General features: G+C 43.8%; 1 protein-coding gene and 1 pseudogene across 1 annotated transcript; both read left to right on the forward strand.

Annotated features, from left to right (window-relative positions):
• Positions 1-1,053: 1,053 nt before the first annotated feature.
• HTRA1 (HtrA serine peptidase 1) lies at positions 1,054-36,703 on the forward strand. Its single transcript, XM_030487776.1, has 9 exons — positions 1,054-1,562; positions 18,361-18,460; positions 18,792-18,996; positions 29,267-29,461; positions 30,158-30,190; positions 31,437-31,551; positions 31,676-31,733; positions 32,573-32,668; positions 35,982-36,703. Exons 1-9 carry the CDS (start codon positions 1,082-1,084, stop codon positions 36,148-36,150), a joined length of 1,452 nt encoding a protein of 483 aa, XP_030343636.1. The 5' UTR covers positions 1,054-1,081; the 3' UTR covers positions 36,151-36,703.
• Positions 36,704-59,858: 23,155 nt separating this feature from the next.
• On the forward strand, positions 59,859-65,642 carry LOC115608785 (annotated as a pseudogene).
• Positions 65,643-72,089: the final 6,447 nt, after the last annotated feature.

The following is a 72,089-nucleotide window of genomic DNA, read 5'->3' on the forward strand; positions in this document are numbered from 1 at the left end:
ATCTCACCTAATGGTTTCTAAGTTCATCAGGCCCTTGTTTATCGGGTGCTTGGTAAAGATTCGCTTAAATAATCACAGATTGCTGATTGGTTCATAAATTTAATCGGCTCGTAATTAAAACATTGGCTGTGCTCGATATCCACCTATTAGTTCTTGTTGCACTTTTCTCTGCTACTTTTGAAATGATGGGGTTTTTCCCCTCAGAAAGTGTTTCTGTGTGATTCAACTGCTTTCCAAACCGCTCTGTATGTGCTGGATGAGCACAAGGCTCAGAGGCCTCTGTCCGGCTCTGGCCGTTGCGCAGATAAATCGGCTCAGTCCGCCTGGGGCATGACTGAAGGCTGTTTTCTCCTTTCGGTTGATTAACCTTCTGCTAATTGCTGGTACCCACCTCACCCTGCGGCTCCGAGCATCTCGGGTGCAGTGAGGGGGGCCGGGAGCCACCTCCCTCCGCCTCCCGGTGTCTTCGGGTCCTTGGGGCGGATTCCCAACGGGAATTTCTTGGCAGCACTTTGTATTCCCGGCAGGGCATTTGCAGGCGTGTATCGCTTTACCCTTTCTACTAGCGGACGGGCTAACAGCATCATCTTCTCGTCCATCTGCTGCTTATCGCCAATGGAAATGTTATCAGAGCTTACTTTAGATTGCCTTTCCCGTAATTCCTGAAGTATGGGAGAGCGTTCAACACCCCCCTCTTTCCCCCCACGTTGGCAGGAGCATGTTACCAGCCTTTCCACCTTACTTAAATCGGGGGTTTGGTGCTAAACAACCAAGTTGAAGAGTTGTTTTGGTGCTAAACAGCCACTTTAACAGCTCCGCGCAGCAATGGGCCAGATCCCTTTGCCTCTAAGAGACAAGGCGGCGGGAGGAGACGGCGGGTTATAGCCCGGACTGGAGCCGGTAACGGGGGCTAAGGGGGGTGTTAAGGCCTGGAGGGGGGTTGTTTCGGCCCGGGGGGGGGCCGTACCCACCGCCGCCGCTCCGCCCCACCGGCCGCACCGCCCCTCTCGCCGCAGCTTAAAGCCGCCGTCCAGCCGCGCCGCGCTCACCGCCCCTCGCCGCCCGCCGCCGTCCCGCCGCGATGCCGCTGCGGGGCTGGAGCCTGCTGCTGCCGGTGCTGCTGCTGCCGCTGCTGTTGCTGCTGGGGCCGCTGCCCCCCGCCGCCGCCTCGCCGCAAGCCGCCTGCCCGGAGCGCTGCGATCGGTCGCGCTGCCCTCCGCTGCCCGCCTCCTGCCCCGGCGGTGAGGTGCTGGACGGCTGCGGCTGCTGCCGCGTCTGCGGGGCGGAGGAGGGCGAGCCCTGCGGCGGCGGCGGCGGCGGCGGCCCGCCCTGCGGTGAGGGGCTCCAGTGCGTGGTGCCGCCCGGCGCCGGTGTCCCCGCCTCGGCCACCGTGCGCAAGCGGGCGGCGGCCGGGCGCTGTCGGTGCTCCAGCACCGAGCCCGTCTGCGGTAGCGATGCTGTTACCTACGCCAGCCAGTGCCAGCTTCGGGCTGCCAGCCGCCGCGCAGAGAGCCTCCGCCAGCCGCCCATCATCGCCATCCAGCGCGGAGCATGCGGGCAGGGTAAGGGAAGAGCGGGGACTGCAGGGACGGGACCCCGTGATGGGGCTTCGGCCCCATCGTCCTCTGTTCCCTCTGCCCGGACCGGGGCTCCTGGCTGGACCAGGGAGGAAAGGGGCCAAGGGAAAGGCTGGCTCCAGCCTGGTGCTCCGGTTCAGTGAGAAAGTAGAGCGGGAATGCAGCGCTGGGCTTCGTCTGCCAAGTGTCAGGGAAAAAGGAAAACAGCCCTATATCCAACTTTAAAACTAAACATCTCCGCCCTCCCCCGTCCCTCCGCCTACAGAAGGGATGCTGCCGGGCTGGAACATAGGGAAGCTGATTGCAAACCCGCAGAAGCCAGTACGGGTGCGGGACTTCAAGAAATGTGGGAGAAATCCCTGATTGCCGTCCCGTCCGGGCGCCATGTGCCGGTGAAATGCCCTGGGAAGTAAAGCCGGGAGTGTCAGAGCGCTGAAAATCGGATCAGTGATCAGATGTCGGCAGAGCAGGAGCTCCTTGCTCGTTTTAGCAGATGCTCTTAGTTATTATTACTAATAAACTGGCTAAAGAGGGGGATACTTGTAGCTAAACAGCGTGCTAAGCCGACCCTAGGGTGGGCTTTTAGTTTTGTCTTTGGAGGATGGGAGTGGCCGTCGAGAAGTAACAATACACCTGGTAGGAGTTGTCCTTCAGCATTCCTATTATTTAGTTGTTATTTTAGTTGAATCGGATGTAACTTGAGTACTTGGAGCAGCGGGATGTATGCGGGTTGTTTGTAAACTGCATCAGGACTCATCGCTGGGTTATGAAACTGGCTGTGCAGATGGAGTTGATGGATTCTCCCACTGAAGTGTTCAGGCTTGTAGGGATGAGGAGCACAGGATGTGACACGTGAAAGCAAAACCTTCCCGGGCGATAAACAGGGGATGATCTTTACAAGATGCAATCCATAATACGGACTGGCTTAAACCGTGTAAGCTGAGGCTGCACACTCCCTCTAAACCACTCAGTTCAGGGGGTGATGTGTAAAAATTAACATGAATTCCACCTTTATTCTAGTAAATCAGTGCTGTTCCGCTGAGGATTGATTCTTTTGGTGTAGGTTGTACCATTTCTGCATGTTTGTCTTTAAAAATAAGTCCTTTTCTAGATTTAGCCATCATCTGTTCAGCAGAAGAATATTCTGATGCATAGTGACTATACATTCATCTTGGGCAAAGTGCTGATCCTCCATTACAGATCCAACTTAGAGCTCTGGTACTGATACAATCCATTTCTTGTACCACTGGTTTCCCCCTCGGTTTCAAAGCTGTGTTGTGCTCCATGGAACATTGCTGGCATTTACTGACACTGGAGACAATTCAAGCTTTCACGCTACAGTTTCCTGATCTCCAGTATAATATAATGCCTTGTGAGTTTTATTGTCAATTCATGAAACCAATACTGTTTTCTTGGTCTGTTCTGCTGAATGCTTACGGAATTCGGGCTGTGTTGGAGCTGGAGGTAACACGGGCCTCTGGTATATTGTATGGACAATGCCCAGGCTGCATATAGACCTTGTATAGGAAAATAGCCTGGAGAAGAGAAGGCTCCTGAAGGGGAGACCTTAGAGCAGCTCCAGTGCCTAAAGGGGCTCCAGGAAACCTGGAGAGGGGCTTTGGACAAGGGCCGGTAGGGACAGGACAAGGGGAATGGCTTTAACCTGCCAGAGGGGAGATTGAGATGAGCTCTGAGGCAGAAGCTCTTCCCTGTGAGGGTGCTGAGGCGCTGGCACAGGGTGCCCAGAGAAGCTGTGGCTGCCCCATCCCTGGCAGTGTTCAAGGCCAGGTTGGACACAGGGGCTTGGAGCAACCTGCTCTAGTGGAAGGTGTCCCTGCCCGTGGCAGGGGGTTGGAACTGGATGAGCTTTAAGGTCCCTTCCAACACAAACCTTTCTAGGGTTCTATGAAAACTCCACCGCAGTAGATACACCATGTGTACATCCAGACAATGGTTCTGCCCTATTGCACCTCTGGCTGGAGTGATGCTCATTTCGTATATCACTAGGCACAAAAGGAAGGTGCTAGAGAAGCTGACCAGCAGCATGTGTTTATTCCTAGACACAGCAAACATCCCTGCAAGCAAAGCTTTTTTCATATATAAAGAACTTGAAGTAAAAAGAAATGGAAAGGGGGCTGTGAAACACCATTCCCTGGGGGTGGATTGAAAAGCCATTGCCTCATATGTGGCTCCTTAGAGTTGTTAATTTTTAATTTCATTTAGATTTAATTTTCAGGAGTGCTTTTGCTACCTAGAGATGGAGTTATCTTTGGTAAAGTATTTCTATGCTTCCATAGGAACATATCTATATAAATAACTTGGTGAATACACTGCAGTGGCCCAGGGAGATGAGGAAATGTAGAGAAAGCATTTGGACTTTTGTTGATGGAGTGATGGATCAACACTTTTGTTTTTGTTAATTTTCACATCACTGTATGTAGTTGGTCAAGTTCGATATTGTGATATTTATTGCATAAAGTAAATCTTTTTGTCTTTCTCAATTTTCATCTTCTCAAGTCCACTGCTGGTGCTGATTTGGTCCTTCAGGGATTCTCAGTGCATCTTTTCAAATACTGGTCAAGTTTATGAGCAGACACGGGAGAGGTAGAGGAAGGCTGCTCTGGGTCTGTGTGCGTGAGGGGGATGTATTCCTATGCAAAAATCATAGAATCCCAGGCTGGTTTGTGTTGGAAGGGAGCTTAAAGCTCATCCAGTTCCAAGCCCCTGCCACGGGCAGGGACACCTTCCACTAGAGCAGGTTGCTCCAAGCCCCTGTGTCCAACCTGGCCTTGAACACTGCCAGGGATGGGGCAGCCACAGCTTCTCTGGGCACCCTGTGCCAGCGCCTCAGCACCCTCATACTAAAGAATGGCAATCGTGAGCCTTAAAATAACTCAAGACAAATTTCACAAGCCTCAGCCCCAAACACTGCTGAGAGGACTGGTGCAGCCGGGTGGCACCGAGGTGCTGAGCAGGTCTTCAGCACCCTGGTGATGCGCTCAGGGGTGCGGGATCAGCCCGCAGCTTGCTCTGAGCCAGACAGAGCACAGAAAGGGCAAACCAGGCTCCATATGGAGAAGCCCCTGTAGCAGCAAGGAGAGAGGGGAAAGCATCAGGTAAATCAGGACATGCATGAGTTAAATTAGTATGGGATGGGAGCAGGGCTGAAGCATGGGCACCTTTGCTGAAGTCAGATGAGGCAAGTGATGAGCCTGGTGGCTGATAGACCCCTTTCATTAGTGCTGCAGCTTTCACAAGAGGTATCTTCTTCACTTTCCATGAAGGACAGGAGAGATGCCGATAGGAGGCACTCAGATCTGCAGCATGGTGTGCGTTTGTACTGTGGAAAGAAGGTGAATGTCCTCTGAGCAGAAACCACAACTGTGTAAAGCCCATCCCACACACAGGAGTGAGGTCAGTGCAACGAGACCTCAATATTCACTGTGCTGAGGCTCAGTGTGCTTGGACGATGTTTTCTTTTTCTTCTGCAAATATAGTTTTGGTGCTCTTAAATCCCTCCTGCTGACCAAGGGATGAAGGCTCGGGATGTTCAACACACAACTTAAACCAGTCTTCCTTCCCCTCCTCACTTCTCCCAGTAAATGCTGGCAGGCGTTTTAGGACAGTGTGCCCTTCTCTCCATGCTGTGCTCTTCACACTGTAAAACACAAACTGACCTGGATCTGTCCTTTGACCAGACTAAGAAGGAGGAAGTTCCTCGTGGTTACTCTCAGTTCCTAACTTTCTTCTGCTCCTTTTTTGAACCAGATTTTTGTGTTTTCGTGTTTTTATTGGGCTTCCTATGTCTGATATGGTATCCCAGTAACCTCGGCAGTCCTCAGCACACTAGCATCTGTCATAGGCACTTCACACTGTCCTGCAACTGGCGTGCTCACACCTTGATGTCCTATCTGGAGTTTGATGTGAGCTCTTCTGCTTTACATTAAGCAAGTCATTACTGCTTGCTTTGGGTGAAGGCGGAGGTGGGAGTAACCCCCAGTTCTAGAAAGATATTTAACACAGACACAAACTTTACTGTTTCTCTTCACCACATTATCGTTTCACAGTTCCAGAGATAGCGGACAGGAAAAAAATGCCATCATTCAAACTCAGTTTCTTGCAAAGCGGCTGACTTTGTATTTTGAAATGCACCCAAACTACATCCAAGTGAGTCTGTGTCATTATCTGGCAGAAGAAAAGGACCTCCACGGTCAATAAACCATTTGTCATTAATGGAGCCCTTTAACACCAGCATAAGAATGCAATCCATGCAGCAGAGAATGGGAAAGAGCAGTAGATGGACCTGCCTGAATTCCTTGGCTGGCACACAGACAAGGCTAATGGGCTGGCAGTGCTAAGCCTTGCAGGAATGAATAATCAAGGCAGGAAGAGAAACTTAGCTGAGAAACCTGGGAAGGCAGGAACAAAGCCAGATATTTATCAGGAGGAAAGTTGACATTGTTGTTAAGAACTCGGCTCTCAGCTGTTTCTCAAATGATAACAACAGGCCTATGATGGTTAGTGTGGTGGAAATATGTTAGGGGACCACTGCAGGTGGCTTGGCACGTGTGGAGTCTAATAGGAACGACCTGAGAGGACCAGGTGGTAAGGAACTGATGCACAAATGAGTGCTTCAGTGCTGTTAGTTTTCTTTAGCTGCCTTCACCTCCCTCAGTTGTTGTGTTTGGGTGGTCTGAAAGTCATTCCCCTTGGATTTTCCTCAGCCTCTTTTGCAGCAGCAGGAGGAGGGGAGAGAGGGAAGAGATAGCTGAAGGCAATGGAAATAAATAGCAACGTATTTCCAGAAGAGAACCAATTCCCAAGTGTGGGATTAAAAAGCTTTTCCAAAGCCAAGTATTCAGCCCTGAGAGGAGGGAGCTGTAAGAAGTGGTTTGTCTGAAGCAGCTCACCTTTTCCCCTCTCCACATCTAGATTTCCTTCCCGGGGAGCCAGCAGTCATTCTGTAGTCTTTAGACTTCAAACAGGTCAGTAAATACAGATTTGGAACAAGGAAAGATTCAATCCTTTCATCTTCTGGGCTTTGAAATTTAAAGGGTACCTGTGGACTGGACAGGGATACTTAAAGCTGTGAGTAAGCAGCAGGAGCCTTATTAAGCAGAGTTTGGATGTGATGGAGCAGTTAAAGGAAAGGTTCTGCCATCCAAGAAATAGGAGAAGCTGGAAAATATTTTTCAAATGTGAATGTACGTGTGCTTGGAGTGGAAGAAAGCAGTGTTGGAAATAGAAACTGGGGTGCTGGGGAGCTTAACTTTGGTTGCAAATAAGGTCATTCCACATTCCCATAAACTGCTGGGGGCTTTAGGATCCCCGGCTGGACTTGGCAGTAAGTCCCACAGCGTTTGTAACTGGGCCCAAGTGAATATCTAGTATTATTTTGAAGACTGTGTTCAGGACATAGGAAGAAAGACAGACTTTATTTTGCATTCTGGATACAGGTCGTTGTGAGTCCCGGATGTGTTCAGAGAGAAGAATATAACTAAAAAATAAGTCACAACTCCCCTATATTGCAAGGCAATAAAAGAATTCATTGGTCTTGTACTAACTGATGATGTTGACCTCATATCTATAGGTACAGGAGACTTAAAATATCTTGAACTTGTAAGACAGGACACAGGCAACTGGTTATTTTAGAGTTTAGTGAATTGAGAAGATCTTGGCTGCCACGTTTTAGTGGCTGAAGGTGAATTAGACAACTAGACAGGGTAGCTCTTGAGTTTCTGGGTTAATATCAGATATGCTGGTGCCCTGATAAGACAAAGCACAAGGCTGGAAGCCAGCTGGGTTGTGCAATGCGTTGTGAGTGCTCTGCCAAGAGCTTGTTGCTGGAGACAAACATGTGTGCATGCGCATGAACACGCACTGCAACAAAATACGTATGTGTGTGTAATGCATGAGCAGATCCGTTAGCTTTATTGCATGTTAACTGCAGCCTGGCACCGGGACGGTAGCTGGTCCTGTTGGTGCAAGCAGTGATGAGTTATTAGCATCAGTGCTGGGGCAGTGGCATTGCTATGCTACAGGCTGCCCCTTAAATTTTTCTGTTGCTAGTTAACCAAACCTTGTTCTTATGTCTCTCATTTTCCCCCGTCAAATTCTATCAGGTTTCTCAGTTGTTCCATTTCCCTGCCTGGTTTTGATGAGGTGGGAGGGAGGGACAAGCAGTGCATAGTTCCTATATTCAGTTTTGTGGACGAAGCTGTGGCTGCCCCATCCCTGGCAGTGTTCAAGGCCAGGTTGGACACAGGGGCTTGGAGCAACCTGCTCTAGTGGAAGGTGTCCCTGCCTGTGGCAGGGGGTTGGAACTGGATGAGCTTTAACATCCCTTCCAACCCAAATCAGTCTGGGATTCTGTGAAGTATCAGTGAGGAAGAGCTACAGTGGTTAGAATTCAAAAACACTTTGTGTTTCTGGTAGCAATTGGATTTACACGTATTTTGATTGACAAACAAGCGATGGATAAAATAATGCATATTACATCTAGTAACCATGCATGGAAGTTATCCAGTGCTCTAAAATCTGAAATAGTTTCTCTAGCAGAGCATTAGCAGAAGCTCACAATATTTTATCCAGAGGCCGATGTCATTACCCCACGTTACAGATAGTGAATCTAGGGCAGAGGAAGATAAAGAGCTTTGCTCAAGGTCAGCCGTAAGCCAGTAGCAGAGCTGAGAGCAAACTGAGCTTTGGAGTCCCTGCTCGTTTCTCTGTCCCTTGCCAGCATCGCTGCTCCATTTTCCATGACTTTTCTTTTCCATTACTCTATTTCTTAAACTTGCAGACTGCAGTTTTGGCTCCGTTTTTGCAAACAGCATCGATGATCTGTCAATCTGCATCTGCGGAAAGTCATTTTGGAGAAGGAAAGAAGTGGGTGGACCCGAGCACCAATGAGGAAAAGAAACCCAAACAACTCTCTCCCCTCCCACCATCCCACCCCCAAAATAAACACAACCCCCCTAGTAATCTCATACTTCAACGTTTGTGGTGGTAAAGGGATGATTCATTCCTTTTTCCAGGACAACGTATGTGCTGTTTGGCATTGTCTGCCCATTCTGCATCAGACATCTGCATGTAGACCTTTATCTATAGAGGTAAAGCTTGGCTAAGCCTTGTTTTCGTTTGTATTTAGACAGTAAAAGTGAGCAAGCAGAAACCACTTGTAAAATAAAGACAACAAATATTCAGATCCATAAAATAAAGCAGAATAGATGTGTGGATAAAAAAAGCCACTATGTGGAGAGTTAATGTTGATAGGGGAGCCATGAATACAGCAACTAGAAAACAATATCCTAGAAATATGCATATTTGAGACGGTGAAATAGAAAACTGCTGCTGTTTTAACCTTTCAGGAGAAACTATACATGTAGTGGAGCAGGGCGCTGCGTGATGGTGGCCGTGTCACCAGTGGCAGTGCCACCTCCTTTCTGTAGCTCTCAATATAGAATGGCAGAAGTGCTGTCTGCATTACTGCAGGTTTGTTTCCTAAACACTCATTGATTTCTAATGTCGACATTAAATCTGGACTGTCTTAAGGGCTGTTCTTTAAGACAGGTGTAGAAAATACCCCCAGAGGCAGAAGGATTTGTTCATTATGTAGATATTGAGGTGTTTGTGATGTAGTTACACTGGGCTTATGTATTGTACAATAGTAAGCCCCAGAGTAGGAAGGGTGTGTATGTTTTACTACTGTTTTGAAGTTTTTAGATAGATTTGATCCTTCTGTGTATCATCTCTGGTCACTGCCCCAGCAAAGTGGTGAAATCAATGCCTTCTCCAGCTGCAGAGAAGCAGCATCTTCAGAGGCTTTTTTTAGCCTTGGATCTTAAGAGGCTTTTTTTAGGTTTCTTTTTAGAGAAGAAAGAATGTTTAAAAAGCATGAAACCAAGAACTTGTTTTTATTCCCTGGTGTCTTCATAGCAGGGTTCCTGGAAGTTGAAACTAAATTTCTCTTTAGCAGGGATTTCTTCTAAAGATGCAGCGGGAAAGTTTCTCACATGCTTAAAATGAAACCTTAATGGTTTTATAATGTTAAGAGGAACTTTCAAGATCAGGCAGCTGTTGGATACAAGTAAGATATAGGAATTACCATGTTGTTGTTACTTAATAGGCGTTTCGAGGTTGTTTTGCTGGTTCTCTGCCTGTGGTGAGTGGAGCTGTGAGGTAGAGCAGGGTGATGACCCGGCTTGGAAGGGACGTAAACTGAGCAGGGCTGGAAAAAGGAGAGGAGAAGTTATTCCTGACTCATCTGTTGTATTTTCAGCCTTCAGCAGAGCAGAGAATACCACGTCTGCTCTAACTGCTTCAACCTGTTGACTGAAATACTCTTTTCATCTGTCTGCAGGAAGTCAGGCAGACTCTTTTCCACAACTATCTGACTTATATTTCTTAGTGTTTCCAGTTTAGACAGGACTACTGGTAATGATGTTTTGGAGCTCAGCACCCTTTACCCTTGTCCTGAATTGCTCTTCACCCTTTTCTTTTGGTACCTCAGCATCCTCCTGTACCCTGCCTTCCCTCCTCATCCTCCAGACAGACCAGTCTGCTGGCACGGCCACCCATAGCCATGCATCTTTGTCACAGGGCTGCTGGCTTGCAATTAATTTGTCATCTCCTCCAACGAGGCCGGGCTCAGCATTGTATTAATATGGCAATGCTGCTGCAGGAACAGTGTGTTCCACATCGCAGGGCTGCGTTCCTCCGTCGCGGGGCTCCAGCACTGGCTGTTTATCCACAAGTTGGTTTCCTCCCACCTCACCGCTGGTGTTTACAGAAGGAATCGCAGTTTCCTGTTGTGTTAGATGGAGCTGTCGCTCCTCTCTGGATTCCTGCCCTCCCTGATTATGCTTGAATTGCTTTTGAGCCTCATCAGCTTGCAAATCTATTGCTTTTGCTCGCTACTGCTATAATTGTGAGACTTTATTTGCAGGGGCAGCCGGTGCACTTGGTTTGTAGAAGAATTTCTGGTATTTCTGAGAGGCTTTATATACATATTTTCTCCCTGTGAGGTTCTGCAGGAGTTGCTAAAGCCCAAGACTATTCCCGTGAGATAGAATAGGGGTTATGCCCATTTTAAAGATAAATCTAAGACACTGAGTATTCAAATTTCTTTTTGCAAGTTGCCTAGAGACTGAGTAACACAGCTTAGACCAAGATGCGCGTGTCCTGAGTGTTCCTTCTCCTGCAGAATGTTCTGACTATTTGACTTCTATCTAGCAATTCAGTGGTTGAGTTGCAATAGAAAATACTCTGTATCTGGTTCATTTACTACTTATTCTGACTTATAGACAAGAAGTAGGAAAAGTTCCTGTCTGGCTTAAAATTAAAGTTTAAATCTGAATTTATATAGGAACTTACTGCAAGAAAGCTGAAGGCACTTTGCCCTCTGACCGATTTCGGTGGCAAGAAAGCCTTGAATTACATTGGGTCTGGAGGCCAAAGAGGTCTGTTTCATACTGAGAATGAAACTGGACCAAAGAGGCTGCACCAAAGTTCTCTGAAGACTCTCTGCTTTACAATTTAATTATCTTCAAATCCTTCTTTTTGGTTATTTTATTGTTTTATAAATGCAGAAGAGCTGTGTGTGTGTTGTGCTTTTCATGGAGCCTCGTCATTCCTGTTACAATTGTCTGCTTTTACCTATTCATACATTTGCATCTTCCATAACTTACCCTTTTAAACTCTGATCAGGGTAAGCATTTATTTGTGGCCAGCAGTTGGGAACAGGGTGCATGCTGAGACCAAGAGATCCAGTGCATCACAGCCGCCTCTGCGCCACCAGCAAGAACAGCCTGCTGCTGGTGGGCTTTGCCTACGCTTTCACACCCTTTTCCCTGAAAATCAGTAAAATCAGCTTTTGTTCTTAAGAATATCAATTAAAAAGTGCAATTTATTCTCCTTCATTTTTGTACTCAAACATGCTATATGAATGACCACACACTGGTCTGAAAACTGTTTTGTGTTGCCATCAATTCAAGAGCTGTTCTGTTCTACCAGCTCCATACAGATTCCCTGTTCTGTTTAGCTTGACAGCTTTGTTTTTTGTTTGTTTAAAATCAGTGATTAAAATTAATGGTTTCAGGCTTTTGGATTAGCAGAGAAAATACAGATTGCAAAGCCTGTTGCTTGCAAGATCTTTGTTGCATGTGACCTTGTTAAAAGTTGTCAAAAAAGAACTGATCATCTAAATATTATGATGATGAAAATGGACTTTACTTTCCCTTTCCAAGTTTCTATTCATGCCAGAAAGCGATTTTACTCTGAATCCTCGCTTTAATCTTGCAGCGGTTCTTGCTGCAGGAAGTATTTTAAGTGAATACCAGGCTTGTGCACTTAACTATTGGGAAGAATAAAATGCTTGGAATCTCTCCTTTATTTAGTGCTAAGAAAATATTTGTGCTTTTGGGGATGTCACAGTAATACAGATTTTCTCCTCAGAAATCTGTGAAGTATCTTGAGTTTCTCATTGGAATATAACAGGGAAAAAATAACTGATTTAATACTGCAATTCTTAGCAATGTGCTGTGGTTTAGACCTCTCGAAACTCTCTCCATTGCTCTAAAAGTTGCTCTACGATACGTAGAATGTTGTTTCTCATTTTCTTGGTGTTTTCGTTACGTAATATCATTTTTTTGGTGTATTACACAATTTATCCTTGAATAGGAAGGGGAATATTTAGGCTTGCAGCTTAATTCTTTAAAAACAGAATGGCATTAGGTTCTGGAAGTGTTCCGTGATTCCCATACATCACTTTTTCCTTGCATCTCTCCAGGGGAGCTTGCTGATACCACCATTTTCAGGGTGAGCTAAGCACATTTGCTGGAGTTTTTGTTTCCATAGTGGCGTCAGAGGTTTTAACATTTTCCTATAGGACATGAATGGGAGTTTGTACAAACCCGAGCGGCTGGAGTTTTATTTGGGAAGGTGGAAGTTCTCCAAGTTAAACTTTGCAGTCTTGCGGTTTGTGTTCGTAGTCACCGGTTCTATCAGTCCAGAGGTTTCGTGAGTGCTTAAGCCCCTCTGGCTTCACTCTACAGAGAATCCCAAGCCCAAGATGTTCTTTCAGACCCTGGTGTGAGTTTGCACCTGGGACTGTGTATATGAATATAACATTAGGCAAAGAGCAAGTACGGGAGGAAGTAATCTATTTTTGACAAGGGCTTGTAGGGACGGGCCAAGGGGGAATGGCTTTAAACTGACAGAGGGGAGACTGAGATGAGCTCTTAGGCAGAAGCTCTTCCCTGTGAGGGTGCTGAGGCGCTGGCACAGGGTGCCCAGAGAAGCTGTGGCTGCCCCATCCCTGGCAGTGTTCAAGGCCAGGTTGGACACAGGGGCTTGGAGCAACCTGCTCTAGTGGAAGGTGTCCCTGCCCGTGGCAGGGGGTTGGAACTGGATGAGCTTTAAAGTCCCTTCTAACACAAACCATTCTGTGATTTTATGATTTTCAGCAACCTGAGTAGCTTAATATATTTAGTTAGCTCATAAACTTCAGCAGGTTATGGTGCCTCTGGCTTGCACTCTGTGTTACTGGGCAAGGATTTCATAGACACACTTCTGATCATTATGGAGTTAATGGAAAAAGATAGATTAACCATAGATCTCTGGTCTCAAGCCCTATTTTCCTTCGCTGATGTTAGCAGACCATGGGAGTCCTTCTCCTGGAAGGACAGGGCCATTGCACTTTTCACAATGATGAACCGGGTGAAGCTGTGGCACCCTCACTGTAATTTGCATGATAGAATCCTCTTTAGCAGCTATAAAATTACAAATACTGATAGTTCCAGCTGCCTTATGATTAATGTTTTATGGGAAGTTGGATTTTTTTTATTTAATCTTAATGGGAATGAAAGTTTCTTGCTGTCTGTAAAGAAATAGAAGGCTTGATTCCAGACTGAATTCGAGCTTTTTGATTTAGGACATGATGATAACTGGCGTGGTCATATCAAGCAAGGGAGAGACTTGCTGGTGATTGGTGAGGTGTGCCTATTTCCCCCCCCTCTGTAACTAAGATTAAAAGTCCCATTGAATAATATAATTGTGTTCATTTTAGCTTCAGACAGTGAAAAGGGGACATGGGGTTGTTGGGAATGCCTTAGCACAGGCTAGCTACACTGGGTGCGATAGGAAAGCAGAGGAGAATGGGCAGCGACTCAAGCTGGTCCTGGTGGATGGGAGCAGGAGTACTTTGAAAGGAGGAAAACACATGAAAACTAGATGGGAAAAAGATCCATTTCTGAATAAGAAGCTCATAAGACGTGGACCTACACTGAGAGAAGACCTTCCAGAGCAGCAAATACAGTTCTCACAACAGAAGCGTCAAGGTTACTTTTATGAGATTCCTATCTCCAAAGCATCTTTTCAGTCTACCTCAAAATATTACCAAAAGCATCATGTCTGAGTGCTAAACATTAAAGCATCACTTTGAGTAATGACCTAATCAGAACCTAGATCTTAATTTGCTTTTTGGCTCATCTTTATGAAACCAAATTATTTGAGCTGTTTACAGCTGGCTGTGCTTTTTTCCACGGCTTGGTATTCCTGTCTTGCCTCCTAGCAGTTTGTTTACTGATATTAGCCCTATTCATGCCAGTTGGCAGAGATTTTCCTTTTCGTTCAAGGGCTGACAGCCAGCACACCTTTGAAGTCCTTGAGGAATTAGTTGCCTTGGGAATTTTTCATGCTGTAACCTATTTATGGGTTGGGGTTTTTTAAGTCTGTTTTTGTTCATTAACTGAATTCACAACAATCATCTTAATGCCATTAATAAAGGTTTCTTAACCATGCTCATGGGCATTTAGGTCATTGTGCGGTAGTTCAGTAAAAAGCAGTACAAAACACAATAATCACAGCGTATAAATAGAAAGAGGAACAGTCTGCAAATATTTGAACATCAGAGCTGGAGGGTATTTAGGAACTAGAGCTTTATTCAAGCCCACCTCTCAATGGTTTAAAAACAAACAAGCAAAAAACTGCCATAAAAAACTCCAGCCCCAAACACAAACCCCAAAAAATAATGAAAAGACTTTACTAGGAACTAAACTCCAGAAGGGTGGAAAGGAAAAGGAAAAATGCCAGAAAACTGGGGAGACTTTATTCTCCTTAATTCAGCACTGGTTATATGAAAGAAGCAGTTTGGAACTGAGAAAACAACATTTTGGGGATCAATTTCAGTATGGAATTAAAGAGCTGGCCACATGCTTGTGGGGTACCTGTTAGTCAGGATGGATGTTGTGGTTAGATGTATGTCTGAGAATATACAGGTAGTGAGGATTAAAGGGTCAAACCCATATCGGCAATCAAATCTTAAAGCTATGGCTTTTCTGTTGCTTAATAGTCAAGCACAGTCCACTAAACCACTGCAGAGTCCCCAGCTCTTTAAACCCAAAAACTTGGAGGATATTGCATAGTATCCATTTCACTCTTCAAACCGTATTGTCCTAAAGATCCTGAACTATAAGTATAGCTGGAAAATCCATGTTTTAGGAAAGCCGAAGTTCTGAATTTCACTGCTGCCTTCTACAGTGGCTGGTGATGGCTGGAAACTATCGTATGGTAGTTGAGGAGTGAGCATCTGCTTAGTTTGTATTATTGGCGGTTTTATGCATTTTAGGTTTCCATGTAGTAGCCTGTGCCTACTGGTGATTCAAATCTAAGATAGCGGTTGCTTATAGGAAAGATAAGTGCACCTCTCAGCTCCCAAATGCATTGCTCAGTAATCCCAAAGAGCAAGTAGCTATGGCAAGCATTAAGTATGTATGTAATGGGAAAATGGCATGCCTGCACTCATGACCATTTTGGTCTTGAGTTTTTTTTGTTCCATGATACTTAGTGATAGAAGAAGTTCTCAGCATATAAATACCTTTACTATAGCCTTCAGATTTAATGTTGTCACATGAGGGTAAAGACCAGTTGCTAGGAATTCTTCTGTGTTAGCATTCATCAATGAATTCATCTGAATGGTACTTCGACTTTTGTTTATTTGCTGAAAAAAAAAAAAGGTATGTTTTCCATTTAAATGGGCAGTTGTTCAAGAGCTGTTGCAAAACGGTGTTACACAATGCAAGAATTCCTAATACATAAGCAACAGGCAGGCGTGGCTAGCTGTTGTAAGCTTTTTAGGTCAGTATGCCATGAATCAGTATTTATTATCTAACTTTCATAGTATGAAATTTTGACCTTTTCACTGTGTGGCTTAGTTTGGGACTGCACAAGCAAAAGAGGTTTATACATAAAGCACTGTTGCCTCTGAAATCTTGGTGTTTGGAGCTTCCAACTCCAAGTGAAGGCAGCTCTCAGAGCTGAAGTGTTAGTAGTCTCACCACGTACATCTTAGGCGTCCTTTCTCTTCTTGAATAGCTACATGTAAAAAAAGATTGAAGGCATTAAAAAAAAGCTGTGTGTTTTCTGCGCAGTTCCCTCATCCGTGGGAGTTCTGTTTTCCAAGGTCAGGATGTGACCTTTGAACGCCTATAGCTGAGGAGAAAACTGAGGTGAAATCATTTTATAAGCGGAGATCAAAGAGCATATTGATGGATACAGTAGTGCCTGGCGGCGTTTTATCCCAGCATTGTGTTAATCTAATCTGATAATCTGTCAAAGCTCCTATTCAATGCAAGTGGTTAATTCCAAACTGCAGTTTTCATCCTTCTACTAGTTTTCCAAAACACTCCTGTTATAGTTGTCAGCTTTATAGTGATGATGTGATACATTTGATACTGAATGTTGCGAATAAAGGGAACATAAATCCTTTGGTAAATTGATGTTTGTCAATCAGCAAGTCCTTATGCCTTTCTGGGAAAAAAGGCCAACAGCTTGTGAGTAAATCAGAGAAAGCACAGAATGCTTTTGAAGAAGACAGTAGGTGAGGACACCAGTTCCCTGATTGATGTTCCTGCTTTATAAAGCAGATTAACATCTCTGAACTCTGATCTGAAACTGAATGGCAGATTATGTGGTTACTGCCATGGCTGCGGTTCATGACTGATTGCATTTGAAAGCCCTTGACATGCCGCATAGGGTATAAACGGGAAAAAACATGTTCTGGACTGGTCAGACAGTGTTTGGGTTGAGCATCCACCCCTCTCATGAGGGCATTGGTAAGTCACCTGAAACCTGTTGTTCACCAGAATCAAACCAGTATCTGGTTAGTATTAAAAGCAGCAGTGTTTTGTTCCCAAATCATTCCTCTAAATCTCCTGCTGTGGGTTTATGCCTCTAGTATGTACTCGAAAATTTAGAGTTTCCCCCTTTGCTTTTCAGATAATGAAGGTCACTCAGGTATTCGGTTGACTTTATAGGATAGTCCTGTGTATCCTACAATACTGCAGATAAATCGTCCTGTTACACCATCACTTAGAGCCATCCACAAGCTGCTTACTGCTTTAATCTCTGGGTGGATTTAGAAGCCAAATGGCAAGGGTGGATGGGAGCAGCACAGCACATTCATACTCATCTGAAAGTCAATTACAGATTTGGCTTGTGCTTTTATAACGCGAGATGGATGCATCAGATAAAATGGTGAAAACAAAGGGTGTTTCTTGCCTCTAGGGAAATACAAAATAACTCTTTGGGGTATTCCAATTGCTTAGTTGCTCCCAATTTACAAAAAAATATGGTTTGTCCCCAAACTGCTTGAGAAGGTGAAGCTGTGTCAGAGTTGCAAGTTTTTCCCAGAGATTGAATGGATTTTTAGGCATCTGATGATGCAGACGGGTTTTCTGTTGGCAACAATGGGAGTTTGGTATCCCCTTGCTTTTGAAAAATCCCCCTGACCTCTCTCGAATACTCAGTGACCATGAGCTTTTGTGTTACAGCACTGCCCAGGAATGCAGAGCTTTGTGGTCCCATTGTTTTTGTGTGCCTATCTATCTATTTCATAGCCTTGAGGGGGGTTCAGTAACTCCAGAGTAGGTGGGATCTTCTCCTCTATGGAGTTGATGGACCAAAGGTGGTGTCAGTGAAAAGGATGCCTTGAGTATGGTTGTGTAGAGCATGTGTAATGTGCATGTACATTTAGATGCCAGGCAGAAGCTGTTGGTACAAGCCACGGGGGGACACCAGTGGGAGAGGCAAACCTCATACCCAGGTTACACTTGAGCCACAGGGGCTGCTATAGGTTTACATGGGGTTAGGACTTTGTTGTCCTTGACATTGAGAAGCCAGTAAGAATGAGTATTTTGGCAGAGGAACAGAGCCCATTTGTTTAGCTTGTACGGTCTTCCTAGATTAAACAGACCATCCAGAAAAGAGGTGAGAGCAGAAATGGAGGCATCAGAGTACAAAATCCCCTTCACCAAGGATGAGCAGCGCAGACTTGGACTAAACCCTGCACTTCTCCAGTGCCCCATCCAGGGCCAGGCTGGACTTGGAGCAGCCTGCTCTAGTGGAAGGTGTTCCTGCCTGTGACAGGGGGTTGGAACTGGGTGAGCTTTAAGGTCCCTTCCAACCTAAACTGTTCTGTGATTCTATGATCCACGGGAGCCACCAGCAGTGCAGTGTGCTGAACGAGGGTCTGTGGCTACAGCCTCATGGCCCAGTTATGTGCATATGAAACAAGGTTTTATGGATCCCTTTGTCCTAATGATAAAGCACAGTGCCTCCTCTTGTGCAAAGAGGCAGAAGGGAAATCTGGGGGCAAGGGTTGCACCGCAGATGACTTTTAAGGACGGCAAAGATATCCACTTGGAGCTTTTTTTAATTCAGGTGTTTTGCAATGACCCTTCTCTTTTCACTTGAAGAGCTCATGACATGTGTTCTGTTTCTATTTCAGGCCAAGAACACCCTAATAGCCTGCGGCACAAATACAACTTTATTGCAGATGTGGTGGAGAAGATAGCTCCTGCTGTGGTTCACATTGAATTGTTTCGCAAGTAAACAAGATGAGCCGTTCTGATTTTTGTGTTCTTGAAAACAGCTGACAGTGTGCCATAAATGTTGATTGATGCTATGTAATAGCAAAGAGGGGTTTTGAGATGATAAATATTTGTCATGCTGAAGAATTAAAGATAATTTAAGAGTCCTGGCAGTAAAAAAATTTCAGTTCAACTAATGCATGCACATTATCTTCTTAATGATAGTAAGTAAGCAGCTACCCTAAGGCACTAAAAACAACCAAACTCTTTCAGGCTGTGTGTTGTTTAGAGTGATTTGTGATCTTTCAGCTTTTTGCAGCGATAAATGTTTGTTTCCCATGTCTTTTAGACTTCCTTATTCGAAGAGGGAGATTCCTGTTGCCAGTGGTTCAGGGTTCATCGTCTCAGAAGACGGACTGATAGTGACAAATGCCCATGTCGTCACCAACAAAAACCGGGTGAAGGTGGAGCTGAAGAATGGTGAAACATATGAAGCTAAAATTAAAGATGTTGATGAAAAAGCTGACATTGCACTAATTAAAATAGATGCTCAGGTGAGTTGTTAAAGCGAGACGTATTTTATTCCTCTCCACTTAGTATCCTCCATTCCAAAAGCTGTTGCTGTTTTTAATTTTCGAAGGAAAGGCTGGTAGTTCAGTGGTCTGAGTTACAGAGAATATTTGAGCTAGGTGGATACATGTTTTCAAACACCAAGTTTGTGGTTGGCAGTGGTTAATTTTATCACCTCTCGGTGTAGTGCAAGAAAGTACGCAGTGCTTTTGTATGCATCCTCAAAATAAAACCCAACAACATAGTTTGCTTGCTGCTCTACATACACATATTTGCTAATATAACTCTCCCTCTGAGAAGAAATGGGGCTGTTCCTTGTTTTTGGTACAGGGACATGTTAGTCTGTCTTGTGCTCCCACGCTGAAGTCACAAATTGCTTTTAGAGGAGGCGTTTGTCCCTCAGAAGAGCTGTATCACACTGGTGTAGATACTAAAATGGAAAATATCTTAGGAAGTGTCTTGAATGTGCAAACCGAAGCCATTGGAAAGATGTTCTTAGACTGTAGGTGGTTTTCTGAACAAATGGGATTGCAACTTCCCATCTGTAGTCTTCCTCCATCTCAGACAGACAGTTGTCAGCATTATTCTGCCTGCTGCAACAGCAGAAGAGCTGTCATGCAGTTCTGCGCAGTCGACAGCTTAGTGCAAGTGGAATATTGTGTCGAAATACTGCGTGATGCAGATGCAATTAGATGCATGTGATTGCTTGGGGTGCTGCTCATATTGATTTCCCTTGTTTGGACTGTTAGTTAATGTAACGGGCAAGAATGTTTCATTTGAAACACATGACTCAAAAATGTGTAGATCTTGCAGTGTTGTTTTAGTTCAGACCTATTCCCCAGCGAGTTCAAAAGTGTTTGTGCCAGAGTTCATGACTAAATCAGACGTCTAAAGCAGAACTCTTGGATGACCCAAGATATGAAGTGCTCCTGCTGCTCCCTTGCCACCTTTGTCATTTAGAAGCTCTTTCTTTTGTCTTGTTTAAAAGCTTCTTAACAGCAACATGGCAGAAAACCTTCAAAATACCAAGAATGTTTTTTGCCATGTTGTGTTGTCCTGATTTCCTGAGGTGTAACCTATTTACACATCTATCAACCACTTATTTTCTCATTTTTATATTAAAATAAGCAGAAGCAGATCTGCAGTAACAAACGAATGAGAATTTGCACCATTGGATTGAGTGGGCTATGGCAGGGATTGAAGGGCAGCTGGAAATCTTGAAGCACAGCATAGTGGGGAAAGTAGACGAGAAAATGATGGTGAGAAGGAAAAGACTTCAAGCTCAGTAGGAGAGTGAGTTTCAGAGAAGAGAGAAGCTGTTGAGTCAGAGAGGAGACGTTGAACTGATGTGACAGATTATTCTGAGGCCTTACGAAGAGAGCAGACAGAAAGTTTTATGTCATTCGATACCCTAAAGAAATGGCTCCAAAATTTCCCTGGAAGCTGCTTACGGGAAGGGAGAACCTGGAAAACTGTAAGCAGCTTGGAAAAAAGAGAATGCAGCCAGATGAGTTGCCTGTAGTGGAAACCACTGTTAAACAGGGCTGGAATTGGTGATTCTTGTTATGACTTGCAAGATGGCAGATACTCTGCTTTTTAAAAAGTGACTGCTGTGTAAGTGAATGGTAGTCATCTTCTCCCATCAGTTGAATTTTGAATGTAGTTGTGACCCTGTTTTGCAAACAGCACATGAGCATTGCAACCTAATTCATTTATATATACTTACAAGTTCTTTAAGGCAGGAAACTTTTTCTGTCTTAGAGGTATCTAGAGCCAAATCTGCTGCAATTTTCTTTTTGGGGAGGGATTGACCTGTTAATATTCAGTTGTCTATGAGAAAAAGGGCTGGTTTTAATGAAACTTTAGGAAGTGTCTCAGTGCCTGGAGGCTGAGCTCCCGCTGTCTTCCTCTGGCAATGTCAGCTTAGTGCATCCATCTGGGTACAGGAGATGAAATGTCATGTCTCTGCTCTAAATTAGGTAGAATATGGATATAAACTTGGGTCTGACGTACCCTTCCTAAGTGTCCTGTCAGTTGCAGGACCCAGTGCCTTGTGTGTCCTTCCCCCATGGCCCTTGCCTCTTGCATTTCAGGATAATTCTGAGAAGACTTGGGGAAAATTTCTTGTATCGCTTGTTTTTTTTCTGGGATGGGAGACCAGTTTTCCAGCTGGCTCTAGTGACATGGCATTGGGAAATTCCAATCCAAGGTGAGGCCTGAAGCACCTCTATTTACAGGATGGATTATGCTTTGCATTTAGAGAATTAGAAACACAACATTTTAAGTGTTCACCAAACAGTTAAAGTGGAAACACAGCTGAGAAGCTGATTTTCAGTCTGAACTTTCATGGGACCTTTGTATATATCCATTCAAGTTCAGTGATTGATCTTTCCTTTTTGTACTGAATTGTCTTGCAATCATTCAGATTGATAAAGACTTTTTAAAAGCACAGAGGTAGTAATTTATTGAAATTGAAATTTATTTAATGACTGAAGAAGTCAGTGTGATGGTACAAATAACCCTTTAAATATCTGGATATGGCATGGGAACCATCCCTAAGATTTTTTCTGAAGTTAGAGGTGAAGTTCTTCCTTTTGCATGAATTAGAATCATAGAATCATAGAATAGTTAGGGTTGGAAAGGACTTTAAGATCATCTAGTTCCAACTTCCTGCCATGGGCAGGGACACCTCGCACTAAACCATGTTGCCCAAGGCTCTGTTCAACCTGGCCTTGAACGCTGCCAGGGATGGAGCATTCACAAGTTACTTGGGCAACCCATTCCAGTGCCTCACCACCCTCACAATAAAGAACTTCTTCCTGATATCTAACCTAAACTTCCCCTATTTAAGTTTGAAGCCATTACCCCTTGTCCTACCACTACAGTCCCTAAGGAAGAGTCCCTCCCCAGCATCCTTGTAGGCCCCCTTCAGATACTGGAATTATTAAAAGTGACATCAAAGATGCAGAATGTTGGGGAGAGGGGTTATGGTTTTTTGTGGCATGTTAAGGCAGGATCTGAAGGATAAAGAATGCCTTTGTGGTTAGGAACAGAACTGGGCTTGAAGCATGAGTTTAGGCTGTGAGCTGGTATTCTCAAAACTGCTAAGATTTTGCAGCAGCCTGCATGCTGTTTTTCTTTAAGGTGTGAACATGTGGCCAAAGACATTCCTAGAACTAATTTGGCTTTGCTGGGTGTAATAGGATATGAAAGATGATGATAAAATCTGGGCACCAATGAAGATGAACTGTTTCCCTGTTTAAATTCTTTATCATGAAAAAACATTTTGCAGTCAATGAGGAACAGAAATTTTGGGGTTGTTCTTCTAATCCTAAAACATGCTAATTTTTACAGTCTATAAAAAAGGGCAACTGTGTTGCTTGTGTCTGTCATGACACACAGCAGTTTGTGAAAGTGGGAAGAAAGATTGGAGTCAAGTGCAGCAAACATGAATGCAATATAACCATCCTTCCAACTGCAAGCAGCAGTACTAGAAAGAAACAGTGCAGCTGCAGACAGCTTGGTTATGAACATGTGAAATTTATAAGTCTTGCCTAGGAAAACTGGGGCTTTGGCAGCATAGGCAGAGGCTGGTGAAATAACCCACCCTGTGTGACACACGTGATGCTGCAGTGAGCGTGAAACCCGTCAGGAACATTGCACAACACTCCAAATAAGCAGATGCTCTCGAACTGGCAGAGCTGGATTGTGAAATTCGTCTCAGCACAAATAACTACCTTGTTAAATGAGGATGTGTAATACAGCTGCTGAGAACTGTAGACACCAGGAGGAGGAAAGGAAATTCTAGGGTGGTTTAAAGGACAATGTCAGGGTTAACGGAGGGCAGAATTAAGAGAGAGCCCTGTGCCCTCACCCAAATCAAAACTGGAAGCCAAAATTAGTGGGAGGTGAAGGTGGTTTTTGCCTGGAGACCCTGTTCACCCCTGGAAATTGGACTCTGCCTGCAGAACTGATCTCTGTGGCAGGTGCCTGTGGTTTGTCAGTGAGTGCAGAAGTGGGGAGCACCATGAATAGCTTTATTTTGAGGTGTATCTTTGTCCTAAGTGCTTAAAAAACAGCCATGAAACACTCGCCACTGACTGAAATAGCATGTATATCAGGGGAGACATGCCTAGGTCTGATGATTTTTGTTCCTGGATGTGACCAGTCACTGCCTTCTGTATCCCAGGCAGGATTTGACCTCTACATGGTACAGCAGTAGTGGGTTCGTGACTGATCTCTAACTTGTGGTGGTATCTCAGCCCTTTTGCTTAAGGTTTTTCCTCCATCTTTCTAATAACCACTTAGTTTGACACTTAAATCAACAAGACCTTCTGCTCTCATTCCTTCAGTGGTTTCATGAGGCAATGCAGCATCTGTATCTTTGTGGTCTGAGGGGATTGCTTTCTGTGCGTGTACAAACTGGAGGAAGCAGCAAAGCAATCTTTCCTATTTGTGTATCAATATTTTAATAGCCCACACTTTGAAAAAACAAACTACTTGAACATCAGATGCAAGTGGCTTTTCTAAAATGCTATTTTACTTTGAAATCTATCGCTGGATATTACATTGCTTCCTCTCAAGAGCCTGAGGAAGCCCACATATTGCTTCCAGAAGTCTTCAGGACCTATAGAAATGAAATAGCTCATAAAAAGCTTGGATATTAACTCATCAGTTTAAGCAGCAGTTTCCTGCTCTCTTCAGCTCCTAGTAGCCCTTGCTGCAGGGACGATGCACTGGTCCAGCTCCCCATGCAGCAAAATGCTCACACACCTCTGGGGTGGGTCTGCCAGCATTAGGGTGCTTTATTTCATTTTATGTGGGGGAGAACAGCAATATCTTGGCAGGTAGCTGAAATCTTGGTGACATAGCAAAACACACTTCATCCTTCTTCCTATTTTTTTTTCTGCAAGCTTCCCATGCTCCATATTTAGATAAGGAGACTCAGTTTTGTTTTTCTGACTATAGATGAAATACTTTTGGAGGCTCGTCATGCATTCAGCTTGGGGTTTTCATTTTCTTTGGCCTTTTGTCAAGCAGTTTCTAGATTGTGGGTGATATTCCCCATCTTTATATATGCTCAGGGGCCTGTGTTTTGATTTTGCCATAACGTATTCCGAATGTTGAATAGCTTCATTAATGAGAACAGAAATGCAGTTCCCAGAGAAGTTCCATGTTTTGCCAGAGTTACATACAGCTGAAGTAGTGTACTGTACAAGCATCTGTTTCTCTTCCACCTAAAAATAAAAAGCATGAGGGAACTCTGTCGCTGTGTAACACAAATTGAACTCGAGACATTTGTCTCCTCTTCATCGGTTTCTTGAACTGCAAACTGCTTCCTGCAGATTCGTGATCTTCCTTCCACAAACGAAGGAGATTACAGAGCAGAGAAGGGATTTACTCACTTTCTGTGCCAACTTAGAGACAAAGTCACTTATTTCATGGATATAAAAGTTCCAAGTGAAACAGCCCCTGGTTATGGCCATCTGTTTCTTAGTTTTTATTTCTCTGTGGCATTGGCCATGCCTGGTGCTAGTCGTGTGCTGCCTTTTCTTTTAGTTTCAGAGCTCATTTGTCCAGGCTCTGCTAGTTTTACCTGACTCGACCTATATTGCTAATATACATCAGGTGAACACCTGGCTGCTAGCTGATGATGCTGTTGTTCTATCCTTGTCCTAATCTCCCATGCCATGATAGCTGTGCCTTATTGTTGGATGGAGCCGTTTCTTGTGGTGCTGTGCAGCTCTCCATTTTCGTGGGAGTGATGTTTATCCAGGGTTTGAGTCAAATCCATATATAAAAATGTCTGAAGCCCTTCAGGATGAGAAAGGCTTAAAATATTAACACTAATTAATGGCTCCTTCTCTGGCTGGGTGTAAACAGTGAGTCATGTGCCACTTATGGTTTTGCATGTTTAGTCCTATTTCTGTGTCCTTGCAGAATGCCTGCTTGCAGATTTGTTTTATTGAGTAAACACAGATCCCAGCAGAGCCCCGAGGCTGCATCAAATGAAAAATGGAGGGACAGGAAAGATGTGTTGCCCAAGGTCATGCAGTGAGTCACTGGGAAAGCTGGGTTGAGGTGCTGGGTGTTTCTGGCTGCCTGTTCACTGCGCTGCAAGGCATGCTTGTGTGCCTGGGATTTTAATTAACTGCTGTGGCAAATCTATAGTTAACCAAAGAGAATCACGAGTTGTAACGGTAGCTGTGTCATCCTGATGACCTGTGAAAACTGAAGAGTGCCCATTTATTAAGCATGGTTATTAAGAGCCCTAAACCCCAAGCACTTAAATTTGGTTTACAAGGATTGCCTTAACATCCTCCGCGAGAGCTTGCCAGTGGAAGGGTGTGAGGGCACAGACAGAGTGTGCATCTGATATGATTCTGGTTACAACACTGCACTAAATGCTTGCCTCACATTCTCAGCACTCCTACTATGGCCTGCAGAAGGACATACATCCCACTTGATTGCTTGGTGCCCAGGGATTTTGATTGGGTTTATACTGCTTTCATTACAAAACCACCTCTACAATGTAAATAAACGGAGGTTTTGATAGTGGAAAGTTTAGTTCTGAATGTGGCAATGTTATTTTTAAGCTTTTTTAGAGAGAAACCCCCAAAATTTAAAGCCGCTACAATGCATATTTTCATCATAACCAATTCTTCATGGCATTTACTTGCAGAGGCACTAATGAGAGTATTTACATGCAGCACTGTTAGCGTGCTCTGCACCACACAGCGAAATCAGAAGGAACAGAGAGCACATTTTCCATAGCTATGTTTCACAATATGTACAGAACAAGGCGATTTTTGCAGTTGATGTTTTGTTCCGAGCAAAGGAAAGGTTAGCCAGCCTTTTTCCAGAAGGCATGTTGAATCACACGGATGACCCACAGCCAATCCATGCAGCGCTACACTTTGAAACCTCACTAGTATAGGCACGGGCTTGAAAACGCAGCACAATCAAAAGTAATTGTATTAGTCAGAGATGTTCATGTATTTTCTTTCTGCTGCCAGATGCAATTTTGGCTTCATGACCGTTTTTATAGCTCAAGAACGTCATAAAAATCTTTAACTTTGTACATAACCGGTCTTTTTTTTTTCTATTAATGAGAAAAAAAGAAGATTTGTGGTTACTTTTGCTTGTCCATGTTTCTGTCTTCTGCCTCTGTAAAGTATCCCTGTTCAGTGCACTGAGATACAAGCAAAAGCCACTTTTTGTAGTGTTGTGTGTTGGGGTTTTTTTGTAATAAAGAAAATCAGTGCCAAAAAGAGAGGCTGCTCTCAACCAACAACGTCTTGAAAACACATGCTACGTCAGCCTAAGAGCATCTGGCAAGAGAAGGAAGGGCCAGGGTGCTCCCTCAATCCAAACAATACCCATATGGGGCTGTTTGTGTTGCATATACTGCATGCTTCCCAGCACAGCTAATCGGAGCTCTCTCTTTCCTGCTGTACTGGAGAGGTCCCTTGGAGTCAGGGCTGTGGTCTGAGATGCTGAACTGCTCAGCAGTGATGCCTTGGGATGTTGCTGCTGCAAATACAATGGGGAAACTGGGTAATGCTGCTGAATCCTTCCCAGAGTTAAACCACAGCCTTTTGGATTTATCTAAGGCTATAGCATTGATAGGGGCCACGGATAATTATTATTTAATAGCAGGGCATTGCTGGTTGTGAAAACTTGCCTCTGAAAGAGCATTAGAAAGGGAAATGTTTTTCTCTTTACTCTGCTGCCTGTTCTGTTGCTCCTCCAACTGATTCTGTTTAACAAGCAGTTGGCTTAATTATTTTCTTGCTGTCTGGAGGCTGAATGATAAGTTTCCATAGAGCATCTTGTCCTGTCTGGCATTTGGCAATGAGTTTTATTGAAACAATCTGTTCATCTGAGTAAAATTTTACTGGTGGAATTGTAGCAAAATTGGATAAAGGGTACAGAGGACCAGGCTTCTTAAATATTAAAACCATAACTTCTGTATCTATGGCAGCATATGGAGATGACCGATGTCATTAGGTTTTACTTTCTACTTTACAGATATTGTGTATCTCCTAGGATATTTGAAATAAACTTGTAGGTGAAAAGTACAAAATGGTGGGCATTTGGATTAGTTTATATTAGTGGATTTTTTTCCCCTAAGGGTCATTTATCAATACAGGCTTCAAACTGCTGGTGGCAAAAGACAACTAAAGAGCTACCTCATGATTTCCTATTTAAACACATAATATTCTCTCTTTTTGCCCAAATTTAGTAATGATTCAGCTTCTATTAACTTCTGAAGTTAAATTATAACTTGGCAATCTGTACAAATAATCAGGGCATACTACATGCTGCCTTGTTTCTTTGTTATGTGAGCACACAATATATAGCTTTATGATCCCATCAAGTATAGGTTCATAAATCTGTGTGCTTTGGAACACGTATGGGATGAAAAAGGCACCTTTACAAGTTTTCCAGGAGGAATGAATCAGAAGAAGGGGCATTAAGCCTATTTGTACCTCCATTTTAGGTACACAGCTCAAGAATACCTCGAAGATACACTAGTTTTAAATATAGTAACTGGTATTCACTCCTCGGAAATTGGTTTAAGTTAATATCTAGCTAGGGATTCCAGTGCATCTAGAATCACTGTCCTGTTGTGAAAGTTTATACTAAAGCCTTTTTCCTTTTGGGGCCGAGTTTGTTGAGCAAAGGAAAGAATTTTTGAAGTGAGGTGAGTGTGAAGGAAAACACAACTAAGATTAGGTTTGCTAAGCAAAAGATGCATCCCTTCAGACTTCTGTTCTTATTTTGGGTTCAGTAACCATTTAATCCTCCAAATCCTTAAACTGAAACCTGAATTTATACATGCCAAGGTCCATTGATGCTAATAGAAATAGTCTAGTGGCACGATTAAGTATAGAATCCTGGAACAGTTTGTGTTGGAAGGGACCTTAAAGCTCATCCAGTTCCAGCCCCCTGCCACAGGCAGGGACGTCTTCCACTACAGCAGGTTGCTCCAAGCCCCTGTGTCCAACCTGGCCTTGAACACTGCCAGGGATGGGGCAGCCACAGCTTCTCTGGGCACCCTGTGCCAGGGCCCCACCACCCTCATAGTAAATATGTAGTTAAATACTTGGGGAGGGTCGGGATCATTGACAGATTAAAAAACGTGTCACATCACTAAAAGGATAAAGACTTCAAAAACGCAAAGGAAAGGAGGAATGCTGCTCAGTATGTGTTTTACAGGCAGGTGATAAATAAAGGCAAAGTATTTATTTCAAATATGATCTGTTTCAGAACACCCTTCTGTATTTACTTGGTGAGTAGGAGGCCTTAAGAACTTCCCAGCTGTTTTCTGATTGCTGAAGGGGGAGTTACTGGTCCAGCTGGAATCATCTGTTATTCAGCCAGTTCAGTTCCTGTGCAGATATAACATATCTTGTTGCAACCACACTCAGTTCCCTTGATCCATTGCATTGGGCGAGGGTGTGTGATCCAACCTTCCCTTCCTTTTTGATGCTGTATTTTAAGAATGCTTTGTGCCATAGTGGGAATGTCTTCAATAACGTGATATTTAGTATATTTAGAGATAAGATCTTGAAAGGAAAGTATAATGGTATTCCTTACTGTCAGAATAGAAAAATCCCATAAAGTCTTTAAATCCTAACATCTTCAGAAGAAAATACCAGTGCATGTAGGAGGCAATATAATTATTTAGAAGAGATACTCCATTGAAAACAAAGCAAGATGAAACATTAGCTGGTGTCTTATGAGAATATAAAATGCTTTTAACTACGCATGTGCGTGTTTGATACGCTTTGCCTGCTGTTTTCATGACTCTGTAGTGTTCACTCTCAATATATTATTTTTATTTCAGCAACTGTTGGCTAATTATTTCAAGAAGCTGCTGGAAACAAGCATTCCTAGTATCCTTAAATGCTTCCTTTGTACAGCAGGGAGTAGCTGTTCCTTTGGTGTGTTAATTGGTTTTGATTTAATGGGTACCTGTTGTGGAAAAAGTACTCCTACAGTCCAAAAAGCCCACTCGTTGGAGGAGAAGCTCGTTGAGATGCTTCTGTACCAAGCCACGTGAAATATTCAAAGAAAACAGAACAAGCAAAATCCCTCAGAGATAAAAGCCTCTCTTCTTCCTCTGTTCCATTAACGTGTTCATGCTTCTGTAGAGTTTGTCCTCACTGTGTAGTAGTGTCTTAACATTCGAATTTTTCTTGTTTCTTCTTTTTTTTAATTCTATTTTAATGTTATGTTTGTTTGTAGGGTAAATTGCCAGTTCTTCTGCTCGGTCAGTCTGCAGACTTGAGGCCAGGAGAATTTGTGGTGGCGATTGGAAGTCCGTTTTCCCTTCAAAACACAGTGACTACAGGGATCGTCAGTACTACTCAACGTGGAGGAAAGGAGCTGGGGCTCCGCAACTCCGATATGGACTATATTCAGACAGATGCCATCATCAACGTACGTCCTGGGGGGATGAGCCTCATCCCCCCCGCTCTTATATTTCTTGAGTAGTTTGAAAATCTCAGCAGTGATACAGTTGTTAAGAACAGTGAGGGTAGCTGGCCTTTCTTTCATCCTTGTAAATATGGACATCTGCGCTTCAGCAGCACTTGATTGTTATTTGAAAATCCCCCAAGGAACCACACCAAGTACAATATCTGCCTTCACTTCAAAATTCTTACAAGGGAGGAGGCAATTTTCTCTGGCAAATAACTGTCTTTTCAAAATCCATCGTGTTTGCTAAAAAAGAAGCCAAGCTTAGTTTAAGGATTCAAGCTTGTTTCTGCATTGAGGCAAAACAATGGTTTTTGTACTTCTGCTGTTGGCCTTGTAAGAAATCTTCCCTAACAGCTCCCAGAGCTGTCCTAAAATCTTCTTAAGTTGCTAGTGTGGTACTACTAAAACAAAAGAAAAACCTTGGCTTTCTTAGCTTTGGCAAGAGAAGAAGGACTAAGCATTTGCAAAGCTCAGCTAAAAGGGGTGATGTTAAGTGTAGTTAGTGGGTTTGGATGCTAAGACTGTTCTATTGCACAGATTTAATAGACAATGAAAAAAAATGCTACAGAAATATTTCAGAAATCTCTTTTAAGTTTTGCTTGCCATGAATGAAGAGGTAGATACTAAAACATGTTCTTGCCATATGTTTATTTTCAGTATGGAAACTCCGGAGGACCCCTAGTGAATCTGGTAAGAGTTTCTTTAAGTTTGCTTAGCGTCAAGCTTATTACTTCTTAATTTTCAGTTTAAAAACAAACCAGAGAACCCCACTCAAACCAACAAACAAACAAACCCTACGCCAGAAATGTGATTCAGAGCTTTATATCTGGCTGACTACACAAAATTCACATGGTTCTTACTAATCACTCCTCCATGTTTATGTTGGCGAGTCCCGAAATGCACTTCGATTTCAATCTTTAGGGTCTTTACAGTTTGCATAGTTTCAAGCAAGTGTAATACCCAATCTTTTTTTGCCTGTGTCTTGCAAAAAGTTAAAAGCACACTTGAAAGTTGAGGCGTTTGACCTCAGTGTGTACCATGCAACTGACAATACTGAGGTTTTTTCATACTGCAACTCAGCATAATGGTTCAAAAACCCCTTTGTTTTAAATCACACTGAGGGGGTTGTATTTATCAGTATATTAGGGTTTATTTACTGCTATTGTACAACATAGTCAGCATTGACCTCCAGCAACTGTGGATAAGACAAAGAGAGAACAACCGAAGCAGGTTGCAAAACCCAGCTGCTGTGTGAAGTCTCTCAGATGGAGCACAGGGGGTTGAAGGGAGGAGAGGCAGTGGTCCTTGATGAGGGACAGCACAAACTGAGAGAAAGAGCTAGCCGCAGTTTCTGCCTTGGAGATCTGGCACCTTTTTTTCACCCAACTCAAAGTACAGTTTCAGTACTCGTAACCTTTTAAAGAATTGCAGCTGGATAGCTTCTGTGTGGGGTAGATCAGGGAGGGAAGCTGCTGAGATTTCAGAAGAGTTTGAATCATCAGCTGACAGCAGAATGTTTTATCTGAAACTTTCTCTTGGAACCACATTACCAGGAAAAGCTTTTGATTTTGGTGAACTGTCGTTTATATTATTATGCAATATCTGCTCAGAACTGGTCGGTGCTGGGCTTCATGAGGTGCCTGCTGAAATAAACAGACCAAAATTGGCTGAGAATATGCTGCTGGTCTGCTGGAAGCAGGAGAGCTGCCCAGTTCTGGTCTCTCTTCTGGTAGCACATAAATATTCACATCAGTTTTCCAAAATTGTGGAGTAGGTTTTTTATCAGTACACTCAAAAAATTAGATTTAAAGAAACCATTTAGCAAATTGGAAACCAGCTACAGAGTGTGTCGTGTGTCTGTGATTGTTTGGAAGAAAACACCCATTTCTCTTTGAGATGTTTCACATTTGCTAATAACAATTTCTTCTTTCTCCAGGATGGTGAAGTGATTGGAATTAACACATTAAAAGTTACAGCAGGGATCTCGTTTGCTATCCCATCGGATAAAATCAAAAAGTTCCTAACTGAATCCCATGACAGACAAGCTAAAGGTACTGTACTTCACTGCTTTGAAAGAGAAAAAACCATGAGAATAGTGACAAATCAGAAAGTTTATGGCCTTTGAGGTTCTTTTGGTGAGAGTAATTGACCAAGACCTGTTTTTCCTTTTTGTAGGAAAAGCTATAACCAAAAAGAAATACATTGGCATACGAATGATGTCTCTAACTCCTAGGTAAGTAAAGGTGGTGGTTCCTTGCCTTTCCCAAGTGTGGTGGCTGCATGCATTTGGATCAAGCTCTTGATGTGCGGAAACAAGGAGGTTTGAACCAGCAGTGTGTGCCCCTGGTGACAACTTGTGGCCAGTTTTTGCTATGTTTTTCTTTTCATCTGCTACGTGGTTGAACTCTCCTGTAGACTCTTGTACTGAGCCAGTTTTTAAGCAACACCCTGGCTTTTTCTTTTCCTTAATGCTTCAGAAGAGACTAGCTAGTGATTGTTGGTTTGTTCTAGGGCTCTGTTACTGTTGTATAACATACTGGCGTATGTTTTCAAGAATTGCAGCAGCTATGTGCATATTTCCAGTTCTATAAACTTACTTTCATTAAATTATTCACTTAAGAAAAAATGAAGCTTTGGTGTGGACTTTCTTACTCATACCCAAACCAGAAAAGACTCAGGAGTAGGTGTTACTATGTCCTGTAGAAATAACCAGAAGTTTTCCCATGGGCAGGATCACAGGTATAACAAAACATTGAAACCTGAAGGGGTTTTTTAGGTATTCAGAATCTGCTAGTTCTAAAGACCAAATGTTTTAACTATGATCGTCTGCATCTATTGAAAAGATTTCCTTTACCAGAAATGGGCATTAAAAAGCTGTATGCATGCAAAAAAAGTGTAATAATTCTTTGAAACACTTGTAAGGGTTAAAACAAATTGGGAAGTGTCGCATCAACATGTGTAAAATACCTCAGCTAGTGAACATTAAGTGACTTAACTAAGTAAAAATGCCTGCTTGTTTTTTTTTTTCACATCTCGTCAAAATATTTTTGTTGCTGTTTCTTCATTTTCCAGCAAAGCTAGAGAGCTGAAGGATCGCCATAAAGACTTTCCTGATGTTGTCTCTGGGGCCTATGTTATTGAAGTAATTCCAGAAACACCAGCTGAAGCGTAAGTTGAAGTCCTTTTCTTCTCAAAACCACTGCCACTGGCTTAAGAGGGTCAATGATAGGGAATGTTCTCTGCTTAACTGGCTATCTTCATCATGGTAAATTAACACAATTGCGACCATCTGATAGCTATTAGGTTGTCTGTTGGAAATCAGTTTGTGGTTTTAGGCCAGTCCCTGATGGACAATATTGGGAGCATATGAGGGTATTGCAGCGGAGCCCTGTCAGCGTTCCCAGCTGAAAGGGCAAGGATTCAGTGGGCGTGGAAACTCCTTTTTCATTTTTTCTCAGTGACTGCTTCCAAGACATCTGTTGTACCGATGCCAGTGCTGAATAAAGACGTTTGCTTGTGCATGTTCCTCACGGCCCTGCTGGTCCCTCCTGTAGAAGAGTGAGGGAGAAGCTTTGCAACCACCTAGTGAAGGTGTGTCCAACTCAGCCCAAGCACTTCAGTGCTGGGAAAACCCAGCACCTTTCCTGGCGTTCTCCCATTGGGGGTGAAATCCTCTCTTAGCAGGAGATGCTCTTCTATGTGAGAGCTTTGTCAGGAGTCACATTACTGGGAAGAGCTTTTGGTTTTGGGCAACTGATCTTAGTATTACTCAGTATTTGCTCGGAAGCTCACATGCTAGTTGGTGCCACACTTCATGAGATGCCTGGCTGAAGTACAGGAGACCTTATAAGAGTCTTCCAACACCTAAAGGGGGCCTACAAGAAATCTGGAGAGGGACTTTTTACAAGGGCATGTAGTGATAGGACAAGGGGGAATGGGGTCAAACTTAAACAGGGGAAATTTAGGTTAGATGTAAGGAAGAAGCTCTTCCTTGTGAGGGCGCTGAGGCTCTGGCACAGGGTGCCCAGAGAAGCTGTGGCTGCTCCATCCCTGGCAGTGTTCAAGGCCAGGTCGGATGGGGCTTGGAGCAACCTGCTGTAGTGGAAGGTGTCTGTGCCCGTGGCAGGGGGTTGGAACTGAAGGAGCTTTAACGTCCCTTCCAACCCAAACCATTCTAGGATTCTATCTGGTCTGTGGTTGCCAGCAGTGGTAAGTCTGGCTCTTACTGGAGACACTTTCAGAGTTTGCTTGGTATGAAGCCGCTCAGTAATCCCGGATAGGAAACGGGAAAATTTATTAAATTTCTGAAACTGGAGATCGTTTAAGACGAGTAAATCTTTGTGGCAACAAAGGCATATGTATCACCAAAGGCATGTAGGTGGAAAACTACTTGAAGCAGGCATATGTTATCTCTTAGGAGGACTGCGAGGAGTAGATGATCTTAAGGTCCTTTCCAATCCTAACTATTCTACAATTCTACGGTTGGATGATGTCTCCTTGTTGCAGTTTGGATGTCACTGTAAGATATATAGCATTAGCTAACATGCTCTCTGAATTATTGCTGTGTTTTGGAGATGATTCTTGTTGGCAGCACTGTTCATGCAAATTACTGGTGTATGCCTGTAATGTGACATTAAACTGCAGTTAGTGTAGGAATAATGTGGCTGCTTCAGTGTGGGACTGAACTGGCTGCCTTGACATGCAGGTCCAATCTGAAGGTACAGAAAAATTGTTATAGGAATGCAGATAACAGCAGAGAGTGGGAGAAGGATATTAGAGAAGTAGAAGAAATGTGAGGCAGTGTAGCCTCATAACTTGAAGACAAACTCAAATCAGGATGCAATTAAAATGCAGTCCATGTTTGCTCTGTCTCCCCCACTCCTAGTCACTTTGCCAATGGGTTTGCCCATTCTGCTGATTTCCTCTTCAATGCATGTTGTGCAGACATGCTAGTATGGGACCAGAGCAGTTCTGCAGCTCCCTGTCCTGGGTATGAATTGGATGTAGAGGCTGCATGAGAGACCGAGATAATCTGGAATGGTTTCTCCCATGAGCATGTTTTAAACCATGCCTTCAGTAGGCACCCAGATTTGTTGCAAAGGTTGGCCGAGGCACCCTGCTTGCAGGAGACACTCATGTAAGACGTCTTCTGTGGGCGGAAGAGGCTGATGACTGCTCTGTGGTTTTGTGAAGAAGAATTATGCTGAAAGGTTGAATCATGTCTAATCTGGTTACTTGGTTAATATTTCCATAACTTGGAGCCAGATCATTGTGCAAGATCGGGCAAGACATTGTGGTTGATGGTATCCCTCACCAGCCTGCTACTTGGTCCCGGCAGCAATCTCAGCCAGCTCAGGGAGAGACACACAGCCTTGGGCAGAGGAGCCTTGCGGTGCTGGCTCCAGTTCTGGCCCATCTTATGTCCCCAACATAAGAAGGACATGGAACTGTTGGAGTCAGAGGACGGTCACGAGGATGATGAGGGGGCTGAAGCACCTCTCTTCTGATGCCAGGCTGAGAAAATTGGGGCTATTCAGCTTGGAGAAGAGAAGCTGTGTGGAGACCTCAGAGCAGCTCCTAGTGCTTAAAGGGGCTGACAAAGATGCAGAGGACTCTTCATCAGGGACTGTAGTAATAGGACAATACCTAATGGGTTCAAACTTCAACAGGGCAAGTTCAGTTTAGATATAAGGAAGAAGCTCTTCCCTGTGAGGGTGCTGAGGTGCTGGCACAGGGTGCCCAGAGAAGCTGTGGCTGCCCCATCCCTGGCAGTGTTCAAGGCCAGGTTGGACAGGGCTTGGAGCAACCTGCTCTAGTGGAAGGTGTCTCTGCCCGTGGCAAGGGGCTGGAACTGGATGAGCTTTAAGGTCCCTTCCTTATGGCTATGGACAGGCAAGATGAAGGACACACATGCTTTTTGGTGACTGGGCTAGATTGCGGCAGTGTTATTCTTCTCATGTTTAAAACACACAAGTCAGGTGATTTGGCTGCCAGCAAGTTATTTATGAATGCATAGAGAACAGCATGGATTCAGGACTGAAATTCTGCATGTGTTAACACATAGTGCCACTCAGATTGGTTTGCTATGTATACATGAATAAGCGTGGGAAATTTCCCCTTTGAGAGCCTGGTCACAATTATTTTACAAGAGAAATATGCCTCTTATCTCCTGTACCAAATCAGCATCTAGGATCCTTATTGCAGAATTATTGCACTATTTGCAATAGTGAATTCCCTTAAAGACAGTGAAATATGGAATTCATCAAACTTGTACCTCCATCCGATTTCTGAGGTTTCTGCATTGTGTTGTAATCTCCACCACTTCATAAATTCCTATTGCTTTTTGCTTGCCTGCTGTGTCTCTGTGCTACTGCCCTTGGGTGGGAAATAGGAAAAATGCAGCAATCTTGGGGTTTTAAGCACTGTTGTAAAGACAATGAAATGGCAATTAGAATAACACATTGCTGCTTTGTGTTTTCAGTGGTGGCCTGAAGGACAACGATGTGATTATAAGCATCAATGGACAGTCGATAAGTTCAGCCAGTGATGTCAGTGACATCATTAAAAAGGACAGTACGTTGAACATGGTCGTACGCAGGGGCAACGAAGATGTTATGTTAACAGTAGTTCCTGAAGAAATCGATCCCTAACCAGAAACATGAGCTGGATTTCATGTTTTCTTTTAACAGCATTGGACTGCTTATATTCTCTCTGTGCTGGTACAGGAAACGTTAGACTTCTGACCAACATTCTGCTTCTTCAGTGGATTAGTATTGGCCAACAGAGTAACTTCTAATAGGTTTAAGGTGCAAAAATCAGTGTAATTTCACATACTCCAGATGATAATTTTTTCCTTCTGTATTATGTATGCAATGTATTCTTTGCTGGCTGTTACATTCCCAGCTTAACAGATCGACGTTTGCTTCCCTGTGTTGAATAGATTTACTGTTATTTCTGCTCAGATTTAAACAAAACCCACGCACACAATGTGTGGTGTGGTATTCAGGTATTTATAGGTTAGCTGTGTTTTAACTGGAAATGCCATTGTAAAGGAGTAGTTGGTTGAAAAGAAAACACAATTGGGGAAAAAAAAATGAAGTTATAAACACGAAGAAATCCCAACTGAAATAACCTTTTGAGAATCCCATGCAGGACTTTAATACTATGATATTTTCTTAGTGTTATTAAAAGAATTCAACAGAACTTTTTGTGAGTGATTCTTTTTCCTTCTCATTGTAGAGTGTTTTCCTTTGAACAGCACATCTGCCTGGAAAAGAATGTCCTGATGGTCTCCTTTTTATCATCATAAACCAAAATACTTATTTTTCATTATGTGCTTGTATTTGTGCTCTTGTGCATCTGCTTTTCCTACCATGGCTGCTTTGAATTTGTCATATTAGATATTGCTGATTGCCTGTCTTCCAGATGCTAATACATTTTCCTTATTGTTTTAATTACTACTTCACCAATGCCTAAAATCTGTTTCCCCGCTATAAAAATCATCATACTGTAGATCATAGATCCTGTGCCATTCTAGTTCAGATATTAGGATGTTTGCAACCATTGTAGATCTGGCCTTAAGTTCTTTCAAAAGGGCTGTTTTATTCACATTCTTGAGTGCTGGCGTGTGTAGGTAGGGCCTGATTTTGGCTAAGATATTGAGCATTCCTCTAGCAGAGAGACTAATCTTTATACATGTATTTATGGATGCCCTTGAAGCTTGGGTAGTGAACGGGATTGTCTTACTGTGAAGGAGAACAATCAACTAAATTTAATTACAGTGTAATTACATGTTTGGTAAACAATAGGCTACGCAGCTTTTCCTTTCCTCTGTTGAAATATGTATCTCGGAGAATAAATCCAAGGGCTAGTGACTGACAAGTTCTAGTGACTGTCATTCCTAAACGTGCTGCTTTTCTGGAAACAGCTTCTTAGTAAAATCTTCCAGTGAGTAGCTGGCAGTTTATGGTTTCTAAAGAAAGGACTGCATTCCATGCAATTACAGCAAGAATTCCTCTAGGCCTGGATCCCTGACAGTGCTCCTTCTCCCTCTGGCTGTATTTCAGTTCTGTTTCAGCCAGTTTACCCCAATCTGGGGAGCTCTGTATCCCCAGGCACCAGCTCCTGCCCTTGCTCACCTGGATCACTATAAACTTACCCAGCCATACAGCGTATGGACACTTGACATGACTGAACACCTCATTACCGATTTACTTGTTCCGTTGCTGTGGTAAATCACACATGTCTGACAATCTGCCAAGGTGACACAGTGCCAAGCACTGGAGGTCCGCGATACTGTCGAGCATGAAAGATGCAAAGTAGAATGATCTTGCTGAGTTGCTTTGTAGTGTGTTTGCACTGCAAGTTCATCTTGCTGATGTTGATGAATGTTTGAGCTTCCTGTTGAAGCAGTATTATATTTTGCAGCCCATCCATGCCCTGTGTAGTGCACAGTGAGGTGACAATACAGCTCTCAGCAAAAATGAATTGAAATCACCTTCTCTGCTACTGCATCTAACCCAACTAGCAAAAACCAAGCTTTCCCAAAGCCAGGAAATTGTGTTTAAAACAGAAGTTATTTTTCATCTGCCTTTTTATTTCAAAAGAAGTGGTTGCATAATTTGCAAAGTGGGTTGATTCTCTTTGTTATTATTGTTTGTTGTTGTTTTGGTCTCTTAATATGCAAACCCATTAACTTTTCTCCTTTGTTTCTAGCTAGCTACTTTGAGCTTACCGACGATGTCCCTGCAATGACAGCACAGCACATCTTTATGCCTCTGATTTATGTAGATGCTACTGTGAGGCATAAATACCTCGGGACAATAGTTCAGGATTTGCTTTAGGAACTTGACTTCTGTAAATGGCTTTTCTGCACCACTGGGATTAGTGAAGTATGTGACCAGATTTCTAGCCCGTAGCTCCATCTAGTGGGATGCGAGATGGTCTCTTACTGCAGCCGGTCATTTTCCATCATCTGTTTGAAAGTGGTTTTCTGATTTATCTTTTTGTATTTATAATTAATTTTTTTGCACCAGATACCCATAACCACATGTATATCCTGAAGAATGTTTAGCATTAACTCTTCGAGTATCCAGCCATGTTTGTAGCTACCCATGTTGGAACTAGATGATCTTAAGGTCCTTTCCAATCCTAACTATTCTATGATGCTGTGTTACAACCAAAACTGTCTCTGAATGGTTTTTTAAGTATTTAAAACAAGATTAGTGATAAGCAGAGACACAGAAGCAAAGTTTGTCATTAATATAATTAATTAGAATTAGTATTTTTGATGTTTTATTGGGTTACAGATCTGGAATGAGTTTTATTCTTTGTTATTTCAACTCACAGTTCTTTCCAAAGTGCAATTGAAAATACTTTGTACAGAAAAGCTTTGGCACAGTTTGTATAAATATCGGTTTCTTGGAAATTTTAGCAAGTGTTGGACATTAAATCAAGGACACTGGACATTCTGGCTTGATTGCCAGTATTTTGGAATGTCTGAAATGGAAACTGGAGTTGCTGCGTGTGTGATGCCGAGTAGATGGCTATGTGTGGCTACACTCAGAGGTAGTTTTGCAAAGCCAGTTCACTTATTCCATGAGGGAAATGTCTCAAGCTGTAAAACAAATGATCATGACTAACAATTGTCTGGTTTCTGTGGCTTATGTGCCAAGCAGTAAGGTCCTGTGGTTTCAATACCAGAGGACTGTTTTCTTTCCCTCTCTCCCTGTAACCATTTTGTATTTATGTTAGGGAAGCTGAGAATGTTTTTAAAACTACATCTTTCCAAATTACAGCGAAGCACACATTGAGTAGGGCATTAGATTATATACATGTTCTTATTGTATATCAGAGAAATACTGTAGAGGTGATTAAATCCGCAGTTGCAAATGTCTAGGGGAAATAGTGGTGATCAAGAAGTTAGTAGCCACCAATCCAGAGCAGCGAATGGTGAGTGCCACTGAGTATCTATTTGCATGCAATGGTAGGTCACTTCCATCCTTAGAGTGAGAATAAATACATAAATATGCATTTGAGTTTCCGGGAATCTCCTTGATTGAATTATATTTGAGATAATTCCTGTTGTCCCTAAATTCCTGCATTATTTCCCACTGTCTCCTCTTCCACTCAGAAAGCACAGGTTCTGGGCAACCTGGTCAAGTGGAAGGTGTCACTGCTCATTGCAGGGGGGCTGGACTAGATGACCTTTGAAGGTCCATTCCAATTCAAACTATTCTATGATTGTATGATCCTTTACGCAGTTTCATCCCTCCCTTTGCTCTAACTAATGCCTGACTGTGAGAGGAAATCAAATTTGCACCCATAGCTAATGTTAAGTCAGACTTTGAAGTTCAATGTCAGCAAGCTGTTGTGAGGCTTTCTTCATACAAAGAGGCAGAATCATTGCGGAGATAGGAAGGAGCCAGGCAAAGAAGAGACAGCTGAAGGTCTGCCTCATCTTGCTCTACCCTTGACTTTAGGATGCAAACCTGAGCTTGTCAACCTCCTATCCAGACCCCAAAATCTGACCAGCATCAGATAAAGTTATCTGGAGGTGAAGGGATTGGTAGCATCACTCACAACGTGAAGGCCATTCTCATTCTTGACTGTATAGATATGCATACCAAAAAGCTTTGTTGATATCTACATTCTTACTGTGTGTACTCACTACATCTGTACCTCCTGCACTGTGTCCAGCTGTGCTGCCCAGATGTCTGATGCACACCACATCTGTTTTGTTCCCCTCAACCCCCAAACTCCATCCCTTCTGCAAGAGTCAGGGCTGGACCCACTGGCCTCAAGGATTTCAGACAGTTTAGCCTCTTTGTACTGTTACTCTGTGAATATGCAGTAACTTCATTTGTTAAGTGTTATTTATTGCATGAAATTACTGCTAAAACCAGTGCATATGTAATCTTGACTAATTGGGTGGAGAAAGTGAGGAAGGAAGCTACCAGAGCAGCTCAACAATTTAATCTGTCTGCATCTCTGGAAAGTTTTCCTCCACTTTCAGTGGGTTTGTTTAGTAGTCATGGTACTGCAGTACTTGTCCCCATAAACTCCCTGAGGAAGTGGATGATAATTAGGAATTGATTAGAGAGAAAATGAGTCAGAGCTAAAGCATAGAAGTCAAAAGTACTGCATTTGGTAAAGTATTAATGTTAGTAGCTTGGAAATACTGCATAATGTGATGGACAGGAAAATCAAATCTTTTCTTTCTGTCCATTCCCTTTCTGCTCAGTGCAGAGAGCACAGTGGTTTTCAGGAAGTTTGCAATGTGAATATCTGAGGGAAATGGACTGTGTTACAGCTGTGCACTGCTGCTAGAATATGATCTGTCAGGGGGTCTGAAAAGAAGTGGGTTTTCTATTCAAAGACTCATGTACAAATACATGGAACTACTTTCCCTGAATAACTAAAGCAGTTGGTCCATCTTCCTAATACAGTCAGACTAGTCTCTCTTCTTCTCCTCCATTCCATTCCTTTCATCATTTTAATTCACATTCACTGTTTTTCTTCTTAGATTTATACCTTTAACTGCTATTATTAAACCAAACAGGCTGATCATAGCACTGAATCTGTTCCTGCACTTTGCATTGCTATGTGCTCCCATGCTTTCATTTGAAGCACCATAGCGTGCAGAGTTGAAGCACCGGGAGTAATTCATCCCATCATTTTTTGAACTCCAAGGCAGCTTAACCTTGCCAACTCAGACCTTTTACAGGTGATGACTCTCTTGCAGCACTTGTTCCACATCATCCTGCTTGCCGGTGTTAAGTTCCTAGGGCAGGTGGCACATATGGGGTTGCCATCCTATAGGCTTATAGGATCACAGAATGGTTTGTGTTGGAAGGGACCTTAAAGCTCATCCAGTTCCAACCCCCTGCCACGGGCAGGGGCACCTTCCACTAGAGCAGGTTGCTCCAAGCCCCTGTGTCCAACCTGGCCTTGAACACTGCCAGGGATGGGGCAGCCACAGCTTCTCTGGGCACCCTGTGCCAGCGCCTCAGCACCCTCACAGGGAAGAGCTTCTGCCTCAGAGCTCATCTCAATCTCCCCTCTGGCAGGTTAAAGCCATTCCCCTTATCTTTATTTCCTCGGTTTGTTCACAGGCTGTGGCTGCTTCCAGTGAAAACATAGCCTTTGCTTCCCCTCCGAAATGGAGCTAACGGCGCACATCACTGCTCTGCAGAGGAACATACAGGTGTGAGGTGCTATTGACTGAGAAAGCTGAGATTTAGGCTGTGTCTGCCCCCCTTTCCCAAAGCCCCTGAAAGCTGAGAGAGGAGGAGCAGCCCATGGGGTTGAAATCGGAATTTCCAAGAACCTCTGGTGAGGTAAGTCCACGAGGGGGCGAATTGAAGCTAAAAACTCAGCACCATCCTCTGCGGAAGCTGCACACGCCGTGTCTGGACATTGCACTGAACCATTATAGAGCACTATCTGCTGGTGCTGTGTACAGTGGTGGTGAGTGGGGTGACCTCGTAGGAGGAGGTGGGTGCAGGGGGGAAAGCAGGTGTCCATAGAAGCCTGAACTTAGTGACTGCTCAGAAGGAAGAGATCAAGGTGGTTCTTGTAACAGAGCTGATCCCAATTTTCTGAGAAACTGGGCAGCTCTGGCAAGGAAAGAGTAGATTCTTGTCCACATCTGGGCTAAGTTCATGTGTCTGGTAAGGAAGCAGAGTTGATAGTCTGGATTGGAAAACTGGAAAGTTTCAGGATGCTGTGACTGGTTTAAAATCCACTAGAGCTTTGCTCTTCAGGAAAAAGCCCAAACCTGCAAGTCAACCAGAAACAGGCAAATAAAACACTAAAGAGGCTCTCATTGTCACTCTGGCATAAAACAAACCTGTAATAAAACACACCTCTAACTAACTGGAGAATAAGAATACACTTAGGATCAGAGACAGTATCTAGCTTGAAAAGAAGAGTACTACTGAGGTCAAGGGAGGCCGAGAGCTGAAGCGCATTTGAATTGCTGGGTGCAGTTGTGGCAGCACAATCACAGCGTTGCTTCTCCCACTGATGAGATGGGGCTTGGGAAAGTCACGAGCAGGGTTAGCCGTCATCTGTGGCTGAGGGAGTGCACCCCTCATCGTTCACATTATCTCATCTGTAAAATATGGTTAAAGAATCTTATGTTTACTGCTCAATTCTACATAGCTCCCATATTAAATCACATACAGTATAGTAACATACATATATACTAAAAAAAAAAAATTATAATATTTTAACAATAAATATACTACCTATATTACTGCAAATAACATTTTCTACTAGGATAATTTACTTTATTGGTAGTCTGTCTGCTCTTAGGTACTTCTGAAAGCTGTCTGTGCTGATTGAACTGGTCTTTTGTAGCTCTGACTGCCTGTTTTTTTCAGCTGTTTCGCCCACAAGTTAGGGCATCACACATAAAATCCCATATTAGAAAACCTTTATACACAACAGGCTTTCTGCTGCAGATGTACCATGCAGTTGTTGGCCATCAGATGAACTGAAGATTGAACAAGGCAATATGTACTTTCTCATCTTTATCACACAAATGTTTGACTTGCTTAAACAGAAATCAAAAGGTAGAAGCTTTGTTGCTAAAATGGAAAGGATTTCTTTTATTTATCTCAATCTAGATGTCATGATATCCAGATGTTACTGTAAGGAAATCTTTATGTAACCTTCATATAACCATCAAATAACTATAATATGCTATTAACCACTAGTTCTATATAATTGTAAATTCTGTTATTTAGAATCAAGCATTAATTTTCATGTTCAAATATGATAACTGCCTGTGCAAACTCCTTTGGTCAAAGTTGTATCCACATGCTAATATTATGTTAACAATGCTGCTACTATGAAAACTTGACACTTGCACTCATTACAGGAAAACAATTCCAGTGCCCTATCAAACATTTACGCTTAACAAAACTATTAACCTTTTGAACAGGAATTAAGTCTTTTGGACAAAGTTAACTTCTGGGTATCAGGATGCCTATGTTAAAATAAAGGCAAATTCATTTCCTAAGCCTGTTTTCTTTGCCTGCACTTCTCCCAGGCGACAATAACTCAGAAGGGTTAATAGAGTCTTTCTGAGATGAGCTGATGTCCAAGTCAAGCATATATAGGCTCTTCTATGGAAGTGAGCATTGCTCAGAAAGGCAACAAGATGTACAGTCTGGGGTGGGCTTTGCAGGAGTCAGACTTCTATTCACGAGACCACATTATACATGACTTTTCTGTTTTCCTTTTATGTTGTTTGAGCCATTATATGGGAGATCTTGAATGGGAACTTGGAGAAGGTGCCCCATTGTTGCGAGTGTCATTGGAAGTGAAGTAATTCAGCATGATGCTGGACAGATGGCTGGTGCAATGAATGCGATGGCACCACCCTGGAGCTCCCCTGGGACTCAGTGTTATTGGAAGGGTCAGACAGGGCTGGATGTTGGTGAGAAATGTGAATTTCTGGGATGACTTTGCCTCTAAGCTTTGCCTGATGCCTTATTGTTGTGATATACTGCCTGTATGGGTTTTATAGAATGGTAGTTGCAGTGCTCACAGCTGCTGCCCTGCAGGGAATCTGAATGGGATCTGCTTTAGGGCATTTTCTGTTTCTGAATCAGACCCTTGCCAAAGCACTCTCCTGTGCTTCCAGGAGAGTCTTCTTCAGTAAAGAAATATAACCAATTTATTTAAAACAATGGACGTAGGCAATTATTTCCAGACACTGTGCAGTGGCTCTGAAGAATAAGGAAGTGGCACAGAAACCTGAAACAGAGAAACATGCCTTAATCTGATCCCAAATCTCCTGTAGAAGGTCACTGCATGAGTGAGGATCGCTGGGATTTTCTCCATGGAGAGCACCAGTGTCGGGCTGAAGCTGTGGCCAGTGGTTGGAACCTGCATTTGGGTGTTGCTGGTCATTCCTGTCTTTGGTAAGCACTCGGGCCTCTCAGAGTGAGAGGCTTCCAGGGTACAGCCTGTAATGTCTGGATTCTTGGCATTGGGGTTGGAAGTCAGTTTTGTCTCAGAATATCGGCCTGAGTACTCACTAGGCTGGAGGGCACTTGGCAAATACTATGTGTTATTTTGGAAAACACATTGTGATAATGAAGAAGGTCAAGGGTGGTGAGACACTGGCACAGGGTGCCCAGAGAAGCTGTGGCTGCCCCATCCCTGGCAGTGTTCAAGGCCAGGTTGGACACAGGGGCTTGGAGCAACGTGCCCTAGTGGAAGGTGTCCCTGCCCGTGGCAGCGGATTGGAACTGGATGAGCTTTAAGGTCCCTTCCAATGCAAACCAGTCTGTGATTCTATGGTTCTATGAATTCAGTCTGTGTTTGTGCTGGTCAAACAGTTCACATCACGAAGCATATTTTTGTGGTTTCCTTTTATTCTTTTAAATGTCTTCATGGACACAGTCTCCCTCCTTTTTAATAGAAATGCCCTTGGCTTTGACTTTTCATTTGGCTGTGGGCTTATTTATTTTGTCAGGATGGCAGAAGTGTTTGATGCAATTCCAAGTCATATTGGGAAAAGGAGGCACAACTGCAAAGTGACCAGCCCAGCTGAATGGAACTCTAAATTCAAAACTACGTGGAATGGATTGTTTAGGAAGTTGGCCAAACCATATAGGCAAAAGTATGTGTTAATAATATAGAGCACTGTCAGTTTCTCACCCACTGCATAAACAATGTGGAAAGATTGTCAATATTTGTTTAAAAGCATTATTAAACTTTATTTAATGGCAAAACAAAACACTTTGTCACTTTCAGGGGTGAAGCAATTCATGGCAGGATGTGAACTTTAGAACCAACTTTGGGTTTGGAGTTCTTGGTTAGAAGAAAACGTAAGTTTTCAAGCTGTGATATCTGTCAAATGCTTCTGGTTATCCTTAAGTGTATGGTAACATTTTTACTTTTCAGTGAAATTTTATTGGACTGTGGTTTAATGGCTCATTCTGCTAATTATTTTCCTTCCTGTGTTTAGCAAACAATAAGATTGTTTCAGATCCACCCTCCTTCTGCAAGCCACTCCTTGTCCTTTTCAACTTCTGCTATTTTGTTGGGTATTAGATCAAGTCTGTCCAACAAGCATAAGGCAAAATTCATGGGAGATCTGGGATGGGATGGATGGATGGATGGATGGATGGATGGATGGATGGATGGATGCTGAACTGCCCTTCCCTATCTCTTGCTACTGTCAGTTGCCACCAACCTTGGAAACACTTCACTTTGCTTTTTGGGACTCAGACATTTAACACATGCCTAAAAGGTCTAAAACTGTAGGTGACATCACTGAGTGACTTCTCTGCTGCAATCAAGAACATTGCTAACATTGCAATCAAGTAAGGTCTTTAATCAGTTCTGTTCTAGCCATGCATGGGCCGTCAGACATCCAAAGTGACCACAGCCAGAGCTGTATAACAAGAACAGGGGGTGAAGTGAAAAAAAGCTTGCAGAACTGGTGCTGAGAGAACATGTGGAGTGTGAGCTGAAGGGCTGTATGAGCTGAACAAAGGAACCAGAGAGGACAGGGACTGAGGAGGGCAAGCAAGTCTTCTACAAGCAAAGTCAATTTGACTGTTTTCTCTTGTTCACATATCATCAGATGCACCACTGTATTTGTACACGTTTGTTCCTTAATAGCCACTGAGAAATGACCATTACTGGAAGCAAGTGCAGCAGAGGGATGGTGGGAGGTCTCTACAAGGATGGAAGCCAGTATTCCCATGACCAAACTGCATGGCTGTTTCCAGTTGCTGACTGAATCATTTAAACTTTGCTGTTCCAAGAAAACAGAGCTTAGGGAGACTTACAATGAGGGTGGTAAAACACTGGCACAGGCTGCCCAGAGAGGTGGTGGATGTGCCATCCCTGGAGACATTTAAGGCCAGGCTGGATGTGGTTCTGAAGAGGACAGAGCAGCAGTGACAAACTGCTACAGACTGACCACAGTGCCCTACTCCCCTTATTCCCCCTGTGCTCCTCAGGGAGGGGGTAGGTAATAAGAGTTGGGAATGAAGGAATGAAGTTGAGCCTGGGAAAACAGGGAGAGTGTTGTTTTAATTTGTCTTTGTTTCTCACTGTCCAAATCTATTTTAATTGGCCATAAATCAGATTGTTTTTCTCCAAGTTTAGTCTGTTTTCCCTGTGACAATAAGCGATTTCCCTGTTCTTATCTTGACCCATGAGCTTTTTCACCTGATTTTCTCCTGCCTTGTTGAGGAGGAGGAATGAGAGAAGGGCTGGGTGGGTGCCTTGCAGCCAGACACAACACTTGTTTTCTTTTTATCCAGGGGCAGAGGAACTGAGGTGATGGGCTCCATGCAGTGAATGCCAGTCCCCAAGAGGTACAGCCATGCAGTGGTGCTTGCCATTGCATCCTCCTAGTGGACCTGGGTGGACCAGTCCCTCTGAGCTTGCCTCAGACTTAATTTTTGGAGTTGTCGCACATGTTCTTCTTTTCCATTCAAATATTAAGTGCTTTTTTTGAGTTTTTAGTGGTTTTTAATCTGATTTTGGTTTTTTTTTTTCCCTCCAGGTATGCAACAGCTGCCCCAACCTGTTTACCAGGCCACCTCCCTTACTTCCTTCAGTCCCTCCAAATAACCACTTCCTCTATCTGCTAGCAAAACCATGAGAAGACAAGACTGCCCATGTTTACAGAGTCAATGAACTGTTTGCATGTCTAACAAACTAAACCTTTCTCTTTCCCTCTTCCCACTATGGAGTTTGTGCTTCCTTTCTCCTTTTGATCTTCTTTTGACTCTCCTCTGCTGATGAGTTTGGGTGCTGGCTGTTCTGGACCAGAACAGTTATGCTGCATGATCCACGAGACACAAGAAAGCCGACTCCAAGTTCCTGAGAAGCAATATGTTTACCAGTCAGTAATGAATCCAAATCCATCTAAAACTAGCATCAGGAACAACCGGTATGTCAAATTTTTGTCTACTGGAAGTTTTTGTACAGTTTGTCTAGGAAAAGAATGCAGAATTCTTAGAATAACTAAGCCACTTGGTCACACTTTCAAGATAACCCTGCTTTAAATTGGGGATTGGACCAGATGGCCTTCAGAGGCCCCTTCCAAGCTAAATATTTCTGCAAATCTGCAGGTTTATATACTGTTCGAACATTGCTAAATTTAGCAGTGCTGTACAAATGCAGGTTCTTGGATCCACCAAACCCCAGCCATGACCTGAGACAGTTTCTCTTTGTAAAAATCCACTGTAGAGTCCCATTATTTATCTGTTATCTTAAATATGTTGTAAATACAAGTAGAGGGAGGAGGATTGTGTCAAGGGACCTGCAAAGTTCTGAAGAGCTTCAGAAATGGAGAATTTGGGATGGATTTTCCCTTATTTTCTATTCTTGCCCCTATGGCCAAGCTTACACTCCTCTTTCTCTGGGAAGGTTTGTGCAGTTTAACGATGATCAGTGTATGACCACCGAATTTTGGCTTGAGTTTGTGACAAAAGTCAAAAGATTACTTCAGTGGTTTGGGAGTCGCAGTAGATGACTTGTAGAGCTTAAACATCCTGCCGGAGTCTTGTTGAAGAGATAGCATGTTGAAGGATGCACAGAGAACCAAAAAAGATGACTGTACCTGCTTTCTACTGCATGTTTTTGTGACATCTATTGGGACAGAAATACTCATAAAGCAGTCTAGGGGAATTCAAGGTAACTCAGCAGGACAGGAGAGGGGGACTTTAACCTGCCAGAGGGGAGACTGAGATGAGCTCTTAGGCAGAAGTTCTTCCCTGGGAGGGTGCTGAGGCACTGGCACAGGGTGCCCAGAGAAGCTGTGGCTGCCCCATCCCTGGCAGTGTTCAAGGCCAGGTTGGACACAGGGGCTTGGAGCAACCTGCTCTAGTGAAAGGTGTCCCTGCCTGTGGCAGGGGGTTGAACTGGAGCAGCTTTAATGTCCCTTCCGCACACAACACATTCTCTGATTCTCTGACAGGAAATTACATGTGGTATTTGTCTCAGTCCCTGAAACAGCACCTTCACAACAACTTTCAGGGACTGGAGATGTGACAGTTATCTCCGAGTGATGCCCTCCCAGCTGCTGGTGGCTCCATAAGCCCCTCAACTGTTTTCCACCACATTCCTACCCTTGCACAGCTGCAGTCACAGAAAGGAAGGCTCTGGTACACATACCGCATGTCTGAGCAGCTTTAGCTCAGATGATTGATTGATACATCTCAAACCCAAGAACGGGGCACGTTACATTAGTAACAGCATCAGAACTTCACAGCTGAAAGAGGGACGAGGTGGAAAAATAGCAGCAACCACTCAGATCTCTACCTTCCCTGAGGAAAGATGTCAGGTGTTGTCTTCTTGTAGAACCAGGAAGCTATAAAGGTTGGGTAATAAATCAAACACAGTCATGGAATTTAGGGAAGTAAGAGCAGTGAGGGAATGTGTTTGGTATTGACTTACTGAAGGGACAGATTGAGCTGCTGAGCTACACCCTTCAGCGTCTCTGCCTATAAATTCTTGTGCTCTCCGCATCAGGAGCTCCAAGAAGATGGCTGCCATCATGATCTTCTCTTGGATGGTAATGATAAGTCTTCAAATTAATGTGGATGCAGGTAAAGAGTCTCACTTCCGATCACCTTCATGACTGTATTTCCCATCAAGCTAATGCTGAGATTTAAAAGAGGATTTAGCAGCATGGCTTAGCTTTTTCGAAAACCATGAGTCAGTCAAACCCATGAGCTAAGAAAATCAATCATTATAGCCATTAATTCAAAATCTTTTATTGAAACTGCTTAATGCATTTAAATTATTGTTCTCATCATTTTTTTTCTGAAGCACCTGGTAAAGGGAATTCAAATCAATATAGTGTAAAGCCAATGATCTAATATTCTGATTCTTTGTGTTGGGATAATGAATTTAAAGACTAATATGTATTTTCTACATGAAATGCATGTTTATGTTAAAGTGTGAAGTGTTCTTTGAACCATGTGTTTTGTGTTTGATTAAGTATATTGTTATGACTAACACATTGGTGTTTAACAAAAGAGTGTCCTAGATAAAATAAAGTATGGCACATATCCCTGGGATTTCAGGGGTGGCTTTGCCTGCCCTGGCAGGCTGTATCCTTGCTAGAATGAAAGTAATCTTCTGTTGCTTATGCGCTTCACTGAGGACTTCAACTTGACTCGCTGGGCAAAGGGTAAACCACACTGATGGTTCCCAAAGGATTTGTCCTAATTCACTTTTCTCCATGTGTTTCTTCTTCACAGATGCAGTCATAGCTGATGGTGAGTCTGTCTGCCAGGGCCTTCATCATGGCCCCGGGCACGGGGATGTACATCCCTACTGTTGCCCCAGCCTCCCTGTCACCCATTATAAGAGCCTGAGAAGGTGCTGCAGGCTCTGAGCTGTGCTGTTGGGTGTTATGGGGGCAGCCATGCCTGGGAAGGATGTGGGAGCCCCCTGTCCAACCAATGTCATTGCCTGGAACCAGAGCACTGCTGTCCTGACCAAAGGTTTTCTGTCTCTCAAAGAGCTGTTCCTGCAGCTGACCGATGGGCCCCACAGACGTGCAGGCAACATGGAAGTCTTCTATTTTGGAGGCTGGGCTAAAGTGTGTGGATACCTGTGGGGCATGCAAGATGCCCAAGTGGCGTGCAGGCAGCTTGGTTGTGGCTCACCTCTTAGTGTGATGGACTATTTCCCTTCAAGCAGCTTGTACTGGTACATGTTGACGGAGGTGGATTGTGAAGGCTCTGAAGAGTATTTGTGGTACTGCCCTGTCCTGGGTTCAGCTATAGCAGTCATTTTTCTCCTGCTTAGTAGCTGGTGCAATGCTGTGTTTTTTAACTTTCAGCCTGGGAACAACGCTGATAACACCGATGTTTTTAGTTGTTGCTAAGTAATGTTTATTCCAACCAAGGACTTTCTCAGTCTCATGCTTTGCCAGGGAGGAGGGGAAGCCGGGAGGAAGCAGAGACAGGACACCTGACCCAAACTAGCCAAAGGGGTATTCCATACCACAGCACGTCATGCCCAGTATATAAACCGGGGGAGTTACCCGGAAGGCCAGATCACTGCTCGGGTCGGGCTGGGTATCGGTCGGCGGGTGGTGAGCAATTGTATCCTCTCCCCTTGTTATTTCACTAATCGTTATTATCATTGGTGGTAGCAGTAGTGGTTTTGTGTTATACCTTAGTTGCGGGACTGCTCTTATCTCAACCCGTGGGAGTTGCATTCTTCCCATTCTCCTCCCCATCCCTCCGGGAGCGGGGGGAGGAAGACGGGGGGGGGGGGAGCGAGCGAGCGGCTGTGTGGTTCTGAGTTACCGGCTGGGCTCAAACCACGACAGTTCTTTTTGGCACCCAACGTGGGGCACGAAAGGTTGAGATAACGACAGATCTGACCAGAGTGTGTTTAATCATATTTGTGATAAGCATTCATTGTTACTACTCGTCACAATGGTGATTATTTGGCTCTCAGACGTGTTGCGCTTGATCTCAGAGTTTCAGCATGTTGTACCTTACTTACAGCCACTATTTGCTGTTTTAGCGTTTATCGGCTGGGGGGCCTGGGCTAAGGTTCTTGTTTCACTGTACTTCATGGTAATGACTTGTAATACAATAGACTCATTGATCATGAAACTGGTCTGGTTTGTGCTTCCAGCGTGGCCATCACCACTATACATTGGGAGGTATATAATGAAATATTTTAGCAATTGCATATCTTTTTTTTTCTCCTCGGGGGGTAAACTTACGAAGGAAGCATTCTCTTTCACCCCCCGTTCCCCCACCAGCCTATTTGCAACAGCAGTTGAGAGTTCTGAAGGTTTTAGATGGCCTTTGAGTACCCTTGAAACCTGCCTGCTGATTGTGCTGGGGATCAGCATGTTGGCAAACATACGGAGTGTGTTTTACCCACGGCCATCCCGTCGTAGGAACATCCTATTTCGTTTAATGTCAAAAATTCAGCAGTATCAGGTTCGAATCTGGTCTAGGGTTAGACGACGATATAGGAGGACCACCAGGAGATTTTCCCTGAGGCTGGACAGTTATGAGTGGCAGGGTGTGTGGGATAGTATGGGCAAGTACCTAGGCCAGTGGGCCCCTCCAGTGCTTTGGAACTTCACCACTGAACAAGTGCAACATCCGGAAAAACTAGTAAAACACTTAAACGAGGTGTGCTGTCGTCCTGGTTATACCAGAAAGGGACAAATTTTGGCAACGTGCTGGGGCTTGGCCTATGCCTACAGAGCCCTGCTCAACACTATCCAGCACCTTCAAAGGGAAAAAAATGTCTCTGGATCTGATGGCAAAGCAACAGACAACGCAGCTATGCCAACTACAAGCACAGCAGCTACTCAGACCCTGACCACAACAGTCAACACAGCTACTCCAAGTACAGCAGCTACATCAACCCCAGTGACAAGCACAACAGCTACTCAAACCCTGACCACAACAGACAACGCAACTACTCCAACTTCAAATACAGCAGTTACACCAACCCCAGTGACAAGCACAACAGCTACTCAAACCCCGACAGCAACAGACAATGTGGCTACTCCAAGCACCGCAGCCACACCAACCCCAGTGACAAGCACAGTAGCTACTCAAACCCCGACAGCAACAGACAATATAGCTACTCCAAGCACCACAGCTACACCAACCCCAGTGACATGCACAGTAGCTATTCAAACCCCGACAGCAACAGACAATATGGCTACTCCAAGCACTGCAGCTACACCAACCCCAGTGACAAGCACAGTAGCTACTCAAACCCCGACAGCAACAGATAATGCAGCTGTTGGTGTTACTCAACTCCCAAGCACAACAGCTGCACCAACCCCAGCAATAGACATTGCAACCACTTCAATCCTAGTGGCAGACACTGCAGCCACTCCAACCACAGTGACAAACACTGCAGCTAAACCAAATGTCCAGTTTGTGACAATGTCTGTTGCCCCTGTAAGCAAAAGCAAACAAAAGGCACAAAGAGCAACCCGTGAAGCGAAGAAAGATGAAGACCCAGTGCCATTACTATATGCAACAGCACCTGAACAAGAGTCACTACTACGTGGGTCAGAGGAAGAGGAAGAAGAAGAAGAGGTCACTTCTCGACCCCGGACCTCAACCGAACTACGGAATATGCGAAAAGATTTCACCCGTCTTCCAGGGGAGCACATTGTCACCTGGTTGCTCCGGTGCTGGGACAATGGGGCCGACGGTCATGAACTAGAAGGTAGGGAAGCCAAGCAGCTGGGATCACTTGCTAAGGAAGGAGGAATTGACAAAGCGATTGCAAGAGAGAAGCGAGCCCTCAGTCTTTGGAGGCGGCTCCTGGCAGCTGTGAAGGAAAGGTTTCCCTACAAAGACGATATTACGAATCGCTCAGCCAACTGGACCACGATAGAGAAAGGCATCCAGTCCCTGAGGGAATCAGCCATTATAGAGATGATCTATCGTAGGCCGGATTCCAGGAACACATCCGTAGACCCAGATGAAGTCGAATGTACACGACCCATGTGGCGGAAACTTACACGGAGTGCGCCATCATCGTATGCCCACACATTGGCATCAATGACCTGGAATGACGGAGTATCACCAACAGTGGATTTCCTGATTCGTCAACTCCGAGAGTTCGAAGACAATCTCACCCCTTCCATCATTTCAGCTGTGGAAAAACTGTCCCAGGAGTTCAAACAATTGAGAGACGATTTATCCGATCTATCCAGCTCTCCACGCGTACCAACCCATGTCTCAGCTATCAACAGAAGGCGCCCTACTGCTCGAGAAAGAAAATATACGAGGTACACGCCACGGGCCACCCTATGGTTTTACCTGCGGGATCATGGAGAAGACATGAGAAAGTGGGATGGAAAACCTACTTCAGCTCTGGAGCAACGGGTGCGTGAACTGAAGAGGAGAACAATGGTCAAGGATGATCCTCCCAGGAAAGCTGCTGCTCCAGTCTCTGGCGAGCAGTTTCCCAGATGGAGCGAAAGAGCTGATTTTACTCCAGCTCCTGTGATAAGGAATACTAATCCCTTTCTACAAGACAGAAGTGGAGAATTTTGTGATCACTATTAGAGGGGCCCTGCCTCCAGCCAGGTGGAGGAGAGGGATAATCGGGTTTACTGGACTGTGTGGATCAGATGGCCTGGCACATCAGTCCCACAGAAGTATAAGGCTCTAGTAGATACCGGTGCACAGTGTACTCTGATGCCATCAACGTATCAAGGAGTGAAACCCATTTCTATTTCTGGAGTGACAGGAGGATCCCAAGTGTTAACTATGCTGGAAGCTGAAATCAGCCTGACTGGGAGGAAGTGGCAAAAGCACCCCATTGTAACTGGTCCAGGGGCTCCATGCATCCTTGGCATAGACTATCTCAGGAGAGGGTATTTCAAAGACCCAAAAGGGTATAGATGGGCTTTTGGTATCGCTGCCTTGGAGACAGAGGAAATTAAGCAGCTGTCCACCTTACCCGGTCTCTCAGAGGATCCTTCTGTTGTGGGGTTGCTGAAGGTGGAAGAACAACAAGTGCCAATTGCGACCACAACAGTGCACCGGCGGCAATATCGCACCAACCGAGACTCCTTGATTCCCATCCATAAGCTGATCCGCAGACTGGAGAGCCAAGGAGTGATCAGCAGGACCCGCTCACCCTTTAATAGCCCCATATGGCCAGTGCAAAAGTCTAATGGAGAGTGGAGATTAACAGTAGACTATCGTGGCCTGAACGAAGTCACACCACCATTGAGTGCTGCCGTACCGGACATGTTAGAACTTCAGTATGAACTGGAGTCAAAGGCAGCCAAGTGGTATGCCACAATTGACATTGCCAATGCATTTTTCTCAATCCCTTTGGCAGCAGAATGCAGGCCACAGTTTGCTTTCACTTGGAGGGGCGTCCAGTACACTTGGAACCAACTGCCCCAGGGGTGGAAACACAGCCCTACCATCTGCCATGGATTGATCCAGACTGCACTGGAACAGGGGCAAGCTCCAGAACACCTGCAATACATTGATGACATCATCGTGTGGGGTGATATAGCGGAAGAAGTTTTTGAGAAAGGGAGGAAAATAATCCAAATCCTGCTGAAGGCTGGTTTTGCCATAAAACGGAATAAGGTCAAGGGACCTGCACAGGAGATTCAATTTTTGGGAATAAAATGGCAAGATGGACGCCGCCAGATCCCCACAGACGTGATCAACAAGATAACAGCAATGTCTCCACCAACTAACAAGAAAGAAACACAAGCTTTCTTAGGTGTTGTGGGGTTCTGGAGAATGCACATCCCAAATTACAGTCTGATTGTAAGCCCTCTCTACCACGTGACCCGGAAGAAGAATGATTTCAAATGCGGCCCTGAGCAACAACAAGCCTTTGAACAAATTAAACGAGAAATAGTTCATGCAGTAGCCCTTGGACCAGTCCGGGCCGGGCCAGATGTGAAAAATGTGCTCTATACCGCAGCTGGGGAGAATGGTCCTACCTGGAGCCTCTGGCAGAAAGTTCCAGGGGAGACTCGAGGTCGACCCCTTGGCTTTTGGAGTCGGGGATATAAAGGATCCGAGGCCAGCTACACTCCCACTGAAAAAGAGATACTGGCAGCCTATGAAGGGGTTCGAGCTGCCTCAGAAGTGATCGGAACTGAAGCGCAGCTCCTCCTGGCACCCCGGTTGCCTGTGCTGGGCTGGATGTTCAAAGGCAGGGTCTCCTCTACACATCATGCAACTGATGCTACATGGAGTAAGTGGGCCGCACTAATTACACAACGAGCTCGAATAGGAAATCCCAGTCGTCCAGGAATTCTAGAAGTCATCATGGACTGGCCAGAGGGCAAAGATTTTGGGATGTCACCAGAAGAGGAGGTGACGCGTGCTGAAGAGGCCCCACCATATAATGAACTGTCAGAGAGTGAAAAGCAATATGCCTTGTTTACTGATGGGTCCTGCCGTATTGTGGGAAAGCATCGGAGATGGAAGGCAGCTGTGTGGAGTCCCCTGCGACAAGTTGCAGAAACTGCTGAGGGAGAGGGTGAATCGAGTCAATTTGCAGAGGTGAAAGCCATCCAGCTGGCCTTGGACATTGCTGAACGAGAAAAATGGCCAGTACTTTATCTCTATACTGACTCATGGATGGTGGCAAATGCCCTGTGGGGGTGGTTGCAGCAATGGAAGCAGAGCAACTGGCAACGCAGAAGTAAACCCATCTGGGCTGCTGCATTGTGGCAAGATATCGCTGCTCGGGTGCAGAACCTGGTGGTGAAGGTACGCCACGTAGATGCTCATGTACCCAAGAGTCGGGCCACTGAGGAACACCAGAATAACCAGCAAGTGGATAAAGCTGCTAAGATTAAAGTGGCTCAGATGGACTTGGATTGGCAACATAAGGGTGAATTATTTTTAGCCCGGTGGGCCCATGACACCTCAGGCCATCAAGGCAGAGATGCAACATATAGATGGGCTCGTGATCGAGGGGTGGACTTAACGATGGACACTATTGCCCAGGTTATTCACGAATGTGAAACATGTGCTGCAATTAAGCAAGCCAAGCGGTTAAAGCCTCTCTGGTATGGAGGACGATGGCTGAAGTACAAATATGGGGAGGCCTGGCAGATTGACTATATCACACTCCCACCAACCCGCCAGGGCAAGCGCTATGTGCTTACCATGGTGGAAGCAACCACCGGCTGGCTGGAAACATACGCTGTGTCCCATGCCACTGCCCGGAACACTATCCTGGGCCTTGAGAAACAAGTCTTGTGGCGACACGGCACCCCAGAGAGAATTGAGTCAGACAATGGGACTCATTTCCGGAACAACCTCATAGACACTTGGGCCAAAGAGCATGGCATTGAGTGGGTATACCACATCCCCTACCATGCACCAGCCTCTGGGAAAATCGAACGGTACAATGGGCTGTTAAAAACTACACTGAGAGCAATGGGTGGTGGGACTTTCAAACACTGGGATACACATTTACCAAAAGCCACCTGGTTGGTCAACAGTAGGGGATCTGCCAACAGGGCTGGCCCAGCCCAATCAGAACTTTTACGTACTGTAGACGGGGATAAAGTTCCTGTGGTGCACATAAAGAATTTGTTGGGGAAGACAGTCTGGGTTATTCCTGCTTCAGGTAAAGGCAAACCCACTCGTGGGGTTGCTTTTGCTCAGGGACCTGGATATACTTGGTGGGTAATGCGGGAAGATGGGGAAGTCCGATGTGTACCTCAAGGGAATTTGATTTTGGGGGAAAACAGCCAATGAACTCAATTGTACGCTGTTGCCTGCTCTATAACACTTTTATAGCCCACCAGCTAGATATCTTCAGGTCACCAGCCATTGACCCTGACTTCCCTCCGATCATCACCTCAACAAAGAATGAATTTTGAGGAAACCAGATGAGCTCAGCAGTGACCAGATGAGTTTGGCGGTATCATCAGCAGGCAACAACCCAACACCATGTACCGTCCCTCCTGCCCTGAAAGACTATTACAAGAGATGGAACCTGACATCATGGACTGGATGAGTTCAGCAATTTTACAGGGATTGGTCCATGGACTAGGGAATGATATCTTTCTCTGTGTGTGGGTGTGGGTGTATATATATGTGTATATATGGGACAGGGGTGATGGTGTGCTGAGAGATGTGGGATCTGAGCATGACGTGAATGGTATGGAATAAGGGGTGGATACTGTCCTGGGTTCAGCTATAGCAGTCATTTTTCTCCTGCTTAGTAGCTGGTGCAGTGCTGTGTTTTTTAACTTTCAGCCTGGGAACAACGCTGATAACACCGATGTTTTTAGTTGTTGCTAAGTAATGTTTATTCCAACCAAGGACTTTCTCAGTCTCATGCTTTGCCAGGGAGGAGGGGAAGCCGGGAGGAAGCAGAGACAGGACACCTGACCCAAACTAGCCAAAGGGGTATTCCATACCACAGCACGTCATGCCCAGTATATAAACCGGGGGGAGTTACCCGGAAGGCCAGATCACTGCTCGGGTCGGGCTGGGTATCGGTCGGCGGGTGGTGAGCAATTGTATCCTCTCCCCTTGTTATTTCACTAATCGTTATTATCATTGGTGGTAGCAGTAGTGGTTTTGTGTTATACCTTAGTTGCGGGACTGCTCTTATCTCAACCCGTGGGAGTTGCATTCTTCCCATTCTCCTCCCCATCCCTCCGGGAGCGGGGGGAGGAAGAAGCGGGGGGGGGGAGTGAGCGAGCGGCTGTGTGGTTCTGAGTTACCGGCTGGGCTCAAACCACGACATGCCCTTACAGGGAAGACTTTTTTGGCTGTTATCAAGGGGCAGCTTCTGTCATATGCTCAGGTGGGTTTATGCTTTTTGGTGGTAATTTCCTGAAGAAAACCCATCTGGAGTTCATGTGAGGCTGGGTGAAGGCTGGCCAGATCTTGCTCCATGCTCTGCAGGGTAACTGCGGGTTGGGGGTCCATGTCCCTACAAAGGGACACATGTTTTAGACAGAGCACCATGCCTGCCCTTGCAGACTGTGCTTGGGAGGTCTGAGGTTCGGGCAACAGCTCGCATGCAAGGTGCGAGGGATGGGGTGGTTTTGAGCCAGGCCACTCTCCCCACGGGTCCCTCTGTCGCTCTCCATGAGCTTATAACATGTGCTATAGCAGGGTCTGTTGTGATAGGATGAGGGGTGATGAGTTTAAACTAAAAGAGGGGAGATTGAGGCTGGACGTGAGGAAAGGGTTCTTCACAATGAGGGTGGTAAAACACTGGCACAGGTTGCCCAGAGAGGTCGTGGATGCCCCATCCCTGGAGACATTCCAGGCTGGATGTGGTTCTGGGCAACCTGATCTAGATGAAGACGTTCCTGCTCATTGCAGGGGGAGTGGACTAGATGAGCTTTGAAAGTCCCTTCCAACCCAAACTACTGTATGATTCTTTGTGCTCCGAGGGGACCTGGGGGGACCCAAGGGGTCCAAGTGTCTCACACCCTCTGATTTTCTCCTTCCATACTCAGGACTAACAGTGTCTCTGCCAACAGGTAACCAGAGATTTCTGTCTCCACACATCTTCTCCTTTGGGTACTCTGCCTCTGGGATACTCTGTATCTGTCACAGCACAAGACCCAGATGTGGGCTGCACTTGCAGACCTTGGTAAAGTCCATGATGCTCAGGGAGACATGGGATCTCTCTGTTGTTTCTGAGTGGCACTAGGGGGAGTTACTCTATGCTGTCCCTGGAGTTTGCCTGTATGGTGGTTTATATCCCAGTGCCTTTTGGCCATCAGTTAATGCATGGGTTAGACATTATGTTTAGATTGTTGCTCTTCTCTGCTAGCCTCGTTTTTCTTTTCAGCTTCATCTTTTCAACAGGCTTAACTTTCTTCCCAACCTGCAAATGTTTGTGCTGGTAAAAAGCTTTTCTTGCTAGAGCTTGGGAATGGGAGTCTCTGTTGTTGTGTTTCAGGGCTGTCTTCCTTTTCTTCAAATGGGATTTCATGGTGGGTGTTTATTTTCCTCTAGCAGCAACAGCTACAATGAACCCAACAACAGCGATCACAAGTTGTAAGTTGGATTTAGTACTGATTTCCCCCCCTTTACATGCTATGCTTAATGCAGCCATGAAATGTGGTTTCCAGTTTCACCACCATCCTGCTCTTGGGATGTCCCTTGTAGGATCCTGCTGAGAACTATTTGTATGTCAGCTGTGGGGTTTGGGTTTCCTTGTCCTGGAGTTCCCTTTGGAGAGAGGTGATTCCCAGCAGGATGTTCTTTTGGAGCAAAATGCTGCTCACTCCCCTGATGATTTCCCCCTGCAGCACTGGGTAGCTGCAGCTCAAATCGCATGTGCTGTGGACCACATTCAGGTCTGGAAAGGTTAAGGGTCCCACTGGTTGGCCAGGCCCCACTGATGGGGGTTACTGTCCATGCTGAACACAAGCTGTGCTCTGGGCTGGGAGGACACTGGGATGAAGCTTTGGGGTGCAGCCAGGAGGGAGTTTTTCCTTGCAGAGGGCCATGTCCTTCTCTGATGACTTCTGGCAGTGGGATTTCAAGAGCTCTCTGCCCATCCCTGGGCTCTGCTCCTTTCCACAGAGCCCCGCCCCTGCAGTGTCTTCCTTCAGGATTTGTCCGGCTCAATCCAGAGCCCAAACTACCCTGACTCCTACCCCAGCAGCTCCCACTGCGTGTGGCACACACAGCTGTGGGAGCTGAATCACAGAGCTCAGCTCCAGTTTTGGGATGTTGAGTGAGTCTGGTGGGATGCTGGGTGTGGGCTGAGAGGTGGCTCCATCCCCATCGTGGTTCCTTGGCTGCCTCTGCCCGAGGACCAGGCTGGGAATGGGGCTGGGTTGCTTTAGCACAGCCTGTGATGCAGGCAGACCCTCCTCTCCCTCCGCAGGATGGAAGGCAGTAGCTGCCAGTACGATGCCATCGAGGTGTATGACTGTGGGTCTCCCGAGGACCCACTCCTCAGGATGGTTTGCAGGAACGACCATCGCATCTTCATATCATCTGGGCACCAGCTGACCATCCTGTTCCACAGTAGCAGCAGAAGCACCCAGAGAGGTTTCCAAGGCTGCTACTACTCATTTCCTGCCTCCATCAGCACCGCAGGTAAGACCAGATCTGTCCTTTACCCTTTGCCAGGGAAGAAGCACAAACTCTTCCTTAAGGGTCTTCTGATGACTTCTGGCACCTATGGGAAGCCAGACTTTCTTACCCCCACTGACAGGTGTTTTGGCTCAGAGGAATCTTTTTGGACAGGACTGCCACCAGGTTGCTGCCAGAACACTGTGTCTTTGCTTGATGGGCAGGGAGAGGGCTTTCTCCTCCTCCGAAACTGCTGCCACTGAACCAACATGGATTTTTCTGGCCTTCTCTGATCCAAAGAAGAGCAACAGAGCTGCTGAAGGCTCTGGAGCACAAGTGTGATGAGGAACAGCTGAGGGACCTGGGAGGGTTTAGTCTGGAGAAGAGAAGGCTTCTTAAGGGGGGACCTTACCGCTCTCTACAACTGCCTGAAAGGAAGGTGGAACAAGGAGGTGGCTGGTCTCTGCTCCCAAGTAACAAGTGACAGGAAAAGAGGAAATGGCCTCAAGCTGTGCTGGGGAGGTTTAGATGGAAATGAGGATCAATTCCTTCCCCAGAGGGTGCTCAGGCATTGGAACAGGCTGCCCGGGGCAGTGCTGGAGTCACTGTCCCTGCAAGTGTTCACACACTGTGTAGACGAGGCCTCAGTGCCATGGGTTAGTGGTGGTCTTGGCAGTGCTGGGCAACGGCTGGACTTGATGATCTTAAAGGTCTTTTCCAACCTGGTTGATTTTATGATTCTAAGATTTACTGCAGGCAGAGGAGTTGCTTGTTTGTGGCATACTCATTGCTGCTGCAGCCAATGTTCCTGCTCATGGTTACTACTTGGTTTCCCAAAATAAAAAGGGCTGACACTATCACCACAGTGCAGTAAACTCCTTTTGGCAGCTGAGTAGTTGTTGAGGAGTAAGTGTGGCTGCAGTGCCGGGTAGCTCCAGCTCGACTCCTGCTGTGTCACTGACCTTAGGTAGGGCTGGAGGGCTGGAGAGAGTCTGGTTATCTCCTGCCCCTCCTCAGGGTCATAGAATCATGGTTGAGGTTGGTCTTGCTTGGTCCCACCAGGTTATGGTGCTGACTGTGGGTCTTGGGTTTCATTATCCCAGGGTTAACGTTGGGGAGGGCTGACTCTTCATCTTAGGCAAAAAGCTGCTTCTCACTTTCTACTTTCTCCCTACAGTACCAGGTACCTCCAGCTCAATTCCCCCCATGTCACCAACTTCAGGTAGGTCTGGATGGGTTGAGGAGACTGGTTATCTCTTGCCCTGACTCAGAGTCATGGAATCACAGGATAGCTGAGGTTGGAAGGTACTTCTTGGGGTCACCCTGGTCCAATCCCCTTGCTTAAGCCAGGTCATCTAGAGGTAGCTGCCCAAGACCATGTCCAGATGGCTTTTGGCTATCTCCAGGGATGGAGAATCCACCACCTCTGTGGGCAACCTGTCACCATCACAGCAAAGCAGTGTTTCCTGATCTTCAGGGAGAACATATATGGAGCATCTGAAATGGGGTCCCCAGATGGGAAGACCCATGTTTGTTTTGGGGTTGTGTGTGTCCAAGAGCAGGCAGAGATCCTGGTTGTAGTCAATGAAAGGAATATTACTGTTCATAATTTGGAGGCATATTCCTCTTCATTTAATACCTAAAGAATAATGCCTCAAGTTATACCAAAATAGCAGTGCAGGTGATTTCACACTCAGTGTAGTCACTTCTTTGCAGTCAAGCAGTAATTTCACAAGTGCTTAGGAAGCATTGGTTTCGATCACTTCATAAACAGTTATTCTACTAATTCCTGTTTCAGCTGTTTGTTCAAGCACATCATTTGAGCATAGTGCATATTTTGAAAGGTTAGTTGTTCACATAGGAAATGTTAGATCAGGGAGAGAAGGAGTTTTTCATGTCTGCCAGAAGTTGAAAATAAAAACAGAAAATCTCTTAGACCTCAGTAGGTCTCTTGTTCATTCTTTAGGTTAAAGGAAGTAAATGTGTATTATTTCTAATTTGGGATATAAGTCAAAAGATGATTCACACATTATTCTCTTCTTGGAGAAGTTTGGGCTTGTACTGAAAAGTATCCTTGAAATCCATTACTTCATTTTATTTCTAAACGTTCTTAGATCTTAATTCCCCTGTCATTTGATTAGGCTGCAACTGATCTATAGATAAATTTCATACAATTTTCTGATTGTGACATGATGTCTTCATGTTTGTGAATTGGATATTTGTCAGTATTCTTATTAACAAACAAAATAATTTGATCTTTTTTGTCCTTCCCTTTGGTCATTAGCAATTGTAATAGAGGTGAACCAGGGTCAGCTGTGACTTTGCAAAGGAATAGCTGACCTCCAGAGGTCCAACCTCCTTAATTGTGCAGTTCCATGACAAATACTTATATTCTGCTAGTGCAGACACTGAAAATCAGCATTATAAAAGCTATTCAGTGTGTTTAGCATATCCTAATCTGCATTCAGATGATATATGAACCTCCTACAAAGACCACTGAGTTGGTAGAAGTCACTGCCTCTAAATTTTTAATTTACAAATTCTACATAGACATATTCCAAAAGCAACCTTAAATAAAGTACACATATATTTTTCTTCCAATTTTTTTCTCCACAGAATGTAATTCTTGTGGTGGCTTGTTTTCCTCTCCATCTGGTACATTACAGACTCCATTTTACCCCAGAAGTTATCCCAACAATGCCAACTGTGTTTGGGAAATAGAAGCAAAGAACAATTTCCTTGTCACACTCTCATTTGGAGATGTTCAGTAAGTAAAAATCTAGTATTTGGGAAGATGAATGTATGGGATTGACATCTTGGATTTACTAAGCACATAGTTCCTTGATTTTAAGGATCATTTTCAAAGCTTTTAGTACGTCTGAGATGAAAAATATATTCATTTTTGTTTATTTGGTCAACAACGTGGCTTGTGTCTAATGAGACAGAAAATGAGAGCTGTAATTTGTTCCAAAGATTCGATAGTCATAGTAGATAGTAAAATGTACTCTTTTGCTATTAACAGTTAATCTGAGTTAAAAATATATAAAAAAATTAAAAAATAATAAAAATGAACTATTTAACTAAATATGTGTATTTGCCCCCAGGATGGAAGGGGGCAGATGCCTATCTGACTGCATGGAAGTCTATGATGGGCCACTCCGTACTTCTCTCCTTGGGAAATTTTCTTCTGGGTCTTTTCGCACATACACATCTTCCTCGAACCTCCTGACTGTCCGATTTCAGAGTAACTATACACATACAGAGGATTTCAGGCTGACTATTATTCCACTCCAGCATATCAGAGCACTTGTAAGTTCATATTTAAAGTAGAAACCTGCTTCTCAATTATTTGTTAATTCACTGAGTGTTAACCTTGTTGTACGACTTCAATAAATCACCCATTTCATGTTACTTTAAACTAGAACTGTAGCATTTCATAGAGATGCAAATGTACGATTTGGATTCTGAACTTCTTCTGCAATATCAGCTGCTTCTGCAAAAGATATTGTTTATTTCACCTTTTTTGGTCACTTCAGTGAGCTCATAACATATTTTCCTTGCTATCTCCTAGCACTGCTGTGTTTGCCAGGCTACATGCATGTAGTTGTGAGCAGATATTATCTTCAGTCACATGGCTACTCTGCTTGGAATCTCACCTTGAAGGACCCCTATTGCAAACCCAACATCATATCAAACTCTGTTATATTCGAGATACCATACACTAGCTGTAGCACAGCAAGAGAGGTGAGACTTTAAATGTTCCAACAAAATGTGAAAATATGATATATGTAAAAAATCAAACCAAAGAATACACTTTGAAAACTGGCACAAATTGAAAGCTGTGCTGGGGTCTACGGGGACTGGAAGTGTCCTGGTGATTATGGGTTGCCTTTCCTGAAGGATAAGGTTTATTAGCACTTATATGCCTGTTTCTGCTGCCAGAGCATTCATTTATAGCCTGTTACTGATCTCCTAAGGAATAAAGTGTGGAAGGAAGCAAATACTTGGTATTTTCAAGGTCCCAAGCTGTGTGTGGTGGTTAAAAAGGTCTCAAAGCTTTCAATAAATATGACCAATAGTGTTTTAAACCAGATTTCATCTTAAATACTGTGCTGGACTTGAACCTTCAGGCATTTAATGTTCAAAGCATTGTACAGGTAGTATTTAATTCAGTTATGTCTGCTTTTAATGTGAGTAGTTTTCTGGGCCAACATTGTAGCACTGAATATTAAAAGTAGACAAGTGATTCTTATCTTGAGAACAGAAATTACTAATTTCAGACTTCTCCACAGCAGAATTGCTGGGAAATAATGTATTTACTGTCCGCATTACTATAAAGATACAGCAAAGTTTAGAATGCATAATAGGAAACCTGACGATATGAATTAATTTTGTATTTTATCTTTTATGCCAAACAGGGAAACAACACTACAATAATCTATTCCAACCCTATTAGAGGATCCTCTTCTGGTGCTGTAATCACAAGAAATACAGATCTTCACCTGCATGTCAACTGCAAAATGCTCCAGAACACTTGGGCCCTAACGATGTATGTTGTGGAGGACAATCTTGAAGTCAATGAAACTCAGTATGGCAGATACGATGTAAACCTTACATTTTATCATTCTGCATCCTTCTCACGGCCAGTGAATGACTTCCCATACTATGTTGACCTGGATCAGAATTAGTTCCTTGAAGCTTACCTGCACAGCTCCAATCCAAACCTGGTGTTATTTGTGGACATGTGTGGCATCTCCCACTCCCCACAATTTTACAACAGCAACCTATGACATAATCAGGAATGGGTAAGCTTTTATGCATTACAGTTACAGATAAAACTGCCTTTGAACTCCTGTATTTCCCTTTTTTTTAATGGAATAGTGTGAATACAGCATACATGAATGTCATTAGTGCTTCTAACTAATTCATGAACATGGACATTTGGAAAAGGGGATGGATTGACCCAAACTAAAACACACGCTCTTGCATTTAAAATAACAAACAGACTAAATGGCTATGGCCAGTTCACTGTGGATTGCTATTATCGAAAAGGTAGCAGTGACATATCTCAGGTAAGGATGATCTACCTTCAGAAAATCATACAAACCCTAGGTATCTTGACACACGACAGACCGAGGGGAGGTAATATGGCTCAACACTGCCAAAGAAGGGCATCTTGCTTTTCCCAATTGCAGGTTTCTGAACCATTTTCACCATGTTTAAAAATCCCTTTGCATGTTATGTATTATATTGCATGTAAATGACTGATTTCAGTGTGATTCATGTAAGCTTTCTTGTTCCTTTTTAGGTGTGTTTGAGATTCTACTTATGCTACGTATTATTCACCCTACAGACACGTGGTCCGGTTTAAATTCAATGTCTTCCAGTTTATTCGTCACAATCCACTGGTTTGCCTGCAGTGTGAACTAGTGGTATGCAGGGCCTAGGACTATTCTTCCTGATGCTACCAGGGCTGTGTTACTATGTCCAAGAGAGAGGCAAACTCTGGCCAAGAGAGTGTGGCTGTAGTTGCTGGCCCAATACAGCTGAAGGAAGCTGGTGCTGAGGATAAGAATGAATGTGATGTTAAATAAAACTGTCTCCTTTGACAGATAGCCAATTTAATTCTGAAAGAAACTGTGCTGCTGCTGGATCAGCAGCAGCTCTAGAATAAATGTTAGGAATGTGCTTACTGACTCATGCCTGTTAAACCCACTTCACCTCAGTTGTCTTCATCTCCACATAACAAAAATGCTACTTCAGCAGATCTCCAGGGATTCTGATAAGACAGGGCACAGGCAGCTCTGTGGAACAAACGTGCCCCCAAACTGCCTGTGACTTGTCTCTGCTGTGTCTGAAAAGACAGTCTGAAACTTCCCTGACAGATTTGCATTCTCTAAGCTCTTTGAGGTTTGTTTTCTTACGGGTGAAACTGAAATGTTTACGCTGCAGTTCAAACTATACAAACAAGTTCTAATAATATGAACCTGGACCTCGATGTATCAGAGTGCAAGAAATTGATTCACCTTTAAATCTGATCTAGAATTCCTTTTTTTTTTCTCCATTTTTTTAATGTTTTGGAGATAACAAGGTAAGGGATCAAGTGTAACTAGGTCCTCTCATTTTTCCCAGAGCTGGACTTTTTATCATCCAGGAGAATATGAACTCAGCTTCTGCTCCAGCTGATGTTTCTCATGCACCATTTATTACTGCTCTCAGGCCCCTGGCAGTTGCTGTTTTCAGCTTGTTGTGTTTGTTCTGAAATATAAGGTGAAGAAACTAATTTCACTCCAGATCATGTAAACCTTGTAAACACCTGCAGCTGATCACATCGGTTGAGTAATTTGATGGATTCATTTCGTTGCATTGACTATTCAAGTTTAAAATTCAAGCATGAAAGGCTTTCTGTGGTGATGGCTCACCTCATGAAAAGAGATGGGCTTGACATAACAACTTGGCATTGAAGGAAACCAGAAGACCAGAGGATGTTTATAGCCCAATAACAACCTTCAAATTAGTTGTCACCTGCAAAATAGGCTCTCAAATCTTAACACAGTACCCGAATCATCAGCTTCCTCCTCTCAGGATGGATGTCTTGACTCTGCTGGTGAAAAATACAGCCCCAGTTTTGTGGAACCCAGATGGTCAGGTCTTGCTCTGCACCAAAAATGAGTTTGTTTCCTACTTTTTCAGATGCAAATTAAGATCAAGGGTTCTTCCTTCCCATAGGGCAGTTGCGAGTGCATCACAAAATGTGTACTGTGTGATAGCCAGTAACAGAGCCCACCTGAAAGGCACTTCAGTAAATCTCAGTGTGATGTATTTACCCTTCAGACAAGGCTAACACTGTTGAAAGTGCCCGTAATGTTTTCTGTTCCTACTGCAGTCAGTGCTAGCAGGCAAAATATTTGAATGCAAGTACTCCTGTTGTACTCTCCTAAATCTTCTTTTAAGTCCTGTTTTCTATCACTTCCTATTTTCAGATATAGAGATGAAATTTTACATTAAAATTGCATGGAATAATGAAATGTTTCAATGGAGAATGCTTTATGTAGCTAAAAATACCTACACAATCCCACATGACTGAAAGAGAAAAATTGTTCTTCTGGTTTCATATGGATCCTCATACACAATGCCTGAAGATTTTGTGACTAGTTCTTTAGGGAGGTTCTTCTTGCTATGAGCTATTTGAGCTATTTTCAATTATGGCTGATTTCCAATATACATGATGCAATCACGAATTCAGGAAGACAATGTTTCTAGTGTGATGTATTTGTTGATTCCTGCAAGCGGCTCTGGATTTGAACTCAAAATTTTGCTGTCTTGAAGAGCATCATCTGTAATAAAGAATTTTTCCAAGCAATATGTCATCCATATATGGGGTTCTCCTGCCAGAACACAGGAATGACACATGCCTTGGTTCTGGAAAAACCCAGGAAGATCTTATTTCTGCCCCAGATCAGACATCAGCCCTGCATAACAGCTTCTGCCTATGACTTACTGCCTAAGCCAAGAATGTCTGTAAAATTCACACGAATCCTTATCATACATTTACTGTGATGGTATAATTATTGCTATATCCTAACCTAGCACTTCCCTGTCAGCCAAAAGCAATTCTGGAACACAACTTACAAGTCCCATGTCTAGTTTATGGGTTTTGGTCATGGTTGGTTTTGGTTTTTTGCCTTTTTTCTTTGCCAGTAGATAAAATCAAATTAAGCCAGTATAACTTCTTTAGATACACAGCAGTCTATGGAGAGGATGGGATCCACGCAAAGCTTCTGAGAGAGCTGGCTGAAGTGCTCACTGAGCTGTTTCCCACCATTTATCAGCAGCCCTGGCTCTCTGGGGAGGTCTCAGTTTGACCAGAGGTTAGCAAGTGTGACACCCATCTACAAGAAGAGCTGGAAGGAGGATTTGCGGGCCTACAGGGCTGTCAGTCTGGCCTCAGTGGCAGGGAAGGTGACGGAGCAGATCATTGAGTGCCATCATGTGGCATGTACAGGACAACCAGGTGATCAGGCCCAGTCAACATGGGTTTATGAAAGGCAGGTCCTGCTTGACTAACCTCATATTCTGTGACAAGATGACCCACTTACTGGATGAAGGAAAGGCTGTGGATGTTGTTGACCTGGACTTCAGTAAAGCCTTTGACACCTGGAGAAATTGGCTGCTCAGGGCTTGGACAAGTGTGCTCTTTGCTGGGTAAAAAACCAGCTGGATGGTCGAGCCCTAAAAGTGGTAGTGAATGGAGATAAATCCAGCTGGAGAAAGAAAGACTAACCTTCCTAGGTGTAATTGGAGCTGTGCATGTTGTAAACTGAGCTACTATTGCCGACTCTTGCTTTGGAATATGTTCAAAACTTCGCAAGGGAAAAAACCTAGATGAGAATTTAGTGCCTTTTGTCTTCTCACATTACCACCATGAAAATATAACTGTGTATAGCCAGAGGAAATCTTTCTGTGGAACATTTCTGAAGAAGAGGCTTAAAAGATAACATAGATTGAGGACTGAGCTGTATGAAAGTTTAATGATTCATAAGTACTTCATGTTTAAGATCAAAGCATGTCGAGTAGTTAAAGAGCTATAATAAATTTCTTACCATGAAACTACAACCTATATAATTGTAGCAAAACCCCAAATGTCTCCATAATTTCCCCTGCTATTAAATACTGTGAATGAGTATAAAAGATATGAGCATCTCTACAGTGATATTTATTTATGCTGTCATATTTGCACTAAGGTTTGCAGTTTTTCCCACCCTTCCTTCGTTATGTATGGTGAGTCTTCTCCATCTCTATATCAAATCTCAAATTGTAGGTCAAATCGTTTAGTCATTGAAGTGTTCTTAGTAAATACATCTACTCTCATGGGGTTTTTTAATTGTCCTTTCTTTAAGTGCTTGCTGATTCTCATTTGAAAAGGCTTGTGTTTATTTCTCTTTCAAAGTTTCTTGTCAGGTTAGTAGAAGATTCTATTATTACTATTCTTAGCCTAGGTTCTTAGTTTGAAACTACACCAATCTGTTTACACTGTAGGGTGGCAGCTACAAAGGGCACAATGGTATAAGTCAACGGCTATTGTCTTTTTCTTTTTTAAGGGATGACTCATGCATCCTTATGACAAGACAGAGGAGATTCATTGTTTTATTGTATTCACGTGAACCAGGGAATGCCAAAGCCAAAGGCAGTTGCAGCACGGTGAAATCCTCAGCAAGAAAATGTGAGTCATAGAGGAGATGAGATATATGAGATTCTTATAACTTGTAAACGCAATGCAGAATCTTTTTAGAGCATTTTAAACAACTTCAGATCCTCGCTGTTGTTGGACCATATTTATTGAGCTTATAATCAGTCCAATAAAACTGAATATAAATGAAAGCCATAAAAAAATATTTTATATCACCTTATTTCAAGGCATCTCCACCACCTTTCCCCCTGTTTTTTCTTTCTATCCCTTTTTTTAGCCAAATAGACCAGTCTAGAATTACTTTTATCTAACAAAGAGTTGTTTGCAAGGTCTGAAGTGACTGGGTTAGGCAGCTAAGCCTTGCCTAGCCTTTTCAACAGGCTGTGATCACTTGGGCAGTCAGTTAATGTGGCCAGTGCCTGCCCATGCATTGTGCTACAGCCAACTTCTAGGATCTTTTCTCTATACTAATTCCCAGCGATTCATGTAATGGCAAACGCAGCCTGGAGCCTACTGAGCAGACCTTATCATTTTCTCAGACTTACTCAGAGAGTACTGCTATGTTTTCTTTTCATGCTAAAGAACAAAACCTACTCCTTAACATTGGTATGGTCAAATCCCAGTTGTGCCAGGCATAGCACAGCTTGGTTTGGCCTTTGGGAGTTTTCCAATGTGGAGGTTCAGGTATGTTGCCCTCAAATACACCCTTGCTGGGAAATTTATATACTAAGTACATCAGTTGAACAGTAAGTACTTCAGCAAATATCTTCTGAATGGATTTTGGGAAGTGTATTGGAGATCTTGCAGAGGTTAAAAGGCAAACATTTAACCGTCACACTAATTTCTAAATCTTTTGGGAGATTATTCATAGCCGAAAAGTTGTGCACAAAGCTTATTTAAACATTTGCAAAGTTTTGTTTCTAATTCAAATATTTAATTTTAACAGCCTATCTATCTTGGCTCCTTGTTAAATGTCAATACATAGTGCAATATCTAATACAGCAATATAAGTGTAAAATTGACTTCATCTAGTATGGCAAAATTCACTAACTTCTCTTTGTCTACAAATTGTTTTATAATGCCTAGTAATGGAGGTTGGAAGAGAAACAGGCAAGGTGCGTTCACATTTGTCATTGCCCATCTATTCAGTAAACACTAAGCTCCTGTTGCCTCAGATTGTCACATCTAGGACACCCTTCATATTATAAAAAGCACACTGGCAGAAATGATCTGTCCAGTTAGGTGGGGAAAATAAAGTAAAAGGAAATGGCATGTACTGCAGTTTGCATTCTATCTTGCAATGTTTGTGATTCAGACAAAATGAAACATACAGCTCAGAAAACTAGGTCGTGTTGCACTGCGTTTTAGACTGGAGATATGAAGAATTTTTTTAATGGATCATTTTGTCTTCAGTGCAGATTTTAATGATTAAAACTATGCATTCCTAAGTTAAACTGTTTGATCCTTTCAGATCTCTGTGAGGAAGAAATGCAATGAGAAGTACTAAGAAATATGATAGATACAAACAACAATCTAATTCTATTTTAAATGACAAATCAAGGCACACAACCTTTGTACGAAAGGTATAAACGCTTGGGGCTTTGAGTAGAGAAAATCTAAAAGCAGTAATCCTGACTTTTCCATTATAACCCTTTGATTCTTCTGTTTTTTAAGCTCTGAAAGAAGATAAAATTCCTGAAAGAGACACAGGGCTGAGCAGCACAATGTACATATGTGCTATCCAGGTTACCAGTTCAGGAATCTTTGGGAAGACCTTGCATGGTATCAGTAGGGAAATCATCAAAATCAGCACTCGCTAGCACTGTGGACTTCTATCTTTTGGAATCAAGACCTTTAGTTGGGTTGGCTTCTTTATGATTAAAAACATTAAATAACTTACATGTGTTCTTTTCTCTCCCTTAAAACCACAGATGTTTCTCTGCACATACATATGCTTGAAACACAAATATGATAAGACATGGGACTGGAATCCAGTACCACAGTTACATCTCAAAAAGGAATCCTTACTCTATTAGCTTTCGAATTTCCTTGAACACCATATATACAAAAACTTCTTTTTAATCCAATAACATTCCAAGTAAATAAAATGTATTAATTTTAAGTAGCTCATAAATTCTTTATATTTTTCTGTTTAATTAGAAGAAAAACTAAAATAATTTTTTGAATGATTGCAAATTCTGGCAGGTATATAGGATGAACAGAAGTTCCTTTACAAAGATATCATATTGTGGCCAGAGAATCAGTTTTAAATACTTCTCAAAGTTCACAAGGACATTAAAAGTTTTCAGAAATATGCTATTGTGAAGTCGTGAGATCAAAAGGAGAAAATATGGAAGCCAGCTAAAACCAGACATAGAAAAACATTCTTGAAAGGAGCTGGAACGGTTAAAAGTATTTAGACAAAGTGGTGTATACAGGTCACTTTTAGCTTTCTGTAGGATGTCTTTGATGTTTATCAGTTCGTATCGGCTCTAAAGTAGCATAAAAGTTGAGCAACACTTTGTACGCGGGCTGGTGCTGAGAAGGAAGTGCATGAAACTGCTAAATTACTGACTTCTGTGTCTTATATTGAAATAATCTTTCACATGGAAACAAATATGTATTATTTCCGTATGTACTTTCCTTGGGTTTATATGTAAATCACAGAGCACACACCTGCAGTACAACCCTCTGATGGAGTCCCTCTGTTTCGAGCACGTGTGGCTTTTCATGCATCTAGGTATTTCTGCATGTGAAGTGATGACTTTTCTTAAGCAATTCATTTCCTTTGGCAACTAGCAGAATCATTTCATTCCTGCTGGTTCTTCTCATTTAAAGGCAAGGTCAGGGC

Source organism: Strigops habroptila, chromosome 5 (genome assembly GCF_004027225.2).
Source record: "Strigops habroptila isolate Jane chromosome 5, bStrHab1.2.pri, whole genome shotgun sequence".
NCBI classification, from domain to species: Eukaryota; Metazoa; Chordata; class Aves; order Psittaciformes; family Psittacidae; genus Strigops; species Strigops habroptila.

Excerpts from the sequence above, each read along its gene's own strand:
- HTRA1 (XM_030487776.1), top strand. The coding sequence starts at position 1,082 with ATGCCGCTGCGGGGCTGGAGCCTGCTGCTGCCGGTGCTGCTGCTGCCG. Across the intron at positions 18,461-18,791 it reads CACATTGAATTGTTTCGCAA|ACTTCCTTATTCGAAGAGGG; the intron begins GTAAACAAGATG and ends CATGTCTTTTAG. Across the intron at positions 32,669-35,981 it reads CCAGAAACACCAGCTGAAGC|TGGTGGCCTGAAGGACAACG; the intron begins GTAAGTTGAAGT and ends TTGTGTTTTCAG.